The sequence below is a fragment of the Arachis stenosperma genome, chromosome 10 (genome assembly GCF_014773155.1).
Source record: "Arachis stenosperma cultivar V10309 chromosome 10, arast.V10309.gnm1.PFL2, whole genome shotgun sequence".
Classification (NCBI taxonomy): domain Eukaryota; kingdom Viridiplantae; phylum Streptophyta; class Magnoliopsida; order Fabales; family Fabaceae; genus Arachis; species Arachis stenosperma.
Genome location: NC_080386.1, coordinates 125,166,915 through 125,239,003, shown reverse-complemented (window position 1 = coordinate 125,239,003; position 72,089 = coordinate 125,166,915). Strand labels below are relative to the sequence as shown.

General features: G+C 33.2%; 1 protein-coding gene and 1 long non-coding RNA gene across 3 annotated transcripts; one reads left to right on the top strand and one right to left on the bottom strand.

The window, feature by feature from the left end:
* Positions 1 to 54,264: 54,264 nt before the first annotated feature.
* LOC130955982 (uncharacterized) lies at positions 54,265 to 55,579 on the top strand. Its single transcript, XR_009076955.1, has 2 exons — positions 54,265 to 54,516; positions 54,842 to 55,579. It is a non-coding gene; the product is annotated as an uncharacterized LOC130955982 (long non-coding RNA).
* A 952-nt stretch (positions 55,580 to 56,531) lies between these two features.
* On the bottom strand, positions 56,532 to 59,791 carry LOC130956040 (protein FEZ). Of its 2 annotated transcripts, XM_057883063.1 has the most exons (5): positions 59,759 to 59,791; positions 59,561 to 59,664; positions 58,965 to 59,170; positions 57,829 to 58,127; positions 56,532 to 57,286 (listed from the first exon to the last, which is right to left on the bottom strand). In XM_057883063.1, the coding sequence occupies exons 3-5, from the start codon at positions 59,149 to 59,151 to the stop codon at positions 56,783 to 56,785; spliced, it is 990 nt and encodes a 329-aa protein (XP_057739046.1). In that variant the 5' UTR covers positions 59,152 to 59,170; positions 59,561 to 59,664; positions 59,759 to 59,791; the 3' UTR covers positions 56,532 to 56,782. The 2 variants fall into 2 exon arrangements, with proteins under 2 accessions (XP_057739046.1, XP_057739045.1); XM_057883062.1 differs by having other exon boundaries at positions 58,965 to 59,234; positions 59,561 to 59,759.
* Positions 59,792 to 72,089: the final 12,298 nt, after the last annotated feature.

Sequence of the window (72,089 nt, the reverse complement as noted above, 5' to 3'; positions counted from 1 at the left end):
AGAAGAGAAAAATTAAATTTACAATTCCTATTTTTGCAGAGTGAAATTAGTGTTTTTATATAGTTATAAGTAAAAAAATCTTGTTTTTATAGTTACAAGTAAGAGAATCTTTTTTAGAATTTTGTAGAAGTTTTGCATTTAATTGATTCTATTAATTTTTAGAAGTTGAAAAATTAAACTAATTTCTAACTGATTTCTACAAAATAGAAAGGTAAAACAAATAGTTAACTGCTTTTAACTGACTCAGCAGTGACTTAGAGCTTAAAACAACTATACTGCACTACTTCTATATCATTATTTCTACTTTCTTTTTCTTCTAAATTTTGCTTACAACTATGCTTTAATACTCTTATCATCATCTCTATATTCTTTTCTAAATTTTGCTTTTGAGAATACTTGTACCATAACAGATTTTGAGATATTAAATATTTTAAATTAATATTTCAATAGTTCTCTATCACTTTTATCATTATCTCTGTTGCTTTCTATTTCTATAGGAATTTGTTCTTTATTATTCTAAGTTTTATTTATCATGTTGCATCTATTACTATCATGACCCTTTCTTCTCATTAGTTCTACTCTATTTTTAAATTCTAATTCAGCAATACCTAGTTTAGACCTAAAGTGTAAGAAATTCTTTAAAAACATTGTCTTTGTTAAAGTATCTGTTAATTGAACTTCTCTTATAATGTGACTCATTCTGACAATTTTGCTATTGACATGGTTCTTCACAAAATGTAAATCAATCTCAAAATATTTTTATTTAGAGTAAAAAATTGGATTGGCAGCTAATAGCACTGCACTTAAGTTATCACAGTACATTAGTAGTGGTGCTTCTTTTAGTGAAAATTATAACTCAACCATTAAATTTTTTACCCAAAGTAACTCTGCCACTAAATTAGTATCAGAGCTTATGGTGCCACACCTTTCGTAAATTTTAAGAAACTAAATTCTAATTCAATTGAGGTTCAAACACAATGGCACAACTGCACAAAAGATTTACTATAACGTAACACTAATCTCAATGAAAATAGATGAGAACAATTACTTATAGTGAAAAAATCAAACAGAATCAACAATTAAAGAAAATGATATGCCAAATCACATTATAGGAGAAGGAATATCTCTACAGTTTCTTGCATAAGAGAACAATGGAGTTAGTACAATAAATCATGAGTTTTAGAAGTGAAAGAAACAAGATGCACTCCTCAAATCGTGGTTATTAGCTTCAATAACAAACCATTCACGACAAGAGTGGTTGGATGTGTGTACACTTGTCAAATTTAGAAGAGGTTAGAGGATCTCTTCTCATATTAAAGTCACAGTGATGCATTGAAACATAAGTTGACTAATATTCAAATCGGTCCATCTGTTACTGAAAATATGTTATCAATTAAAAGAACGATTGATGCATTAGTTTTCGTAGCTAAATCTATGAAAGGAAGCGATCATGTAAATACGATTCTAAATGATTTGACTGAAAAATATTCATTATTGATAACTTTTGTTCTAGCCAAATTTCAAAGAATAACTATAAGTGAATTGAAAACTCTACTCTTAGCTTATAAAAACATGCTAGCAAGATTTCGAAGGCCAGAAGCGTTTATCCATGCAAATTTAGCGCAACATCCTTAGTTTAGTCAAAATTAGTAAATGAAAGGTGGATTCAGAGATGAATTTCGCGACAGAGGTGGAAGAATGCACAGAAGAGATAGAGGCTCATATAGTGGAGGTAGAATGATGCAAGAATCACAAAGTGTAGAGGAATACAAAAACACTATAGTAAGAAAAATAGGAATGCCAGAAGAGTACACTAAAAATAGAGAAGTGCAAGAACAACCTTATTATAGGTATGGAAGAGAACAATATAGAAGAGGCAGAATACATGATGGAAGGAATTTATGAATAAAAAATCACAGTATGAGAAGCTGTAGCGTCAAGTTTGTGATAAGATAGGTCACACATATGAAGGAGACTATAGCCACTACCGCAGAGGCGGAGAGTAGCGACAGGGGGTTGGCGGCCGTGACCATAATCGCCGCTAATCAAGAAGGATCCTGGCAGAGATGTGTGGCGGTCAGGTAAAAGCCACAAAACTCCCCTGGATAGCGGCTGGGGAGTGAACACCGCTGCTAAATTAGGAAGTATATCTTCAGGCTTCCTCATTTCACAATATCTTCCTGGTGCGAACAAAGCGGGAGAAGAGGCGCCAAACAAAATCACCCCACCCGGCGACTTCTTCAATAAATGCCACTAGGTGAGTTTCAAATCTGTTTCAATTACACTTTTATCTTACAACTCGAAATTACTTCCCCCCCAATTCTGCAGAAACCCGCGAGTTGAGTTTGGTAGCGCGCTGACAAACCCCATTTTGATGGTTTGTCTTGCATTGATTCTAAGAGATTTTAATACCTTTTACCCTCATTTATCCATTGAAATAGCATGGTTTTGTGATTGTCTCCTTATTTGTGTTTAGATGTGAAAACATGCTTTTCAACCCTTAATTTGATGGTTTTAATCTCCCTTTGATTCCACTAGATGCCTTGATATGTTTGTTAGTAATTTCAGATTGAAAAAGGGCTAGGAATGGATCAAAGGAGTGAAGAGGGAAAGCATGCAAAGTGGAGAAATCATGAAAAGTCAAAGAAGTTGAACTCGCCCATGGACGCGCGCGCGCACCTGGCGCTTGCGCGCACCTGCGAATTACCCCATGGACGCGTACGCGTGCTGTGCGCGTACGCGTCGGTGTTGGTTTATGATTTTTTAATGAAAACGTGGCCAACGAATTCTGAAGGGTTGTGGGGCCCAATCCCAACCAACTTTGGCGCCAAAGATGCTATTTAAAGCCAAGAATTGAAGAGCAAAGGGGGATTCCAACTCATTAGTTCATTTTTCACTCATTAGGATTAGTTTAGAGGTAGTTTCTAGAGAGAGAAGCTCTCTCTTCTCTCTAGAATTAGGATTAGGATTAGGTTTAGTTCTTAGATCTAGGTTTTAATCTTTGCTTTCTTCTACTTCTACATTTCAATTCTATGTTGCTACATTCAATCTTCTTCTATTCTTTTGTTATAATTTCCTTTATGTTGTTCTTAGATTTTGTTGTAGATCTAGAATTGCTCCTTCTACATTCTTTCAATTCAATAAAAGGTAATTCTTAATAAATGTGTTTCTTTTGATTTGTTGTTGTTAATTCCTTGTAATTGAGTAGTGTAGATTTACTTTTCTTGCAATTTACTATGCTTTCCTTTTATGCCTTCCAAGTGTTTGATGAAATGCTTGGTTGGATTTTAGAGTAGAATTTTATACTCTTGGCTTGGAAAGGTAACTTAGGAACTCTTGAGTTACTAATGTCCAAGTGATTGATGATTGGGAGCCATTGACTCTAGTTCTCACTAATTGAATTGGTGGAGAGTTAGGACTTATGGACTAGGATTGATATAGCTCATTTGACTTTCCTTTACTACTAGTTAGAGGATGATTTAATGGGATTAATTCTTGCCAATTCTCATATTGTGGTTAGTGATTAGGATAGAGATCCTTGACCACCAACCCTTGCCAAGACCTTTTTAGCCATTAGTTTACTTTCTTGCCATTTATCTTTCATGCCTCTTATCAAAACCCCAAAAATAACTCACAACCAATAACAAGACACTTCATTACAATTCCTAGGGAGAACGACCCGAGGTTCAATACTTCGGTTTATAAATTTAGGGGTTTGTTTTAGTGACAAACAACTTTTTGTACGAAGGGATTATTGTTTGGTTTAGAAACTATACTTTACAACGAGATTTCATTAGTGAAATTCTAAACCGTCAAAAATCCATTCGTCAAAATGGCGCCGTTGCCGGGAAATTGCAATGGTGTGATGTTATTGGTTATTGTATATATGTGAATAGTGTAAATATCTTGCTCTTTGCTTTATTTGCTAGTTGTAGAATTTTATTTCTCTTGTTTCTATTATCTTTTGATTTTTGTTTTCTCTTTCCACTATGAATTCTCATATTGGCTATGAGTGTAGTTACAACTATGTTGTAGGAAGTGGAGATTACAATGAAGAAATGTATCAAGGATGGGATAATCAAAGGTGGGAGGAGCCATATGCTTATGATCAATCTTCTTGGCAACAACCTCCACCAATGAACTATGAAGAAGAGCCATTCCATGATGCATACCAATCAAATGGCTATGGTGAATCTCCTTGTGATTTTCAAGAACCACCACCATATGCCTATGAAGCATACCCTCAACATAGCCCTCAACCACACTCTCAAGCCTATTTTCACCAAACACCTCCATATGACCATGATTCATATCCACTACACCAACCACCTTTTGAACCATATGAGCCATACATGGAACCACAATTCCAAGATTACTACTTCCAAGAACCACCTCAATACACACCACCACCTTACCAAGAAGAACCACCTTCCTATAATGAACCCTTCCTCCAAGACAATGAACCCTCTTATCCACTCCAATCTTCAATGGATGAAATCCTTAGCCTTATACTTCAAGGGCAAGGAGAAATGCAAAGGGAGACACTAGAATTTATGGCTACTTTGACCAAGGTAGTAAGCAATTTAGTCTCCCAATATTTGAGTACTCAAGGCACTCCCATGGTCACATGTGGAGAATCAATTGAAAAGCATAGCATGAAGGAGAGATTGGAAACTCCGGTGGAGAATGAGGAATGCTACTTTGTGTTAGAACAATTGGAAGAACCTATGGTCATTGAAGAAGAGGAAGAAGTGGTTGAAGACTTAGGAGATGCGGAACCCCCTTGGGAACTTAGAATTGAAGAAAACCCCTCCAAGAAGATTGAATTTGATGTTGAGGAGGAAAGTGCACAATCTCCAAAACAATTTTTGAATGAAGACTTGGAAGGAATGAAGCAAGAATTGAGTTCCCTTGGTAATGAAGATCATGCATCCAATTTTCTTGGTGGAAAATCCTTTAAATTTGAAGAACCTTCTCCCAATGAATTTGAAAGTGATGTGAAGGTAGATTTCTCTCGTCCTCCAATTTATGATTTGAGTGATGGAGAAGAGCTAGATGAATATAATGAACAAAGGATTGGGAATGAAGAAGTTTATGAAGAGGTGGAGATTGACAAAGAAGCAAACAAGGGAGTGGAGTTTACTAGCACATTGGAAATACCTCTCCCCAAGCCACCACCATCCACTCTCTCATTCAAGTGGGTAAATTCCTTATGCTCAAGCTTTATTATTCCCCTTGAATATGGTTTGCTTGAGACGGATGGTCAACTTAGACATATTTGTGGCTTTAAGAGTAAAAAGGAGATGGTTAGTGGTTTGAAATATCATTCTAGGTTCATCATGGTTGCATACTCAAAGCTTAATTGTAAGAGTTGGTGTAGAACTAGATTGCTTGGGTCTAGAAGGATGTTTGGTCACTTTGTTGAGAATTCACCTTGCTCACCACCCACATGGATTTATGATAATCAACTTGGAGATGGGTGTGAAGACAAAATATGGGATCCGGGAACACATGAGGATCAACATTGGGAGCCCATGGTTTGTGAAGAACTCCATCAAAGCTTGGAGGTATTAATCTTGAATGATGGAGCTTATTGGAAGTCCAAGCATTGGTGGAAGTTCCAAGATGAGTACAAGCACAAGCCACCTTGAGAGAAGCTCCCCATAAGTCCAACTTAAGGACAATAAATAAAAGTGCTAGGTGGGAGACACCCCACTATGGTAACTTCTTTTCATTCTTCTCTTTTTGTACATATTGGTAGAATTAGCTTACATTCTCGTTTTGATTGTTTTAATGGGTCCAATTGGTAGTTTAGTATGTCAAATAAGGTTTGATGATGTTTTGGTAGCTGTTTGGAGGATTGAAAGGCTTGGATTGGTGTAAGAACTTAGAAAAAAATATTTTTTGAAAAACAGAGCACCATCCATGCGTACGCGCACTGCGTGCGTACGCGTACATCAAGCATTCTGGACCATCCGCGCGCGCGCGCCATACACGCGTACGCGTGGATTGAGAAGTTCCACCGTCCATACCGTGACCCGAGAGTTAGGCCTGCACCATGCGGAAATTGGGCCTTTGGCACAAACCTACTTGCGCGAACGCGCACATGACGCGTACGCGCCACTCTCGAAATAAGCCATCGACGCGCGCGCGCCATGTGCGCGTACGCGTGGATCCCCTTTTCTCAACACTTCTCTTTTCTTCTCCTCTTTCCATTTCTTTCCTTCTCATCTCTTCTCCCCTTCTTCTACCCCTCATCCAACACTTCCAAACACCATTGATAACCATTTATTTTAGTTAGTTAATTAGTTAGTCGGTTAGTTTGTTAGTTAGTTTTAGTTTAGTTTTCATTTTATTTTCTCTCTTTTCATCATAAGTGTTGGATTATTGACTTTGTTTACTATGCATTGCTTCCCCCTTATTGCCTAAATGCTAGTTTAGCATTAATGTTTTTAGATAATCTTTGTTGGATCCTATGATTGAGGTTATATTTTGCTACTTGGTCCTGAGTTTTTCATGCTTATCTTTTGAAAAATACCAAGTGATGAGAATTGCCTTCGAGCTTGTAACTCTTCTTGAATTACATGATTTGGCCACCGTGTGATTTGAGCCTTATTTTGTGATTAGGCAACCTCTTGATGGATGATGTTGTGCATTTACCTTAATGCATTGTATTTTATGATTATATGCATCTATATGTGTTTGGCTTGAATGCTTTCATGCTTCTTTAATGCTTGTTTTACCTTACAAGTTCACTTAAAGCATCTCAAGCATAGTAGAATGAGTAAAGTGCATGCTTCTTTTGTGACATAACTTTTATGCTAATGTGTGTTCTAAACTGCGCAATTTAGAATTCACACACTTATTTGTCATTAATGTCACACTAATTCACTCACTCAATTCTAGTGATTTACCTCATTCCAACAATTATGCTTCCTTGCTTTTGTATTACCCTACCTTATGGTGTTATATTTTTGTTTTTCATGATGAATGCACCACAAGCAATAACGGAAGCAAGACTAAGTACACGCAGCAATCCGGAGAGTCGTCGTACCCCCTTGCTCATCTTTGAGTGCACCGAGGACGGTGCAAACTTTTAAGTGTGGGGAGGTCGTCCGACCGTTCGGCGATTTTGGGTGACAAATTTCTAATCCCAACACTTTTGCATTTCATTCTAGGATTTTAGGATTTTTACTTGCATTTTCTTATTTTTGCATACATATACACAATAAGCATAGTCAAAATAATGAAAATTTTCAAGGATTTCTATCTATAGGGCACCAATTGATTTGAGTGAAAACTTTTCATAGAACTTGCTTGAAATATATATATTGTGGATCATATTTTTGAGCTAAGAACACAAGCTTGTGAGTTTTGGGCCTAATGGTGTGGTTACACCTCATAACCACTTATTTTCCTTCTTGTGTGCATTATTCTCTTTCTATGATTGTAATCTTTGATTTGTTTGATTCTTTATGTCCATTATTTTGTGTATACATGCATTTATATGATTGAGGCCATCATTTCATTTAGCTCACTTACCCAAATAGCCTTACCTTTTATATTCCTTTGTTAGCCAATTTGAGCCTACGATTAACCCACTTGTTCTTAATTTTAGCACATTACAAGCCTTAAAGCGAAAAACAATAAATGTCCTTATTTGGATCTTTGATTAGCTTAGGCTAGAGTGTGTGAGTATCATTCAAGTGTGGGAACCTTGGGACATTGGGTGAATAAAAGGGTATTGTTATTGAAAATATTGGGAATTGGGTACATACTCATGTATTGATCAAATGTAAAACCTTATGCATTGAGATTCTTGTATATAGGAAAAAAAATGAGAAAAACAAAAGCAAAAGAAAAAGGAAAACAATATGGAAAAGAAAAAAAAAATTAGAAAAAGAAAGAAAAAAGAAGAAAAAGAAAAAAATAAAAAGGGGACAAAATGCCCCAAAGCAACGTGAAGCTCAATAAAGATCAATGCATAAGTGTTGTGAAATGAAAAAGAAATGCATGAGTATGTGAAAAAGTGAGAAATGGGTAGTTAGGTTAGAACTTAATTGAATAGGATGTCATAGGTTAGGTGGGAAGTCTAAGCTTATCAAAGATTCAAACTTCAAGCTCACTTAACCATATATGCATCCTACCTTGACCCTAGCCCCATTACAACCAAAGAAAAGACCTCATGATACTTGTATGCATGCATGAAATATATGTCGATTGTTAGAAGAAAACAAATCTTAGAAAGCATGATTAGGAGAGAATTGAGTGAATCAACCCTAACTTGAGCGAATAGAGTGCAAACCTACCGGTGAGGGTTTGATGCTCAATTACATGTTTCCACTAATGATCATATCCTTTCATGCAAGTTTGTAAAAAATATTTAATAACTTAAATCAATTGTGGATTAGACTTGTTAGTCCTTAGCCCTTGTGCATATATGCTCCTTGAGAATTGATTTATTTTGACCAAGCAATTGCATTCATTTAGATAGTTGCATGTAAGTAGATTGCATTTAGTTAGTTCCATTGAATAAATGCCATACCCTTTACTTCATTCTTGGTTTAAGCATGAGGACATGCTTGGTTTAAGTGTGGGGAGGTTGACAAACCCATTTTGATGGTTTGTCTTGCATTGATTCTAAGAGATTTTAATACCTTTTACCCTCATTTATCCATGAAATAGCATGGTTTTGTGATTGTCTCCTTATTTGTGTTTAGATGTGAAAACATGCTTTTCAACCCTTAATTTGATGGTTTTAATCTCCCTTTGATTCCACTAGATGCCTTGATATGTTTGTTAGTAATTTCAGATTGAAAAGGGCTAGGAATGGATCAAAGAAGTGAAGAGGGAAAGCATGCAAAGTGGAGAAATCATGAAAAGTCAAAGAAGTTGAACTCGCCCATGGACGCGCGCGCGCACCTGGCGCTTGCGCGCACCTGCGAATTACCCCATGGACGCGTACGCGTGCTGTGCGCGTACGCGTCGGTGTTGGTTTATGATTTTTTAATGAAAATGTGGCCAACGAATTCTGAAGGGTTGTGGGGCCCAATCCCAACCAACTTTGGCGCCAAAGATGCTATTTAAAGCCAAGAATTGAAGAGCAAAGGGGGATTCCAACTCATTAGTTCATTTTTCACTCATTAGGATTAGTTTAGAGGTAGTTTCTAGAGAGAGAAGCTCTCTCTTCTCTCTAGAATTAGGATTAGGATTAGGTTTAGTTCTTAGATCTAGGTTTAATCTTTGCTTTCTTCTACTTCTACATTTCAATTCTATGTTGCTACATTCATATTCTATTCTTTTGTTATAATTTCCTTTATGTTGTTCTTAGATTTGTTGTAGATCTAGAATTGCTCCTTCTACATTCTTTCAATTCAATAAAAGGTAATTCTTAATAAATGTGTTTCTTTTGATTTGTTGTTAATTCCTTGTAATTGAGTAGTGTAGATTTACTTTTCTTGCAATTTACTATGCTTTTCTTTTATGCCTTCCAAGTGTTTGATGAAATGCTGGTTGGATTTTAGAGTAGAATTTTATACTCTTGGCTTGGAAAGATAACTTAGGAACTCTTGAGTTACTAATGTCCAAGTGATTGATGATGGGAGCCATGACTCTAGTTCTCACTAATTGAATTGGTGGAGAGTTAGGACTTATGGACTAGGATTGATATAGCTCATTTGACTTTCCTTTACTACTAGTTAGAGGATGATTTAAGGGGTAATCCTTGCCAATTCTCATATTGTGGTTAGTGATTAGGATAGAGATCCTTGACCACCAACCCTTGCCAAGACCTTTTAGCCATTAGTTTACTTTCTTGCATTTATCTTTGTAATACCGGTCTAACCGAAATTTAATTAAATAATAAGTTAAGGAGGAGCGAATGGTGGAAGATTTGGCGATTGGAATTTGATGATTTCAATGTGATATTTGGATTCAGTGAATTTTCCGAGTCGGAAGACATAGTTTTCTGCGTAAAGCGCGCAGTAGAATTTTATCTTCAAAATCACCATAACTTGAGCTACGGAGCTCCGATTGACGAGCCGTTTGCGGCCACGCGTCGCTCTTCTCATCCTCTACAATTCTATCTAAGTTTTGTGGTGAGTATTCCATTCATCTCTGCCCAATTTTCGAAATTCCCCACTGTTACACGTTTTTGGGAAGTTAGTGTTGAAATCTTGTGATTTTGGGTGTTTAGGGATACTCCAACATGGATTCTAAGTGGGTTCTATCCCTACTTCATATGGGCTGAGGTAAGAAGTGCTCAAACTCTTGTGATTTATCATCCTTATGAGCCCTAGGTTGATGTATGTATGTGATATTGGTTATGTTAGTGTATTTGGTGATTTTGATGCACAATTGGGAGGTTGGTATTGCTTGTGGAGCTTTGGTGAGGCTTGGAGCTAAGGTTGGTGGAGACTTCCAAAGAAGAGGCTCAATTGATTTGGCTACAAGAGGTACGGTTTAAGTTTCATTTAAGTACCGTGTGGTGTGATGAGAATTCCTAGGCTAGATGCCCCTAGGATTAAGTTTGGATTGTGTAAATGGTTGATGCTAATATGCATAGTTGGTATGTAATGTGAATTGATGATTGGGTTGAGAATGGTGTGGCCTTGTATGCTTGGTGTATTGAAAATTTGATGTTTTGGGTAATGAGTATTGATTTGTGATTTATGCATTTAAATTGTGAAATTGGGCCGGAGGCCGTATATTTTGGGCCGGAGGCCGTATATTTTGGGCCGGAGGCCGGAAAGAGGTAAGGAAGGTAAGTTGATGTGTGCATTGTATGATGACACAAGTGATTGGATGAATTTCATATAATGAATATATGAATGATTGGGTTGGTTATTGAATAATGAGGTTTGAGGAGTTGAAGTGTGGAAATTGGTAATTTTGGGTGAAATAGTATAGATGAGGTATGTTTGATTTTGGTTGAGATATATTATGTGGTCATATATGAGTATGATTGATGCCTTGATGGTAGGGATAATGCATGAGAGTATGTATGTTGTGATATATGCTTGAGAAATGATTAAGGTTGATTTGGGGGTGAAACCACGTGGTAGTGAGTATGATATTGGTTATGTATAATGATGGTTGATTGGAAATAGTATTGTTGGAAATTGGGATGAGGAAGGATGTATGACATGTTGATATGTTTGTAATTTAGCCATTTGTTTGAAATAGGTAAAGATGGTTATATGGCGGTTTGTGAATTGTGGTAAGGTGTCAATGTATGAGTTGAGGAGGCTTGATGTTGATTTTGGTATAATTTGATTGGTATCAAAAAGGGTTGAAATTGGCATGTTTTGGTTGGTTTTGAAAAGAGTTGAAAATGGCTTGTTTTGAAAATGGCACTTTGTGGTTTTATATGAAAAACATGGTTTTTGGGCATACTTTGACGGGACATAACTTGGACTACGGATCTTTGTTTTGTGCCAAATCTGTTTAGAAATGAAATTGGGTCCGGGATGTCCATGCCGTTCGAAGAACGGGTGAAAAACGATTTAAAAAGAGGAAGTTATGTCCGTCGGAAGATTGGGGGTTGAAGCTGTGAAATCTGCAGTTTTTAACTTAGAAAATTTTTAGCAGAATAACCCCTTGCGCGTGGGCGCACTTGGCGCGTACGCGCCGATCTTCCAGAAAACGCCATCCACGCGTGCGCGTGATGTGCGCGGGCGCGCCGATAGTGCTGCACCCAATGCCCAGCCATTTTCCAGAGAGTTGTGCCAGAACTGTGCCAGCTTTGTGCCTGGGGCACGAGAGTATCCACGCGTACGCGTGGTTGACGCGTGCGCGTCGATTTGGCAAATTTTAATCCACGCGTTAGCGTGCGTGACGCTTGCGCGTCGATGAGTTTTTAAGGACATCCACGCGTGCGCGCGGAGTACGCGTGCGCGTGGCATTGTTTTCATGCCAAAGTTGATATTTGAGTTTTAAAAGCCAAATCTCATACTTCTAAGCCTCCGATCTCACCACTTATATCTTAAATCATTATGATATGCCTAGCTATTCGAGAAGGGCTAGTGAATGAGGTAACTTGCGAGTGAAGCAAGGGAAAATGAATAATCAATGAGGATCATTGATGATTATGTGAGATGTGGGGGATGGTGGCGGAAGTGCTTGTTATGCCATTGGCCGAAGGGCCGTAATTGTTTATGAATTGGCTGGTTCTGGATTGAACCGTGAGCCGGAATAGCTGTGTATGCTATGAATATTGGCTGGTTATGGATTTAACCGTGAGCCGGATGGCTGATATGGATGTTGATCCATGGATGAGAATTCATGCATGTTTATGCTGAATTATTGATAATTGTGAATTGCACTTCCACTATCTGAGATACGAGTTTACCTGGGTAGTAGCAAGGGTTGTGGTTCGTCCCGCTTGCTCCGGGTCAATACTTGTGTTTTCTCTCTGGTTGTAAGGGTGACAGGGCACCGATACCCTCTAATGGCGACAGGGCGCAGATACCCTCTAATGGTGACAGGGCACATATTCCCTCTAATGATATTAATACGCAACAGAGAGACTGTGCCCGGGTTAGCTGCCGGACACGTCGGGTTGGCTTGATAACCGACAGATGATATCATCAGCCATAGGGCAGGCATACATCATTTGCATATGTTTGAATTGTTTGGGTTTGCCTATTTGTTTTGGATTTCTATATCATATATGCTATGTTACCTGATTACATGCTACTTGTTCTACTTGTACCTTATTTGTGTATTACTTGACTGTATTGCTTGTGTTTGTACAACTGAGAGATCCCTCATGATGGTGTTGGTGGATGTTGGGGGCTGTTCTTGATGAGATGAATTGATAATGCGATTGCATAATGATGATGATTTTTGAATGAGATCATTTGAACCCCTGGGTGGACGTAGTGATGTGATTTCACTGGCTCCAGGCGAGGGTATGATGTATTGATATAGAGCTGCTGAGGCAGAGCAACTGGTAATGGTTTTGCCTATGGTTCTGAGTCCGATTCGTGAAAGGATCAGCGGAATGGGAAAACATGTGTAATATGGACTAGATTTAGTATTCCCCTTACGTCAGATGCCTATTTATGGATTAGTGAGAATCTAGGCTGGATATTTGGTGAAAAGGAGTTTAGGATGCTTAGTGAGTTTTTATTGCAGTGCATTGGATTTATTTGGCACTTTTACCGTACTGGGAACCCATGGGCCCGGGGTTCTCATTCCGTATATATCTCTTGTTTTTCAGATACAGGTCCAGGTGCTCAGAAGTGAGCTGTGATTCGTCTGAGAGACGGCGAAGATATTTATTTCCTCTACTTTGTGTTTTGATTAGAATCTCTCCATCTTTGTTTTGAAAAGATTATATTATGTATTGAACTCTTTTGGAACTTGCCTATAGAGGCTCTCATGTTTTCTTTGGGAGAGATTAGGATATATTGTTGTCAACTACTTTTGTACTGTACCCTAGCCGGCCTAAACTTCGCGGGTCGCGACTAGTGGCTATTTACTTATGTTATATATATCTATCTCTTAATCTCCTTTATGCCTTGTCCGTATATCGCTTTCGGATTCACAGTTTAACTTTTCGTTGTCGAAACGTGAGTGAAGCGTCTTCGCGATTTTATTTCTACTCCTTTCAGGCTTCTCGATTAATATTCCTTTCGAAATTACCTATAATTATATATTAAAAATCCACCTGAGAGTCGTACCACCGTAATATCATTGACTTATGACTCGAGCATAAGGATTTGAATATTAGGGTGTTACATTATGGTATCAGAGCAGTTCGTCCTCGTGAGCCTGAGGAATGGAACTGCTTATGCTTCAATGCATACTCTGAGTCTGTGCCTATGCTAGTTAGGGTATCTAACTGATACATCTAGCATGAAGTCCATGAGTGTACCTTTGGTACTTTGAAGCACTATTCTTCCGATATTGAGACTGATCAACTTGATATCGATTGTTTGGTGTGTAGAGGAACCAGATGGCGCCTCGTGGACCCGGTCGTGGACGTGAGAGAGATCGTACGAGTACTCAGGAACCAGAAATCAACCCGAATAACCCGGTAAGCCTTATGGCGGCTTTGGAGAATATGGCTGCTGCTATGCAGACCACTGCAGAGGCTCTTGGGCAACAGATAAACAATAATGGCAATGGTGGAAGAGGAGTTCAAGGCCCGATGACACTGGCAACTTTCTTAAAGGTTAATCCACCTAAGTTCAAGGGAACCACTAATCCAGCTGAAGCTGACACTTGGTTTCAGGCCATGGAGCGAGCCCTGCAAGCGCAGTTGGTGCCTGAAGAGCAGTGTGTTGAATTTGCTACCTATCTGCTCACGGGGGAAGCATCGCATTGGTGGCAAGGGGCTCGACGCCTCCTGCAGCAGGGGAATGATCCTATCACCTGGGGTGCCTTCCAAGTGGAATTCTATAAGAAGTACTTTCCGAATTCCGCCAGAACAGCCAAGGAATTGAGTTACTACAGCTGAAGCAAGGTGCTATGTCCGTATCTGAGTATACAGACAATTTGAGGAGCTATTCAGGTTTTCCCGCATGTGTCAGGGAGCTCCAGGAGACTTTGAGGAATGGAAAGTATTAAGTATGAGGAAGGACTTCGAAGTGAAATCCTGAACTCCGTTGGACCGATGGAGATTAGGGTCTTCTCCGAACTTGTGAACAAGAGCCGTATTGCTGAAGAATGTGTGAGGAAGGCTGTTGAGGCGAAGAATGACCGTCGGGAGTCCCACCGCAGGGAGCACAATCAAGAATACCCAACAAGGGGTCAAGTTTAAGAGAAGAGGATACCCACAACGTTTTCCTCAAAGGCGAAATGACTTTGCGACGAGTGAGGGAGTCCAAAGAACCGGAAACGGGCAGCGGCTGCTTTTGATGTTTCGAGCTGTCAGAGATGTGGAGGTCATCACCCAAATAGACCGTGTCGTTATGGTTCGGGTTTGTGTTACAATTGCGGAAAGCTAGGACATTTGGTCAGAGATTGCCTACACCGGAAGGATCGGGAGATTGCCAGGTCCGATTTCCGTACCTGAGGTAATAAGAAAACTGATAACTTAATTCTTCACCACTTTAGATAATGCTGAAGGATGGTATTCACTCATAATACATGGTCGAATGAAAAATTATGATCTGTTCTGGATAACCTTAAGTTATCTTAATAGAAGGTTTGGTGAGTATAAATGATTAGGTAGGCCTTTAACGGAAAGCAACCTCAGAATGGAATGACTGGTGGGTGATGTCAAAGCCATCATTCGGGAACTCCGTGTCGAGGTAGATTGGGACTTTGCCATGGTTGTAGAGGAGTTGGACATGTGTCCTAGAAATGTCCTAAGAAGGTCAACCGGAATACTACCAAGAGCCAACAACAAGGTCGTGTGTTCACTACAACAACGGGGGATACCGTTAGATCCGACAGTTTGGGAATTGGTAACAACGTGCTAAAGGTACGATTAAGTTGGTATGTGGTTTTGGCTATCATAGATAGAAATCTAGTGAATGCCGGTCATGCTAAGTTGTGGTTGAGTACTTGAGGAAGTAAGTGATAAAGCTCGTACTAGACGAGAGGTCAGAATAAAGCAACGGAAACTTGTGGAAGCAGTAACACAGGATAGCTACGAATAAGAGTTGTAAAAGTTTAATATAGTATCTTATGTTTGAATACTAGAAGGGTTAAGCGGGTTACTGCAAGTAATGATCCCAAATTAGTTGGAAATGATTGCGGCTGCGAGCTTTGATGGTTCTAAAGCGGATGAGGAAATTATCATTAATGCACAATTGGATTTAGATGATGGGAGAGTGCAAGTTGTGGTGTTGAGAGATGAGTACTGTGATGTTTGGTCATAGTGATCTTGGTTTTAGTTTGAGATTTATAATGATTGGTTTTGAAAGACGAATGTGAAAACCATTAAATCGAAATGTCGATGCGGTATGAGATTGGTTTGAGGGAACCCGGACAGGTGGTAAACTCCAATTTTTGGAGAGGTACTGTTGAAAATTTTTCCCCAAGAATTTGAAGAGTGTTGGTTTTGGTTTTGAATGATTTTTGATATGAGTAATTTTAACAAAAGAGATGTGTCTCAAATGCTTTTATAGATTATTAAAGGAAATGCGAACTCTTATGATTTTGTTAACTCGCTATTCCGAACTCATTTGGTTTCTAGAAATGAAAGGGGTTTTTGATTGATAAGCCAGAGGCTTTATATCAGCAAGTCATGAAGAAATTTGAGGGTTTGAGAATAAGAAAGTAAGTTTGGAGATTATGCTTGGAGTTGAACTGTGATTAGAGGAATTGGCTTGGCAGAGAGAGAGAGAGGATAGTGATGGAGTATGATTAAGGTGTGGTGATGATCATTGATTGATTATAGTGATGTGAAAAAAATGGCTATGATTAACGATGATGGCAATCTTATTGATGACATGATTCGAGATCTAATAGGGTGTGAGTTGATGAGCCGGTAAAAGTAAGGGACGAGGCTGTTGGTCGGCGTTGAACGAACGACCGAGACCCTCAGGGATAGAGAGATCAGAGTGCGGCAACGGAAGCGCGCAGAGTAAAAGGACCTTGGAACTGTTATGTGTCTGATATAAAGACATACTATGCTCACGTACTCGTAGGGATGGATGAAATTTTCGAGGGCGAAAATTTCTGTTAGGGGGGTAGAATGTAATACCCGGTCTAACCGAAATTTAATTAAATAATAAGTTAAGGAGGAGCGAATATGGTTGGAAGATTTGGCGATTGGAATTTGATGATTTCAATGTGATATTTGGATTCAGTGAATTTTTCCGAGTCGGAAGACATAGTTTTCTGCGTAAAAGCGCGCAGTAGAATTTTGACCGGCAGTACCGGCTGAGACCTGTCTGGTACTGCAGCTGAGAAAATTGATTATGAGTAAATAGATTAAGAAATGAGGAATTATGATTAGGGGAGGTAGAAATATTGAAGTGCGATTTAAAGCGCTAATCTTAAAGGTTTTGGTCCAAAATTGGGCCAACGGGCAACAATAAGTGAACTGGGCCTAAGTGGGCCCAAGACCCAACATATATAAACATTAGTTATGAGCATTTCAGCTCATTTTACCCTAAAGAGAAGGGTTGGGGCGCTGAAATAGTGAAGAGAGGAGAGAAGAGAGAAAACCTAACTCTCTTTGATCTTCAAATCACCATAACTTGAGCTACGGAGCTCCGATTGACGAGCCGTTTGCGGCCACGCGTCGCTTTCTCATCCTCTCTACAATTCTATCTAGTTTTGTGGTGAGTATTCCATTCATCTCTGCCCAATTTTCGAAATTCCCCACTGTTACACGTTTTTGGGAAGTTAGTGTTGAAATCTTGTGATTTTGGTGTTTAGGGATACTCCAACATGGATTCTAAGTGGGTTCTATCCCTACTTCATATGGGCTGAGGTAAGAAGTGCTCAAACTCTTGTGATTATCATCCTTATGAGCCCTAGGTTGATGTATGTATGTGATATTGGTTATGTTAGTGTATTTGGTGATTTTGATGCACAATTGGGAGGTTGGTATGCTTGTGGAGCTTTGGTGAGGCTTGGAGCTAAGGTTGGTGGAGACTTCCAAAGAAGAGGCTCAATTGATTTGGCTACAAGAGGTACGATTAAGTTTCATTTAAGTACCGTGTGGTGTGATGAGAATTCCTAGGCTAGATGCCCCTAGGATTAAGTTTGGATTGTGTAAATGGTTGCTAATATGCATAGTGGTATGTAATGTGAATTGATGATTGGGTTGAGAATGGTGTGGCCTTGTATGCTTGGTGTATTGAAAATTTGATGTTTTGGGTAATGAGTATTGATTTGTGATTATGCATTTAAATTGTGAAATTGGGCCGGAGGCCGTATATTTTGGGCGGAGGCCGTATATTTGGGCCGGAGGCCGGAAAAAAGAGGTAAGGAAGGTAAGTTGATGTGTGCATTGTATGATGACACAAGTGTGATGGATGAATTTATATGAATATATGAATGATTGGGTTGGTTATTGAATAATGAGGTTTGAGGAGTTGAAGTGTGGAAATTGGTAATTGATTTGTGATTTATGCATTTAAATTGTGAAATTGGGCCGGAGGCCGTATATTTTGGGCGGAGGCCGTATATTTTGGGCCGGAGGCCGGAAAGAGGTAAGGAAGGTAAGTTGATGTGTGCATTGTATGATGACACAAGTGATTGGATGAATTTCATATAATGAATATATGAATGATTGGGTTGGTTATTGAATATGAGGTTTGAGGAGTTGAAGTGTGGAAATTGGTAAATTTTGGGTGAAATAGTATAGATGAGGTATGTTGATTTTGGTTGAGATATATTATGTGGTCATATATGTGAGTATGATTATTGATGCCTTGATGGTAGGATAATGCATGAGATATGTATGTTGTGATATATGCTTGAGAAATGATTAAGGTTGATTTGGGGGGTGAAACCACGTGGTAGTGAGTAGATATTGGTTATGTATAATGATGGTTGATTGGAAATAGTATTGTTGGAAATTGGGATGAGGAAGGATGTATGACATGTTGATATGTTTGTAATTTAGCCATTTTGAAATAGGTAAAGATGGTTATATGGCGGTTTGTGAATTGTGGTAAGGTGTCAATGTATGAGTTGAGGAGGCTTGATGTTGATTTTGGTATAATTTGATTGGTATCAAAAGGGTTGAAATTGGCATGTTTTGGTTGGTTTGAAAAGAGTTGAAAATGGCTTGTTTTGAAAATGGCACTTTGTGGTTTTATATGAAAACATGGTTTTTGGGCATACTTTGACGGGACATAACTTGGACTACGGATCTTTGTTTGTGCCAAATCTATTTAGAAATGAAATTGGGTCCGGGATGTCCATGCCGTTCGAAGAACGGTGAAAAACGATTTAAAAAGAGGAAGTTATGTCGTCGGAAGATTGGGGGTTGAAGCTGTGAAATCTGCAGTTTTTAACTTAGAAAATTTTTAGCAGAATAACCCCTTGCGCGTGGGCGCACTTGGCGCGTACGCGCCGATCTTCCAGAAAACGCCATCCACGCGTGCGCGTGATGTGCGCGGGCGCGCCGATAGTGCTGCACCCAATGCCCAGCCATTTTCCAGAGAGTTGTGCCAGAACTGTGCCAGCTTTGTGCCTGGGGCACGAGAGTATCCACGCGTACGCGTGGTTGACGCGTGCGCGTCGATTTGGCAAATTTTAATCCACGCGTTAGCGTGCGTGACGCTTGCGCGTTGATGAGTTTTTAAGGACATCCACGCGTGCGCGCGGAGTACGCGTGCGCGTGGCATTGTTTTCATGCCAAAGTTGATATTTGAGTTTTAAAAGCCAAATCTCATACTTCTAAGCCTCCGATCTCACCACTTATATCTTAAATCATTATGATATGCCTAGCTATTCGAGAAGGGCTAGTGAATGAGGTAACTTGCGAGTGAAGCAAGGGAAAATGAATAATCAATGAGGATCATTGATGATTATGTGAGATGTGGGGGATGGTGGCGGAAGTGCTTGTTATGCCATTGGCCGAAGGGCCGTAATTTTATGATTGGCTGGTTCTGGATTGAACCGTGAGCCGGAATAGCTGTGTATGCTATGAATATTGGCTGGTTATGGATTTAACCGTGAGCCGGATGGCTGATATGGATGTTGATCCATGGATGAGAATTCATGCATGTTTATGCTGAATTATTGATAATTGTGAATTGCACTTCCACTATCTGAGATACGAGTTTACCTGGGTAGTAGCAAGGGTTGTGGTTCGTCCCGCTTGCTCCGGGTCAATACTTGTGTTTTCTCTCTGGTTGTAATGGCGACAGGGCACCGATACCCTCTAATGGCGACAGGGCGCAGATACCCTCTAATGGCGACAGGGCGCAGATACCCTCTAATGGTGACAGGGCACATATTCCCTCTAATGATATTAATACGCAACAGAGAGACTGTGCCCGGGTTAGCTGCCGGACACGTCGGGTTGGCTTAATAACCGACAGATGATATCATCAGCCATAGGGCAGGCATACATCATTTGCATATGTTTGAATTGTTTGGGTTTGCCTATTTGTTTGGATTTCTATATATATGCTATGTTACCTGATTACATGTACTTGTTCTACTTGTACCTTATTTGTGTATTACTTGACTGTATTGCTTGTGTTTGTACAACTGAGAGATCCCTCATGATGGTGTTGGTGGATGTTGGGGGCTGTTCTTGATGAGATGAATTGATAATGCGATTGCATAATGATGATGATTTTTGAATGAGATCATTTGAACCCCCTGGGTGGACGTAGTGATGTGATTTCACTGGCTCCAGGCGAGGGTATGATGTATTGATATAGAGCTGCTGAGGCAGAGCAACTGGTAATGGTTTTGCCTATGGTTCTGAGTCCGATTCGTGAAAGGATCAGCGGAATGGGAAAACATGTGTAATATGGACTAGATTTAGTATTCCCCTTACGTCAGATGCCTATTTATGGATTAGTGAGAATCTAGGCTGGATATTTGGTGAAAAGGAGTTTAGGATGCTTAGTGAGTTTTTATTGCAGTGCATTGGATTTATTTGGCACTTTTACCGTACTGGGAACCCATGGGCCCGGGGTTCTCATTCCGTATATATCTCTTGTTTTTCAGATACAGGTCCAGGTGCTCAGAAGTGAGCTGTGATTCGTCTGAGAGACGGCGAAGATATTTATTTCCTCTACTTTGTGTTTTGATTAGAATCTCTCCATCTTTGTTTTGAAAAGATTATATTATGTATTGAACTCTTTTGGAACTTGCCTATAGAGGCTCTCATGTTTTCTTTGGAGAGATTAGGATATATTGTTGTCAACTACTTTTGTACTGTACCCTAGCCGGCCTAAACTTCGCGGGTCGCGACTAGTGGCTATTTACTTATGTTATATATATCTATCTCTTAATCTCCTTTATGCCTTGTCCGTATATCGCTTTCGGATTCACAGTTTAACTTTTCGTTGTCGAAACGTGAGTGAAGCGTCTTCGCGATTTTATTTTACTCCTTTCAGGCTTCTCGATAATATTCCTTTCGAAATTACCTATAATTATATTTTAAAAATCCACCTGAGAGTCGTACCACCGTAATATCATTGACTTATGACTCGAGCATAAGGATTTGAATATTAGGGTGTTACATCTTTCATGCCTCTTATCAAAACCCCAAAAATAACTCACAACCAATAACAAGACACTTCATTACAATTCTAGGGAGAACGACCCGAGCAATACTTCGGTTTATAAACCTATCATCCACAATTCCTGAAGCTCATACTCTCCCCTGTCGAGTTGCGCAGCTGCCTTCGCGACCAGTCCCTTGGCACTGGTTAGTCCTGACACTCTGATATTTTCTTATTGATTTCATTGTTGGTTAGAATTTTGTAAAAATATTTATCTATATCTGTCTTTAACTTGGGTTAATTGCCGTTGTTCATAGACTGGAATTTGAAGGTACCCCTTTTTTTTATTTAATGGGTGCTCTGTATTGAAAGTGATAGTTAGAGTAGAAAGCTTTAATAAAGGCTCGTTATCAATGTTAGAGGGTTGAGTTTCTTTGGTTTGCATCTCTCTTGCATCTACTTCCTGTTTTTTTAATTACCCAAGAATGTGTTTCTTTGGTGTGCATCTCCCTTGCACAGGAGAAATTGAGAAACTTTGCACGCACTAATCTGAATAATTTGTTTGTTGATAAATTTATCTTGTAAAGTACAAGACATTGGTAACTGCTAATGCATAGCTGTGGTGTGTTCTTTGCCACTTCCCATTGGTTCAGCTCTGTTATCATTTTCCCATGTTTTTTTACGACAAAAGCTTGATATTTATCATCTGTGTATTGTTTATATATCTTACAGCATGTTCCCATTTTGGTTCATGCAATCTTGCTCTCTTAGTCTGCCTATATTCTATGATCACTCATTACTAATTCATATCAGCATTACTACGGCCTGAAGGAAATCTAATTATAACATGCTTAACTAATGAGAGAGATTACTTTTTACCATTTACGAACTGTTTAGGAACAGAAGATCTCCAAAAATCTCCAAAATCTAATTTTGAATCATAATGCCGAGGTGTTAATGATGTGTTGCTTACTAATTCTTGTGCTGCTGTCATTGTGGTGTTACTCTTCTCCTCACCAATTTGGTTCATTTCAAGGTAATAGCTGCTGTTATTATGCTACTATGCTTACCGTGACAATGGACTGATTGGTCATGATTCTCTTGATGTCATTCATGCTTCTCTAATGCTGAATTGGTATTTGCATTTTTCAGTCCATTTTTTTGTGTCTTACTCTTCCTGAGCTGTTTTTTTATTCTTATTCTTTATGTTCTTTTTGAGTCCCTAACTAATGCATTTTTAATTATGACATTGCTAGCTTCTTGTATGCATCATCATCATCGTGTTCACTTTTATTTTGAAATTTATTTAAATTTAATTAAGCCATATTATTGCGCTGCAAACATATTTTCTGCGAGGAGTGTGTGTCAGAGTGGTAAGTTCATGCTTATATTCCTTATTTAGATATTCTGTTGTTTTTTAGCGTTAATTTATTTAGCGTTTTTTGGTAGTTTTGTTAATAGTTGATTTAATAGTTGCTTATCTAGTTATCTGTGTTTGGGAAATTATCCTGGTCATTTTGACGCTGATTGCCCCTATTTTCTGGTCTTTATGCTTATTATACTATTGCTTATTTGCTATTGCTATTGGACTACTTCTCATGGTGCTGATTTCTTATCTATGGTGTTCATATATTAAGTGCACAACTATGTTTCAGCTGCCATTATGGTTTTACACTTCTCTTAACCAATTTTTGTTTGCATTTCATGTTAAATTTAAAGTTAATTGAAAAACAAAAATGAAAAAAGCTGTTGATAAAATGTAACATTTTATATTATAATTATTATTATGTTTAACCCACATACCGTATTATTATTACTATTATTGTTATTATGTTAAAATTTAAAATATCAACAGCAAATTTACGTTGTGCAATATTTTTTGGTTTTAAGATTTCTCAAATTATATTCCTCCCGGTTATCGTTCTATCTTTTTGGCAAAATATTTTCATGGTTCAAATTATTATTATTAGAATTAATATTATTAATTCCCTCTAACAATCAAAATTAAATTAGGGATTTCGTTTAATATCAAATATTTCAAACACCCGCCAAATTTGATTACTCCTCATATGAAATACCCATCGGCCGTAACCCACCCTTTCTTCTCAATCCTAATACACCCCAGCCCTATCTCACAGCACTTAGCCCTGAATACAGTGAACGAAGCCCCACCCCCAAAGAGGAGCTCTCAACTCTCGCGCTCTGGCACCTCATTGTCTTTGATTGCGTAGTTAGGTCGTCCTCTCTGCTGTTAGCTCGTCCGTTCAGGCCAGCTGTTACATCGTCCTCTCACTGCTGCGGTAATCACCAGTTCTCTATCAATTTATGATGGTCTAATGTTTCTTTGATTGGTGTTCTTACTGCATATGAAGGTTGTGCATGTTTCAATAATGGTACTATTATTCTAGTTTTCCTAATTACTCATGTCTCATTTTTTGAGGAAATCCCACTTCATTATTTGAATCTAGGTCAGTGATTATAGCCCAATAGGTGGTATTTACTTAGATGGTTAGAGATCGATTTGAGTGTATTGCTAGTTCAGATTTGAAAAGAAAGTTCTGCTATGATCAATGAAGTGTGAAACTATACGTTCGTGCTATGGTTTGGTTCTCTGAGAATCAATCAATAATCATCACACCAATTAGTGTGGTATAAAAACCAGTAAACATGGTTAGTACACGAGTTAGTGTGGTATAAAATTGGGCTAATTAATTTTTTTTACTGTGCAGCTCCCAAGGCTATGCTAAAGTCCAGGAGCAGGATTTAGGTAGTAATTGGACTGCTGTGAATGAATGTTATGTATAATTTGAATGTTCAACTTTTAATCCAAATCACTAATACTTGTAGTATATAAGGACCTTAAACATAGATGTATATCCAGCTCACTCTTTATAGCGGTAAATTTGTTCTTATTATTAGTTTTTTAAATTAAAAGTCGGTAATTTTTTTATTTAAATTTGTTTCAAGTATTGCAAATCTACACCAATTTATGCATGTTATATGCTGAATTGATCCATCGTAATTCTTTTGTTTGGTGTATACTAAGGTTGTATTTTAATATTATTATGTTATATATAAATTTTCTCACATGCTGTCCACAACGCAAATGTTATATATGGCTTATAGATTCTGATGGCATAATCAAGCCGGCAAAACTAAGCGTGAGGGATGCTATAGCATGGCCTAACGGTAGGAAGATTGTGCTCAGATTCAACAACGTAAAGGCGATGGAGGACGAGGCAGCAGCAGAGAAGAAAAAGATGAAAGTAATGGAGGATGAGGCAACAGTAGAGAAGAAAAAGATGAAGGCGATGGAGAGTGCTCTGATTTATCTGTTTCAAAGGCAGGGTGTGGAGCTACCACCAGACATCGCTGCAGGGATGAGTTTCATGGAATGATAGAGTGAAAATAGAATATTAGATTGGAGTTATTTTGCATTGAAGTAAACATTTTATTGAATTAGACTGAGCAACTCTACCAAAGAGATTTATTTACTTCGTATTTTGATGGATATATTAATTTGTTTTGCTTTATATTTTAAATTTGTTTTTGCTACAAGTTTAGATTCTATTTTTGTTGAAAATTTTCACTCTTATAATAATGGAAAATAAAAAAATAGTTAAAAAGAATAATTCAATAATATTTTAAATAAATTACGCCTGTTTTATTTGAAAAACGATTTTTTTTTTATTTTTATTAAATTAGCGGCGGTTTAAAACCGCCGCTGTTTGGGTTCAGATGTAACAATGTTACATCTGGCGGCGGTTGCAAACCGCCGGTAATTTTTAACATAAACTGATGTCCCATTTGGCGGCGGTTTAAAACCGCCGCTAAGCTTGTGGAAACTTGGACTCATCATGCCAACTTGCGGCGGTTTGAAAACCGCCGGTAAATATAAAGGAAATCGTAAAAGACTCATTTGGCGGCGGTTTTTAAATTTGTGCCGCAAAATTTTGATTTAGCGGCGGCTATACCAGCGGTTTATGAAAACCGCCGCCAAATTCAATCCCGGCGCCCATATCCATGGCGTTTCTATAAACCGCCGACATTTGATTTTGTGGCGGTTTAAAACCGCCGCTAATCAAGAAAAAAACCGCCGCCAATTGGCGTCTACCTTGTAGTGAGCAACCATATTAATCAACTCAAAGTCAACTTTAGCAATGTGTTAGCTACATCAGCAACCATTCAAGATCTAAATTGGTATCCTGATTCAGGTGTTACACACCATATGACACATGATGAACATAATTTGATGGAGAAAGAAAAACATGTTGGAGATGAACAAGTTGTGATAAGAGATAAAACATGTTTACAAATTAATCTAATTAGTAATTTGTGCTTTAAATTTGATTTGAGCTTTAAGTTATTTATGTTGAGAAAACTTCTATTTATACGTAGTGAAATCACAAAGAATTTAATGAGTGTATATCATTTATGCTGAAATAACAAAGTTTGTCAATTTTATCACAGTTCACACACCAACAACTTATGTCACCACTCTGATACTATAAAAGGTATTATGAACTTAGATAAAAAATTTTGAAGATAGAAAAAAAAAGAGAAGTAAGGATAAAAAAATGAAACTGTAATTTTTTATTTTGCAGTATATTCATAAATTGAATAATATAATGAGAAAGTAGTGATTTTATAGTTACAAGTAAAAAAAATCTTTTCTACAATTTTATAAAAGTTATGCACTTAACTAATTCTACTAATAACTTCTAGAAATTGAAAAGTTAAACTAATCTTTAATTGATTTTTAACCGATTTATGTAAAACAGAAAGCTAAAGTTAAAACAGAAAATTAACTATTTTAAGATAACAATTTACAAAAAGTACGTCACTGCACAACTACTTTTTTTTATATATAAAATTATATAAAAAATTTAAGTTTCTGACATATTTTGTTATGTATTTATTAAAATTTAAAATTAACAATAATATATATTAACTAATTAACTGTATGCTAAATTCTAAATGATACCGAAGTTTTTTATTTCATTGCCAATCTACGATCACCATAAATATGCCAAATTTTTTTGTGTACTTGTGAATAATTTTGAAGTAATTGAAACCAGCCCCTTTCTCTTTCAACTTGTCTTTAGGTTCATTAATTGAATTGAACTGGTAAGTTGACTATTTAATATTTTTGACAGTGATCATGTGTATAATTGAGTCCCTTGATTCTGATCGAGATAAAAGCCATGAATACCTACTTATATGAATCATCTCGCGCTGCTCGTGCTTATGTAGAATATTAGATACATATATTAGAAATTAGAATATTAGATTATATTTTCTTTTTTAACCATCATATAAATAAAACATTAAATTTTCTTGACTTTTTGCCTTGAGGAAATTAATTCGTCTGCAAAAATATTTGACTTCCTTAAAGTTTTATCATACATTAGACGAATAAAGTAATATAACATTCACGTTTCACATTTGACACTATATATGACAAAATTAATAAAGAAATTAAAATGATAAGGTACATGAAAATTAATTAAAAAGGATTGTACCATATATGCGCTCCATGAATTATTTTATAATATTAATTCAAAGATTCAACAGAATTTATTATTTTTAATCAGTATATTTAATTATCAATTTAATTTCTTTAGTTTAACAATTTAACACATACTTTAATCTATATTTTTAAATATTATTATTTAATTATTAAATAAAAATAATAAATTTTGCTGACTTTCTAACATTCTCATACATTAAATTTTTATATTATTTTTTTAAATTTATATGCACATATTTATAATTTCACAATTATCCGAGAATTTTGACTTCCAATCATTATTTGTATGATCTTATGGATTGGTATAATGGTATATTTATCTTCTATTTTATAGCCTAATTAATATGTATATGTATTATTAGAGCTAAATATTTTTATATTTTATTATATTGTTAAAGTATATAATAGTTTTTCCTTAGTATATAAAAGAAGTACCATGAATTTTGTTTTTTAAATCTTAAACTAATAAATAGAGACACACTAATAATGTTATGTCTAAGTTAAATTAAAGAGAAGCCAAGAAGATCAAGTTGATGGATCATGCTTGGCCAATTAAAAGAGCGACCTTATTTTGGGGGATATAATACATGGCCATATGTATATATATGGAAAACCATTGGTGATGATCAAAGATGGGTCAAGAAATTTGGTGTATATATATATATAATTTTTTTAAATTATAAAAATATAACTTTTAGTCAACTAATATTAATCAACTTTTTTTCCTCAAAAAATATTTCATTAATGTAATGAAATAACATGAACGATCCACTAGGAACTACACACAGGGAACAAATTTGAAAAGATTCAACAAAAACTATGATGTAATTGAATTACATTAATTGAATAGGTAATTTTCCTAATTCTTCAGTAAAAGTTCCGTTCTCTTCTCTTTCACGAAAAACTCCCAGTTCATCTTCTTCATCTCCTCTGCATGGATGAGCGAGCCATTTCAAAACACATCCAAGGCCTCCTCCGTTCTTTATTGAAGACCAATTCATTCCTTGCTTTCCAGATCTGCCAGCACAGGTTTGCTGTCAGCTCTATATCACTTAAATAGTTGTGGCTTCTATGTCTGGTTGTTTGTATGAACTCTAACCATCACTCCCATGTTTCTGTTTGTTGTGTAGGAACTTCAAGCTCCGCGAGCTTCCATGCTTCCACTGAGTCTAGATAGTCAAAAATGCAATGACCCACTGATTCTTCTTCCGTTTAGCAGCAAATACACATCGGGTTAGAAGAAGTGATTTTGGAATGCTGCTTTTGGTTGACTGGTAAACCTTCATGAGCCATCTTTCAGATAAAATTTTTTACTCTAGGTTGGCTTTTTATCTACCATATGTTCATTCAAAGCTCTTGTTGCTTGCATCGATCAAGGAGGAACTCCGCTGGAGGGTGGTAGAAGAGAAATGCTACTTGATAACCTGACGCTACAGAATATTCGCTGTTGTTGGTCCGCATCCAAGTTAGTTTATCGTCGCCATCACAGATAGGAGTATTGATGATTGCTTCAGTGATTTCTGGTTGAAAAAATTGTGCTATTTTAACCTGGTTCCAAGTTTTGTAAGGTAAAATTAGTTCTGAGACCCACTGAGGGATTCTATTAGTGTTTTGGTTAGAAATATGTATAACTACAGTTTAATCATTGATCCATGAATCTGTTTGAATGTTCACCATACTACAAGAAAAAAGGCTTGTCGGCACCCTTTTTTCTTGCCACGCTTTTAAAGCGTGCCCAAAAGTGGTATACGGACACGCTTTTGCGAGGGTGGCCACTGATTTGTGATTTGGCCACGCTTTTTTTTGCCACGCTTTTAGAGAGAAATCGGCACGCTTTTTCAAGGGTGGCCACTTATTTAAAATTTGGCCACGCTTTCTTACTGCCACGCTTGAAAAGCGTACCCATAGAGAAAAATCGGCACGATTTTATGAGAGTGGCGACTGATTTGATATTTGGCCACGCTTTTTTTGTCACGCTTAAAAAGCGTGCCCATAGAAAGAAACAGGCACGCTTAAAAAGCGTGGCTATACCTTGTGTATTTTGACACCGTAAAAAAAGTGCCAATAGAGTTTCCTCCTCTAAAATTTAGTTTCCCTCCTATTTTTCCCACACTTAACCTTTTTTTTCTAAGTTATCAGATGTTACAACAACACACACTAATAACTTACACACACTAACTAAAACAATGAAACCCTAAAAATTTGAGCGTTCATCTTCTCGATCGCTCGAACCCTAAAAGCTAAGGCGCCGTCAGCTTCATCTTCGTGATCGAACTCAGCCCTGGTCGCCTCTCTCTGTCGCGGTGCTGCTCGCCTCTCTCTGTCGCCGTTCTGCTCAGCCTCATCTTCTCGAACCCAGCCCTGGTCGTGGTGCTCCTCGCCTCTCTTTGTCGCGGTTCGGCTCAGCCTCATCCTCTCTCATGTAAATGTTTGTTCCTCTGCTCCAATAATTTGAAATTTGTGTGTAAACAGCTCCTTTTGTGATCGCTATTGCTTGATCTAACAAGTAATTCAACCGTTTCTAAAGGAGCCAATCAATTTGTCCTATAGTATTTATTATGTATATGAAATTGAATGAACCAAAAGATAGAATAAATTATTTAGATTTTTTAAAATAAGAGTATATATGTCTTGTTGGAAACGCATAACATATATAAACTGAAAATGACTAACCTCCTTATGAGAGTTTTAAAAACCTTTTCTTTTCTCTTTTTGCTCTCATGGGTGGATTCCACATTGGCTACTGTTCTGTTTGTACTTTGTTCATTTTTATGAATGTGCTCTCTAGATTTAGATTTCATTCTAAATCCCAATAACTCTTTGATGATTGCAATGGAGTATACGAAGGTTCTTCTTTAATAATAAAGCATTTATAAAGTAGCACTTTAATTTGTGGCAATGTTTTGGATGTTGCAAATTTAACCTAGCTATTATTTCTTTATACCCAACTACTTTAATTTATTATCTCACAAGTTTCTTTAGTTTCAAAAACTAGAACTTGACTATCATTTAGGAATCAACAACAATCCATGCTTCTTAGGTGTATGCGAAGAGTTTAATTTTAGATATAAAGTCAGAAAAATTTAACCAATCTTCATATAATTGTATTGTAGTGCCAAAAAGAACTTGCAAGTATTTATTTCTTGACCTTAGTGAAGAAAAACAGGTGCTAAATTTACTTACTTTTGTTTTTCAAGTATATGTGCAGGGTCATCGATCTCTCAATTTCTTGGATGATTAGTTGCAATGCAACTTGCATTTATCTTCAATTTTTTGCTCCATTTAACAAGTGCTCAAACTTTGGTAAAGAAAAAAAAGCTTTTATAAATGCTACATGGATGTATATTCCTGTCATTTCTTGTACAGGGGACTATTTCTTTTGTGTTGAATATGCAATGTTGTGGGACCTAATTAAAGTTGTTTTGCCATTTTTATGTTTAATCAATTTGGATTTGGAATTGAATTTGTTGGACTTAATTGAAGTCGTTTTTATAACATGTACTAACACAAGATTATTTAAAATTCTGTAGGGTAGTGATAAAAACAATGGAGCTCATAATGGATGATCACACTACTCATAAAATTTGATATTTTGTAACTAAGTATATAAAAGAAGTAAATATGTGACACTTGTTGGAATTGCAATTCTTATTTACTTGTTATGACTTTACTTTTTAGTACTTTGTCATCAAAGACTACTTTTGTGGTGACAATTTTATATGTATGTCTTTTTTTATGGGAAAGTTTATATTTGTTGGATTAGTTCAATATATATAATTTTTTATGAATTTTGCACGAAATTAGGAAGATTAATGAAAAAAAAAATTTCTGACCAAACTTATGGGCACGCTTAAAAAGGGTGGCTATATCTTAATTTTGGGCTCAACAAGCACGCTTAATAAGCGTGGCCATCACTTCGCAACCGGCACGCTTTAGAAGCGTACCTATATCCTCATCTACCGGCACGTTTTCTAAGCATAGTCGTATCTTTTCGTACTTATAAATAGCCACGCTTTTAGAGCATAGCCATATGTTTACCCTATTGGCACGTTTAAAAAGTGTAGCCATATCTTCCCTTATTGACACGCTTTTAAAGAGCACCCAAAGCATACATTCTGGGACGTTTTAAAAGCGTGGCGATATGTACACTTCTAGGTACGCTTTTAAAGCGTACTTATAGGTTAAGACATATAGCCACGCTTTTAAGCGTGGCAATAAATGAAAGCATGCCAACAGAAAAAGTGTGCCGATAGATCCAGAAAAGCGTGGCGATAGAGCAACCGACACGCTAGCAAATGTGACCCTTTCAAAAGCGTGCCGATATCTCAAAAAGCGTGGTGAAAAGCTATCGGCACGCTTTTTCGCACTTTTCGGCACGCTTTTAAAGCGTGGCAGAAAGCTTATTTTCTTGTAGTGCCATATTTTTCCTACCAATTTTTCAGATTAGTCCTTTTTCCAAGACTTTTCTGCCTTCCATGACCCTCCTCCAGTCCCAAGATGGGTTATTCCCTGTCTCTGCTCTCAAAAAACTTGTAAACCTGTAGTATTTGCTCCTGTAGACTTTATTAAGTAGTGAATTCGATTTAGTAAGTAGCCTTCAACCTTGTTTTGCAACCATTGCAAGGTTGAATGCCTTTAGGTCTTTAAAATTTAGTTCTCCTTGATTTCTGGGTCTACATGTAATCTGCCAACTTATCCATTACATCTTTCGCTCTCTATTTTTTTTGTCCCCACAAAAACTGTAAGATAATGCGATGTAACTCCTCTAGTAAAGTATCAGGCAATCCAAAACAGGTCAGAGTATAAATGGGAATTGCTGTAGCTACTGCCTTTATCAAAATCTCTCTACCGCTAGGAGAAAGTAGAGCTTGTTTCCATTGTTGGAGTTTTTGACGGACCATGTCTTTAATATAGTTGAAAGTAGCTCTCTTGGACCTCTGAATAACTGACGATAACCCCAAATACTTATTTTGATTTTCAATATGCAGAACCATAATAAGATTAGACAATTGGTCTCGGGTTTGAAGCGGTGTATTTCTGCTAAAGAAAACAGATGACTTGTCTAGATTAACCACTTGGCCACTTATACCCCCGTAGGTCTGTAAGATAGTTAGTAAGTCTCGGCAGTCTCCTTCTGTAACTTTGCTAAATAAATTTGAATCATTTGCAAAAAAATATATGGGTAATTCTGGGGCATCTGTGATTCAGTCTCAAACCAAAAAAGATCTTGTCTCTGTTCTCCTCTATGGAGCAGATGAGAGAGACTCTCTGCACAAAATAGAAATAAGTAGGGAGAAAGAGGATCACTTTGACGCAACTCTCTACATGGTTAAAAATAATCACGTGATTGACCATCCACAGGAACAGAGTAAGAAACCGTCGTCACACATTCCTTCATCCAATCCAGCCATTTATCGCAAAAACCCAATTTTTTCATCATCGCCCAAACAAAAGGCCATTCGACTCTATTATAAGCCTTACTCATATCAAGCTTTAGAGCTAGTTCACAGTCACCATATCTCTTATTTTTCATGAAATGCATAAACTCATGAGCAATAAGAACATTATCACTAATCAGTCTTCCTTTAACAAAAGCACTTTGATTGTCACTAATCACTCTATTCATGACTATTTGCATTCGGTGTACTAAGATCTTAGAAATAGTTTTGTAAAAAACACTACTAACGCTTATAGGCTGAATATGCTTCATAGAGCTAGCATTATCAATTTTGGGAATAAGGCAGATATGAGTGTAATAAAAAACTTTTAAATTTTTACCTCCAAAAAAAAAAACTTCGGACCGCTCTGATCACATCATCCTTAATTGTCTCCCAAAAGTATTGAAAGAATTTAGCTGTAATTCCGTCATCCCCAGGAGTTGAAAAGGGGTTGATAGAGAAAACTGCTGACTTGATTTTTGTATCTGAAACTGGTCGAATCAACCTTTTGTTTGTGGTTGCATCGATTTTTAGAGGCACATGTTGAATCTTCTCCTCTGGATCAGTCGGGTTATTAAAGCAAAAAGATTCACAAAATAATTCTCTATGATTTGAGCAATTCCGTCCAGGGTCTGTTGCTGAGTTTCCTTCTTCATCCTCTATAACACACACCATATTCCTCCTTGATCCTGATTTGAATTTAGAGTGAAAGAATTTAGCGTTCCTATCTCCCCAATTCAGCCATTGAACCCTGGATTTTTTCCTCCAATACCGTTCCTCATCCTCCACAGCCTCTTCAAGTTTTGCTTCCAATATCCGAATCTCTGTGGGATTACATGCTTCCTTTTTTGTATTTAGCAACCAGTCTTTCCTTAATGTATGAAATTCAGACTTGGAAATTAGTGGCGGAGTTCCTTTGCCAGTCCACCAACCGATGCCTGCAGTTTTTTAGCTTTCCAGCCAACTTAAATATTGGAGATCCAGAGATTTCTATTTTTCATGCCTCCTTAATTAATGCCACCACCTCCTCTTTTTCACACCATCTTTCTTGGAAGTGGAATCTTCTCTTAAATCTCTTCTGTTGTCGATCGTCACTTAACAAAATTGGTTTGTGGTCTGACCCAATGTAATCTAAATGCATCAGAATGCATTCGGTCAAACCACTCTCCATTCATTAGTGACTAGCATCCTATCCAGTCTATCCCGTATCAGATTACCTCCGAATTGACGGTTGCTCTAAGTAAATTTTTCTCCTTCAAAACCCATATACACCAACTCACCCTCATTGATAAAGTCATTAAATTCTTGAATTGAGAATTTTGCCTTGTTTCGACCACCTCCTTTTCATGATGAAATCTGATTGCATTAAAGTCCCCTATCACAATTATCTTTTCGTCCCCAATCTGAACTCTTTGCAGTATTCTTTCAAATTATTCTCTACTTCATGTTTCTTCTGTGGCTAAATAAACCCCAATTGCCTTCTATTGTTGATTAGATTCCACATGGTGACACTTGAAGTAAATAAAGAAACTTTCTTGCTCAATAACTTGCAAATTAATGCCTTCCTTCCATGCGACTGCCATGCCTCCTGCCTGACCTACCGGATCTACCGTGAAACAATTTGTAAAACCTACCCTCCTAATAACTCTCTCCACCGTCAAAACATTGTTTTTAGTTTCACTTAGAAACAATGCTTCGGAAGAATGAGATATTGTGATCCCTTAGATGTTGTGAACTATCAGGGGGTTTCTCAAACCCCGACAAATCCACATCAGCATTTTCATCCCTCTTTGGGTTCCATATGTTGAGTGGTACCTTCTCTCATGCTTGCTGATGTATCCACTACTTGACACTGTCTCTTCCAATTTGTCATGTCTTGTAACCCCATATTGTTCCTCTTGGATCTTAAGACCGATTTGAGGGTTGGTTTTCTTCGGGCTAACTGTTTCAACTTCAGCTTGCTGCCTTCGTTACCCTCCTCACTTTGGCTTGTTAATTCAAAGGTAAATAAACTGTTAGAATTTGCAGCTTCTATCAAATTCTCTTCTCTTACTTCGGTTTTCTGGTTTGAAACCTACCTCAGCTCCACTATTTTGTGAATTACCTTCTTGAACTGATAAGCTAGCAAATGCACGTATTAGATTTACTGGTGTAGGCTTTCTCGACGTTTGTCTCCTCTCCTAATCTTTTTTAGGTTTGTTGGGGTTTTGGTTCTTCTTTGGATGTTTTATTTTTCTCCCCACTTGTTCAGCTCTCAGCCACGAACCCCACTGTTCCTCCTTTGATTGTCCAACCGCTGTATCCTCCAAATTCTGCTGGCAATTTCTCACTTCATTACCAATAAAACCACAATAATAACAAAAGTTACTGATACGTTCGTAGTTTAGATTCACCTCCATTACTTTCTGATTATTGCCTGAAATTTTAATGGATCTTCTTAATGGTTTTGTGATGTCTAGCATCACTTTCATCTTCATCAATTGGTCCTCCTTACCCCTTATCGAAAACAGATCCGTCTCTAACACGCTCCCAAGTGTTTCTCCTACTTTGCTACCCAGGTTTTTTGTTTTGCATTGTTCTGGTAATCCCCATAGTTGAACCCATGTTGAAACTGTTGCAAACTCCTCATCTTTAATTTCCAAGTCCTCATTCCACCTTCGTAGATTCAAAATGTAAGTTTTGAAAAGCGAAGGTGCACCTCTTTCAATCTTGATCAAGCCCGTTTCATTGTCGAAGAAGAATTGGAACAAGTTCTCCCCGTGATCTATGACTTTGAAACCTATCGGTTGGCTCCAGATCGATATAAAGCTGCTTCAATAGTCTTTGGAGTAATTCTCCGATCTGAAAACAACCTGTTTACAAGACTCTTCGAGCATTTTTCCATTCCCTCCTTTTTTTCATCATTGAACATAATGACTATTTCTTCATTTGTCACAATAGTATTGGTAGCTTGAATTCGATCGACAGCATGTGGTGCCATTGTTCCCTAGTAGTCTTCTATGAAATAGGCTCACAATTAAGGATTCTCCTAAAAAAATTCTAACAGAGTAGAGTATACAAACAAATCTTAGAAAACCGGCACTCTTATGCAATGTAAGTATTAACTAATATTAATCAATTTTAGTGCTTAAATTTATAATTTAGAATTTAGAGTTAAAAATTTATGATTTAAAATTTAAAATTTAAAATTTAAGATAACAAAAATAATCTTTAAAAAATTAACTAATGTTAGATAAAAAAAAATTAGTTATTTAGCACTACTCTTTTATTTAATAGCTTAAATTTTTTTAAAAAAATTATAATTAAAATTTTAACATTTGATACTTATCAGCCAAACTCATCTTTTAGCATGAAACAAAATTTTCCGGAATCTTACTTATTTTTTGAGGTTTTAAAAAAAATTATGAATTAAATTTGTCTAAAATGAAGAAGTTTTAGAAGTAAAAAAAATTAATAAGATTGTTCACTCATTTTAAATCAAAATAACAAGATTTATATATGATAAAAATTATATCGATGACGGTCAATTATCAAAATTTAGTTTACTAAAATTTTTTATGTAAATTTTTTTCAAATAGAAATTGTATATGAAAATAGGGCATTTTTAATGTGAAAGTAATAATGTTTCCTAAAAATTAAAAGCCAAAACTTTAATTAACAACATAAAATAAGAAAAGATAAAAACAAAATATTATGAATATCTATTAGGGATAAATATTTTTGTGTGTATTTTTAATTTTTTTTTTCTTGCATGCTTCTTTTAATTAAAGATATCTACTATTAGATCATTCTCTAATAAAAAGAAGTATCGATATATAAACAGAATAAGATAAGATACTGAGAATAATATATAAAAAATAAAAATATAAAAATTAGTATTTTTATATTTTATTTAATAATAAATAAAAATAAATTATAAAATTTTAATTTATTCTTATTATTTTTATTTAAGAAATTTAAAAAGAAAAATAACAATAAAAATATAATTATAAAAAATTAATAAAAATAAAAAATAAAAAATAAATTATATCTCTTTATTCTTTTGTTAGTGTCTATGTCTTTTTTGTCAGAATAGATATAAAATATACTAATTCAATATCTGTAGATATAATATCTTTGTACATATCGATCTATTTGTCAAATATAATTTTATATTTCTATATTTTTATCTTAATATTCCATACATATAAACAAATACAACCATTAATATAACATACTAGACACTACTAATTAAGATTATGAATAATACAGTAATACTACGCATTCAATTTTTTTTGTTAATCAAGTCCAACTAAATTGATCTAATATAATAAAAATCAATTATTTCTAATATTATTTCAAGTCTTATTATTTAATTTGATTGAACTTGATTTATAAAAAGACTTGAATATATAACACTACTCTAAAATTATATATGAAACGAAATTTTAGGGTTTTTATTAACTTCAACTCAATTTAAAAAATTACAGCAAGTCAACTTTTAAATTATTTAATATTAATTACTTTTTAAAAATTTATTGCTTAGAATTTATAATTTAAAATTTGCAACTTAATATTTAAAATTTATAATTTATAATTTAACATCTCAAATTTAGAGTGGAGTGGCTGACATTAAGAATAATGTTGAGAAAAAAAAAAGACATTGTTAATATAAAAGTAAATAAATAAAATAAAATATAGTAAATATTGACTATATTAACAAATTATATATTTTTCGTTAGTTTGATTCATTAAAGAAAAGCTTAAAACTAATCAAAATTCATTATTTATCACTTTTTCTAATAAAGCTAGATATGAACAAAAGTTTCAACGCCTAAGGTAGAAGTCAAAAACACAACCAATAAAAAAAATTTAATCTCCTCTAACAATTATTTATGTATTAATAGAATAAGTTTAAATGGCATGTTAAGCCATTGATTTATTCGTTAAAAATTAATTATGATTAAAAAATTATTTTTTTTGAAAATCTTGTTGTCTTTTAGAGATAACTGTGAGGGTCGTTTATTTTTTGTTATATTTTTTGAATACATTAACTAAATTTACTGTGTAAAATAAAAAAAATTATTTATAATTTTTAAATTATTTTTATTTATAAAAATTAAATAAATAATATATTAATGATTAATGTATCACATAAGTATGTTTGAAAAGAAATTATTGATAGAAAGACTAACTCGTCTCACAAAATTAAATATCAAAGATCGAAATAGATTTTTTTTTTTTATTGAGTGACTCGTTTTTTTTCAAATAAATTATTAGAAGTTGGGATGGTATTCACCCTAAAAAAAACATGAAACTATGGAATTAATTAAAAAACACAACAAATAAAAAAAAAAAACAGGAAACTATGGAATTAAAAAACACAACAAATAAAAACATGAAACTACATGAGATCAATACCATATCTGAGCAAAACTTCCAAGTGCATAGCATCCCCACCCCAAGAGCCTAGACCCACATGTGCTTATGTCTCATTGTCTCTTCTAGTTCTTGACCCTAGCTACCTTCACCATTATTGTCTTCAATAGCTGCCCCATAGGTTGCTATCCTCTCCCTTGCTCAAGTTCATTATTATTATTATTATTACTATCTCACCATATATATTTTTTAACAATTTCCATTTGATTCTTAAATGTTTTTTCTTTATATTTAATTAGTATCTAATACATGTTCAAAATGTTCCAATCTTGTCCCTTTAATCTCTCCCTCTCTCTCTCTCTTTCTCTCTCTATATATATAGGTCAAATTATTATCGCTAATAATTTCTAAACACTAGTAAAACAAAAAAGGAATATTTGTCTTCAGTTCACCAAAAAAGATTCTAGGTGTGAAATTTTAATAGAAAGAAGCATAATTAAGTATTAATTGGATTTAAATTAAAGTACAAAGTTTCATGCTTAAAAAAATAAATTGAATTTTGATCTACTAAGAATATAAAATAGTTTACACAAATATGCAATTACAACTGTTCTTTTTTATAATTATTTGCATAATCAACATAAAAAATAATTATTTTTATTGATATAATATTACGTAATTAAATATATGTATATTTATACTTAAAGTATATTAAAATTAAATTCAAAAAAATTATGACATTAAATTAAATAGGAGGGGGGTGGTTGGGTTTATCGTCCATCTATAAGATTTTTCTATTCCAAGTTTATGATAAAATAAAATATGATCAAGAAATATGATAGTCATATAATTTTGACATATAGTAATCACTTGTCAAGGGTTCAATCCATAGATGGAAAATTCTATACAAGCAAATTAAAAGATGAATCCAATGCAAGACTGAAAGCTTCAATGCTTCTTGAAGAAACAACTTGGAATATGTAAAGCCAAAGAGGTCAATTGGTCAAGGGTTCCAAAGATGAAGGCTTGTCTGTTTTAATTTTTATTTTGCTTTTACTAGTTTTGACTATGTGTACATGTAATATGTAATATATGACTATAATGTACATAGAAAAGAATGATTTTTGTTTATTAGATTTCTTTTTTTTTTTCAAATTTACTGGCATGATGGGCTATATTCGCTCCATCGTGAAGCTATTTTATATAAAAACATATAAATAGTTATATTTTTAATAATATGTCTTTTTTAAGTAATAATTTTTTTTAATTTGTTTGAATTTTTATGTATGATTTTTTTTATTTGTCTTATATGCCAATTTTTTTTTTGGGTGGTCTAATAAAAATCAAACTATAAATTTTTTGGTTATATCTGGTATATTATCAGTTAATATTTTATATTATCAATCATTAACAAAAAATTGACTAATTTGATCGATAAAATTTTTTAGGAACGAATTTAAAAAATGACATATCTTTTAATAAGAATCAATTTACCATTAATTTTATATAAAAATCCTAAATTTACTCTTTTTACTATGAGGTGAGATTACTCTTGTAAGTAGAATGATCATGTCTCTATAGGTACATATGAAGTAGACACATGACATAGCTTTTGGATTTGGATTTTTTGTCATGTGCACCAGGAACAATAATAGTGGCATTGGCAAGGTTGGGAGGAACAATAACCATGTAGCACCAACAATTGAGAAGAAAATAAATTGGGAATAAAGTGAAGAGAGGTTAAAACGAGTTGGTGGGTTCATTTTGGAGAAGTTTGTTACTCTCTTTATCTTGTGATGTCACCTTCAATGGCCATTAAGGGTGTCGGTATATAGTACTTGTTGTCCAATCCATTATTCAATCCATAAAGTTCACGATTTGTCCACACTATACTTGTCGCATTGTTTCAATTATTTAGATATCTCTTCAAAGTTTAAACACATATTTAATGGGTTTGCATTATTGGTTTTTTTCAACAAGTACGTACTTGTCGGTGACATTGATTTACTAGCTATTAGACCTTCAATTCTCATTTCTTAGTAAATTCATATGCTGCTCATGTTTGGTTTCTATTTTTATTTTTAATATTCTTTTTAGAATTTTGTAAAAGAAATTAATAATAAAATTTTATTTATTGTATAATTTTTTATTGTCACCAAAATTATTGTAGTCGGTGGTAAGACTACTGGACCTCTACTATCTCTTCTTGTCTTCATGCTCTTTTTTTTCTATATTTTTTTAAAAATAAAAAAAATTAACTAAGTATTAAAGTAAATGTGTATATTCTATAAACCAATTCAATTCTTTTTTCTAAATTTCAAAAAAAAATTATTTTAAAATAAAATCAATTTTAATTTATTGCAATTCAAACACATCATAAAATTTAGGATTAAATGTATGTTCAAATGCTTAGTTTTTGTTGTTACTAGATATTTTTTGGTAAGCATTTATTAGAGCAACTCTAATAAAATATTTTTAGAATATGACTTTTAGTTTGGTATTTTTAGAGTATTTTTTAATTTTGCTTTGCGAATGAGACCGAAATGTTAGAAAAAAAAAAGAAAAATTTAAAACTTTGGGACACAAGAAATATGCAAAAAATTTGGATGGGCAATGATTGAGTGACGGACCCAGAAAAATTTAGTAGTGGGGCAAAAATATAATAAATTTTGGTATAGATTTTTTTTTACTTTCTACAATACCCAATAAATTAAGGACTAATTTATCATGAATTTGAGTTTCATTTAATAGTTTGCAATTAGCTGGTAATGAATTACTACACATACGAAATGAAATTCAAATCTCCAATATTTACTTAAGCGAACGACTAAGCTATCACTTAACTAATCCAAATTGGTTTAGATATATTTAAAATTTTAAATAAAAATTATCTATACATATTAATAGGAACTAAAAATATATATACAATCACTTATTATAATATTTAAAATAATCAAAATATAATTTCATACACACAGTAGAATATTCAAAATAACAAAAAAAATAATTTATAATGACTTTTTATTTTTATTTTTAACATGACTAAATATTATTTTTTTATATATTTTTTAAATAATTATTTTATTTTTTATTATCTCATATTTAATTGTCAAATCTATTTATTATAATCTTTATGCATAGTATAAATAAATTTTTTAACCAAAATAATTACAGTATATTAACATATAAATAATATATTTTTTTATCTTAAATAATTTTTAAAAAATTACTAATAATTTAAGTTGTATTTAATTAAAAATTAAATTTTAATTTAATTATCAATTAATTAATTAATATAATAAAATTAATTATCAATATTTTTTGAATTTATTTATTATTTATTTTTTATACTAAATTAAATTGAATAAAATATTTTTTAAATATAAAATACAAAAAAATTATTTATATTTTATTTTAGAATAAATATAATATAATAAGTTATATATATATATATATATATATATAAGTGTAAGTATTAGTTTTTTTGAAAAACCTTTGTGGGGGGCAAATGCTCCCTTTTCCCAATGCATGGGTCCGTCCCTAATCGTCTTCTCATAATAGTGTGAAGAGTTTATTGTTTTTTTTTTGTGACTGAAATAAATTAAACAAAGAAAAACAAAACAAACAAAACAAGGAACTGCTTAAATAGAGGGGCAGTCCCGTTTAAAACTACTCTTAAACTCTTCCCAAGGTGAAAGAAGCTCCACATGCGAAAGTTGTAACTTCATCGCCATCTTTGCCATAGTATCTGCCACCGTGTTTGCATCTCTCATAATCAAACGAAAGTCAACACGCCAATTCCAATGCATGATATCTCTTATTTTGAGCACCAATAGATCAATAAACCCAAAACCATCTTGAGTAACAAGATTAAATGCTTCCACACAATCCGTCTCACAAATAACATCTCATTGACTCATATCCCAAGCTAAGAGATATCCTCTCCAAATATTGTTTGGTGTTGGGCTTGTAAATATCTGATATATAGACATTTTTTTTGTAAGTGAAAAATGTCCATCCATAAAAAAGTGTAAAATGTTCACAAATCAGCGTATTATTATTTTATAAAATTTATATTGAAAATTTATTTGTTTGTTAATAAAAAAGAGTTGTTAATTAGGTTGGATTTAATAAAATTGTATAAATAATTAAATTTTAATTCCAATTTAATTCTTAAAACAATAATAATCACTTTTAATGCAAATTGCAAGAGATATATGTTATGTTAAAAATTTTTCTTTAAGAAAGACAAAAAAAATTAAGTTGCGAATTGTGAAATAAGAAAGTTTTTTCGTTTTTTTTCATACCATTTTATCAAAAAAAAAATAGTTAGTTTAGAAAGCATTACTCATTAAAAAATATCTTCCACACTTCTAAAATATGTCTCCCACCTTTACCTTTTATTTATTTTACAGTATTTGACTCCAATATCTAATTTTTCAAATTATTAAATTAGATTTTTCAAATTAAATTTTTCTCTTTGTACCACCATACAATTTAAATCTGTTTAAGTTGTTTGATCAAACTTTGAACAACTATAATCAATAATTCTTCTTTGGGTTTCTACAGCTTGTAGTAGTCACAATTCGATCACCATACATCTAAATTGATTTACTGGAATATCTATAAAATTAACATAGTAATATTTGACATGAGTAAAACATAGCTGACCTTGCTTGATAATTCTTCTCGAATAGATTTACAAGCAGGACATATTTTGTTCAAAATTTGTGCCATCTCCTATAGGAAATAAGGATGGGGTATGGTAACGTTAAATTTAATCATCTCATAATGGTTTGAAATTAAATATTAATTCTTCACTGTCTTTTCTAATATATTTACAAGTGATAATCTCTAAATAAATTATCCTAAAATACATCCTTACCTTCACAAAAATGACTGACTTTAGAGTATAGAATGTATGGATATACATCCTCAACTGAACGAAAGGCTTTAGCGCCACAAGTGGTGCACTTATAAGTTAGATTTGGAAGTCCCAAATCAGAATCATTAATATGTCGACGGTCTTGTATTTTCAAACTGGAGGTATTCTCCTATAAAAGGTGAAATTGATTAATATCCAATACACGGTTAATAAGTGTAGATTACGCATATCTCAGTAAACAACTGAAAGCTAATGCAGATAAGATCAAGAATATACTTAACTATATCTTCCTTAGTTAGAAGGTCAAACTTTATTCCTGTTATGCATGGGATGAGATTATCATCCATGGTGGTGCAATCAGTCTATTTTCCCGCCTCTTGCTCCCAGAGAACTGACTGGTACTTTCTTTTCAAGAATAAACCATCTCTACAATGATGATAACTCATGTGTCTTCTCTTGTCTATTGTTAATCGTCCACTAAAGTTTTGTCTGCCTGCCTGTTGATTTAGTACGTTCTTATTGTTAGTGTTACAAGTGTGAGAAGTGCAAGAAGTTAGTCCCACATCAAAGAAAGCAAGGAAGGGTGAGAAGTTTATAAGATGAGAGACCCATTAACTTACTACCTTAAGATTTTGAGTTGGATGTGGTGTCTTCTCATCTTATGTTCTCTAGCTTGATTCCTCCCCTAAATCTCCCGGTGGTCGAAAACTCTCCACGGTTGGCCTAACAAGTGGTATCAGAGTCGATGGTTAATCGGTCTGGTAATTTTAAGGAGTATTCAAGGTGAGACACCGAAAGTCTTCCCGGTAAAGGTGGTTCGGGTGGCGTGTTCCGCGGTGTTTTGCGGCGGTGTGATGGACGAATACTCGTGGCGGAAGAGCTAGAAAGAGGGAGAGTTGATGCTTGTTAGTATTGCAAGTGTGAGGAGTGCATGAAGTTAGTCCGACATCAAAGAAAGCAAGGAAGAGTGAGGAGTTTATAAGATGAGAGACCCATTAACTTACTACCTTAAGATTTTGAGTTGAATGTGTTGTCTTCTCATCTTATGTTCTCTTGCTTGATTCCTCCCATAAATCTCCCGGTGGTCGAGAACTCTCTACAGTTGGCCTAACAAGTGGTATCAGAGCCGATGGTTAATCGGTAGTCTTTCTGGCAAAGGTGGTCCGGGTGGTGTTTCCCACGGTGTTTTGCGCTAGTGTGATGGACAAATACTCATGGCGGAAGAGCTAGAAAGAGGTGGAGTTGATGCTTGATGTGGAGGCTCGCACTTGGGGGGGATTGTTAGTATTGCAAGTGTGAGAAATGCATGAAGTTAGTACAACATCAAAGAAAGCAAGGAAGATTGTGAAGTTTATAAAATGAGAGACCGATTAACTTACTACCTTAAGGTTTTGAGCTAGATGTGATGTCTTCTCATCTTATGTTCTCTCGCTTGATTCCTCCCCTAAATCTCACGGTGGTCGAGAACTCTCCACGGTTGGCCCAACAAGTGGTATCAGAACCAATGGTTAATCGGTCTGGTGATTTTAAGGAGTATTCAAGGTGAAGCATTAAATTGAATCTATCTTTCTTGTCCTTGAGGAACAGGTTAAAGAGCTTAGGTAAGACTTGGCCCCTATTTGTAGTAGATCTAACTCGCTCTTTTGCTGGCTCCTCACTGCTAAAAGAAATTCACATGCATCAGCAACATACAAACCTTCCTATTAAAGACAAGTTTAGTATTTTGTCTATTTTTCCAATGGAGTCTCCTGCCCTCCTCACCTCCCTGCTTGAAGTTTTCGTCAACTTTTTCCATTCAGTCCTCATGCCAAATGTTGCCATCCTGTACTTTGGGTCCAGCTAGAAGTAAAAGTATACTGGTCTGTGATCATGACACGATGTAGTACTATGATACTATATGTTAACATATATCAAAGCTACAAGTAAGTCTTACTTATTGTATTGATACTGCCTGATATAGCAAAAGAAGTAGCACATGGTTTTGAGTCTATTTACTAAAGCCATTGGAATGAAAAATACATGAGCCAAGAAAGTATATGAGGCAAATGAGAAGGATGCACCTTAAAGTTGGTGGGTTTTGTACACGTTAGGGTTAGTTTAACTCTCACTATTCATTAAAATGGACGTCTCAATTCAAGAGAAGGAGTATGAAAAAAAATAAGGTAGTTTTTTTATTTTGATTTCATCTGATATCAAAGATAATTTTTTAAAGAATTTTGTAAATATTTAGTTAGTTTATCATGTAAATAAATTAAATAACACATTAAATTTTGCTTGGCTTATTAGGACGTGCTCGAACACGTCTGTGAGATATACTAGTTGGTAAGAAGTTGGTAAGCACTAAGCAATGTAGTGTGAGGGATACTAGCTGGTAAGCACATTGTAAATTAGAAAGACTTCTCTTTAGAAAATTTCAAGTCCTAAGCTAGCGGGGCTGTGTCGTTGACTCTGACTCGTTGCAATGAAAAAAAATTAACCAAGTGTTAAAGTAAATCTATATATTTTAAAAAGAGGGGGAGTTGATGCTTGATGTGGATGCTCACACTTGAGGGGAAGATTGTTATTGTTGCAAGTATGAGGAATGTATGAAGTTAGTCCCACATCAAAGAAAGCAATGAAGAGTGAGGAGTTTATAAGATGAGAGACCCATTAACTTACTACCTTAAGGTTTTGAGTTGGATGTGTTGTCTTATCTTATGTTCTCTCGCTTGATTCATCCCCTAAATCTCCCGGTGGTCGAGAACACTCCACGGTTGGCCTAACAAGTGGTATCAGAGCTGATTGTTAATCGGTCTGGTGGTTTTAAGGAGTATTCAAGGTGAGGTATCAAAAGTTTTCCCGACAAAGGTGGTTTGGGTGGCGTGTCTGCCAGTGTTTTGCGGTGGTGTGATGGACGAATACTCGTGGCGGAAGAGCTAGAAAGAGGGGGAGTTGATACTTGATGTGGAGGCTCACACTTGAGGGAGAGATTGTTAGTGTTGCAAGTGCGAGGAGTGCATGAAGTTAGTCCCACATCAAAGAAAGCAAGGAAGAGTGAGGAGTTTATAAGATGAGAGACACATTAACTTACTACCTTAAGGTTTTGAGTTTGATGTGGTGTCTTCTCATCTTATGTTCTCTTGCTTGATTCTTCCCCTAAATCTCCCGGTGGTCGAGAACTCTCCACAGTTGGCCCAACAAGTGGTATCAGAGCCGATGGTTAATCAGTCTGGTGGTTTTAAGGAGTATTCAAGGTGAAGCATCGAAAGTCTTCCTGGTAAAGGTGGTCCACGTGGCGTTTCCCACGGTGTTTTGCTGCGGTGTGATGGACGAATACTCCTGGCGGATGAGCTAGAAAGAGGGAGAGTTGATGCTTGATGTGGAGGCTCACACTTGAGGTGGAGATTGTTAGTGTTGCAAGTGTGAGTAATGCATGAAGTTAGTCCAATATCAAAGAAAGCAAGGAAGAGTGAGAAGTTTGAGATAAGAGACGTATTACCTTAAGGTTTTGAGTTGGATGTGGTGTCTTCTCATCTTATGTTCTCTCGCTTGATTCCTCCCCTAAATCTCCCGGTGGTCGAGAACTCTCCACGATTGGCCCAACAAGTGGTATCAGAGCTGATGGTTAATCGGTCTGGTGGTTTTAAGGAGTATTCAAGGTGAAGCATTGAATTGAATCTATCCATCTTTCTTGTCTTTGAGGAACAGGTTAAAGAGCTTAGACAAGACTTGGCCCCCTATTTGTAGTAGATCTAACTCGCTCTTTGGCTGGCTCCTTATTGCCAAAAGAAATTCACATGCATCAGCAACATACAAACCTTCCTATTCAAGGCAAGTTTAGTATTTTGTCTATTTTTCCAATGGAGTCTCCTGGCCTCCTCACCTCCCTCGCTTGAAGTTTCCATCAACTTCTCCCATTCAATCCTCATGCCAACTGTTGCCATCCTACACTTTGGGTCCCGCGAGAAGAAAAAGTTTACTGGTGTGTGATCATGACACCATGTAGTACTATGATACTATATGTTAAGATATATCCAAGTTATAAGTAACTCTTACTTATTGCATTTATACTGCCTGATGTAGCAAAAGAAGTAGCACATGGTTTTGAGTCTATTTACCAACGCCATTGAAATGAAAAATACATGAGTCAAGAAAGTATATGGGGCAAATGAGAAGGATGCACCTTAAAGTTGGTGGGTTTTGTACACGTTAGGGTTAGTTTAACTCTCACTATTCACTAAAATGGACGTCTCAATTTAAGACAAGGAGTATGAAAAATAAATAAGGTAGCTTTTTTTTATTTCTTTTGATATCAAAGACGATTTTTTTTAAGAATTTTGTAAATATCTAGTTAGTTTATATGGTAAATAAATTAAAGAACACATTAAATTCTGCTTGGCCTATTGGGACGTGCTCGAACACGTCTGTGAGATATACTAGTTGGTAAGAAGTTGATAAGCACTAAGCATTGTAGTGTGAGGGATACTAGTTGGTAAGCACATTGTAAATTAGAAATACTTTTCGTTAGAAAACTTCAAGTCCAAAGCTAGCGCCGCTGTGTTGTTGACTCTGACTTGTTGCAATGAAAAAAAATTAACCAAGTGTTAAAGTAGATCTATATATTCTAGAAAAAGAGGGATTTGATGCTTGATGTGGATGATCACACTTGAGGGAGAGATTGTTAGTGTTGCAAGTGTGAGGAATGCATGAAGTTAGTTCCACATCAAAGAAAGCAAGGAAGAGTGTGGAGTTTATAAGATGAGAGACCCATTAACTTACTACCTTAAGGTTTTGAGTTGGATATGGTGTCTTTTCATCTTATGTTCTCTCGCTTGATTTCTCCCCTAAATCTCCCGGTGGTCGAGAACTCTCCACAGTTGGCCCAACAAGTGGTATCAGAGCCGATGGTTAATCGGTCTGGTGGTATTAAGGAGTATTCAAGGTGAAGCATCGAAAGTCTTCCTAGCAATGGTAGTCCGGGTGGCGTTTTCCACGATGCGACAGTGTGATGGACGAATACTCGTGGCGGAAGAGCTAGAAAGAGGGGGAGTTGATGCTTGATGTGGAGGCTCATACTTGATGGGGAGATTATTAGTGTTGTAAGTGTGAGGAATTCTTAAAGTTACTCCAACATCAAAAAAGCAAGGAAGAGTGAGAAGTTTATAAGATGAGAGACCGATTAACTTACTACCTAAAGGTTTTGAGTTGGATGTGGTGTCTTCTCATCTTATGTTCTCTCGCTTGATTCCTCCCCTAAATCTCCTGGTGGTCGAGAACTCTCCACGGTTGGCCCAACAAGTGGTATCAGAGCATATGGTTAATCGGTCTGGTGGTTTTAAGGAGTATTCAAGGTGAAGCATTGAATTGAATCTATTTATCTTTCTTGTCCTTGAGGAACAAGTTAAAGAGCTTAGGCAAGACTTGACCCCTATTTATAGTAAATCTAACGCACTCTTTGGCTGGCTCCTTACTGCCAAAAGAAATTCACATGCATCAGCAACATACAAACCTTCCTATTAAATGCAAGTTTAGTATTTTGTCTATTTTTCTAATGGAGTCTTCTGGCCTCCTCACCTTCCTCGCTTGAAGTTTTCATCAACTTCCCCCATTCAGTCCTCATGCCAACTGTTGCCATCCTGCACTTTGGGTTCCGCAAGAAGAAAAAGTTTACTGGTGTGTGATATTGACACCATGTAGTACTATGATACTATATGTTAACATATATCCAAGTTACAAGTAACTCTTACTTATTGCATTGATACTGCATGATGTAGCAAAAGAAGTAGCACATGGTTTTGAGTCTATTTACCAAAGCCATTGGAATGAAAAATACATGAGCCGAGAAAGTATATGGGACAAATGAGAAGGATGTATAAACCCCACTAAAATCGGTATATAATTAGTCAATAAATTGAATTTTCAATAGGAAAATTAAATATGCAAAACTAATATCAAAATAGGATAGAGCTCGTCAAAACGAGAATTTTGATATCACTTTCAAAAAATTTGGCCCAAAATTGGGTCGAACGAGCCGAACCGGTCGAACCGGACCCGAATCGGGCCCGTGGGCCCAACCAACTCACTATATATAATGAGCTGAAGCTCATTTCATTTTCATTCAGCATGCAGAACACGCTGGGCAGAGCCAAAATGGGAAAAAACATGTTGAAGATTCCAAAACCCTTGATTTCATTCAAATCCACATAACTTCTCGCTCCGAGCTCCAATTGACGATGCGTTTGCGACCACGCGACCGCAGTGTCGAGCTCTAAAAAGCCCATAACATTATAAGGAAAGGAAGCCATGCTTTCTTCCTCAATTTTCTCATTTCCTGTTCTGAATTTATTGGGCTTTGGTGTTGAGATTTTGTATAATTTGGTGTTTTAGGTTTAATTTAGCTTGCGGAGCTTATTGAGCTCGAGTTGTTATGCGTGTGGGTACAGTAAGGACAACCTAAATCCTAGTCCAATCTTGTATTTATGATGAGAAATCTGAAATTGGAACATGTATATATATTAGGTATAGATTAAGTGGGTATATAAGCATTGGAATTGAATTGGGATTACTTGGAGGTTTGTTGATGACCAAGGCTTGTTTTGGGGCTGTTTAATTGAGCTTGGAAGGGCTGTAATTTTGAGTTTTGAGGCTGCCTTGGGTGAACTAAGTGATCGGCCAAGGTATGGTTTAAGTTTCGCACGTTTAATATTTACGGTGTTGTGAAAACTTAGGTTAGAGGAACCATAGGATAAGTTGAATTGTTTGTTGTATTTAATGATTAGCCTTGTAATGTTGTTGGAATAGATTTGTTGGTGGGTATATATATATATATATTGGAATTATGAGGTGTGAAAGTTATTAATGGTGTGCTCTTATATTTATTTATGATGGATTAGGATTGATGTTTGTTAATAAGGATGTAGAGTTGTGTTGTGAATTATTGTATATGCTGTAACTAATTATGTAATGATCGAAATTGTATGAGACTAAGTTTGGACTAAACTTGGGAATATAAAGAACTAAACTGAAAAATTTGGGATCTTTTTGTTAAATATGCAATTTATGACAAATTTTTAAAGTTAGGTTGTTAAATCTGTCCTGCAGCAGAAAAGGTCAAACAGGGCAGCAACTTATTTGTCTCGTTGCGACTTCTATGAGTTGAGTTTTAGAGCGAAACTAATTTTGTTATAAAATTTGATTAACTTGCTTTATTACTCTAATACTTCAAAATTTTAAGAGTTGAGGATTGGGAGTTGTGAATTTTTGAATATTGGTGGTCAAAGTTGAAAAGAAACAGATTTTGACTCATTTTTACTTAACTTCCAGGTAATGTAACTTCTTCATTAAAAATGGTATTCACTCAGAACTAATTGAGAAAGAAACCTGGATGAGTGAAGTTTAACTACATTAATTTTTAAAGTCATTGGATTTAACTTAGATTTTATATTGAATTTTGAATATCACATGCTGCTGTTGTTTTTCTGATTTTATGCACTGCAGAGCAGTCACGGTTTTTCCTTTATTCCTGAGGCTAGAGAAATCAGAAAATTATGATTTTTAATTTGTTAGAAAGCTTATTTTAAGATGAACACCTGGACATAAAGTTTGTACAATTCCGAGTTTATTTATTATATTAAAAACAGAAAAGAAAACAGAATGTCGAGGATGTCTTAGTGATACTCATGGGTTCGAGAAGTTAAAGTTTAATCTTCGTGTGATGTGATTGATTTAATGTTAGAGTTAGGTTGATTTTAAGATTATTCGATATTAAAAAGGTTGAGAAGAGTTTGATAAATAGTTTAGTCAAGACTCGGAAGGAGTAATTGAGATGAATTATAAGGGAATGATGATGAAAAATGTGAAAGAGAGGTTGTTAATAAAAAGAATTAACATGCCATGAATTGATAAATGATTAAATAATAATTATGACTATAAAATGGCTTATGAATGATGATATATGAGATACAAGTTTTTCTGGATAAAAACAGTGGCTCGTCTCTACGTGTTCCAGGTTGATTCTCGATACTCTGTTAACCCTACGTCGTAAGGGTGACCAGACACGTATAAATTTCCGGGTATGGATAACCCCTATTGAGTGATTTATATGATGATTGAATGTGAACTCTATGCATAAACTCTTGGAGATGCGCAACGGGGGACAATCTAAGATTTTCGGACTTGTCGGGTTGGTTGGATAACCGACAGATGGGCCCCGTCAGCCATAGGACATGCATGCATCATATGCATTTGTTTGTTTTGATTGCTATGCATTTTCTGAGTTTGCCTAATTGATATATATCACCTGCTATCTGTTATACTTGCTATTTGTACTATCTGCTCATTACTTGTGCATGACCTTGTTTGGTTGCTTGTTTCTGTTGCATTGTGGATGATGGAAGGATGGAGGAAAAGGAGAAATGGTTTGATGTTAGATTAGGATTGAAATTGAGTAAGTTAGGTAAATTTAGAATACCTACCCCGTTATAGCTTCTGTTTAGTAATTAAGTTGGATAATTGTATAACGGAGTTCTACGATTGCCTATGGCATTCTCAGGACCTTATTTATTATGCGCATGGCACTTTTACCATGCTAAGAACCTCCGGTTCTCATTCCATATTGTATTGTTGTTTTTCAGATGCAGGTTGAGAGGCTCCTTGCTAGGCGTCTGGATCCTGGGAAGCGAAATAGTCCTTGGGTGTATTTTGGTTTTCTATTTGTATATATGTATATATGTATTTAGCTTACTCTCAAAGTAACTTATGTATGCTACTCCTCTTAGAGGTTGAGGGAGAGATAGGAGTTTATTTTGATATTTTGGTATATTTTGGGGATACCTATATATGTTCATATGTATATATCTATATCCTCTGGCCAGCCTTAGCTTCACAGGCTAAGTCAGGGGCTAGTTATGCTGTTTCCTTGGCTTTCCTTTATTCTTTTGCTTAACTTTATCATGTTTCTATTAGGTTTCTTAGCACGCAAGTAATCCTTTCCTGAGCGTTGCGCTTTTTGTTTTGCGATTTTGTTTTACCCGTTTTTCAAGGCTCCTAGTTAAGTATCTTTTCTCTATTATTATATATATATTACTATTTTTAGAGGTCGTAATACCTTACTATTTCAGTCTTATGACTTAAGCATAAGATTAAGTATGGTAGGGTGTCACAGGATGTACCTTAAAGTTTGTGGATTTTGTACATGTTAGGGTTAGTTTAACTCTCACTATTCACTAAAATAGACATCTCAATTTAAGACAAGGAGTATGAAAAAAAATAAGGTAACTTTTTATTTTGATTTCATCTAATATCAAAGACGATTTTTTTTTTTTAAGAATTTTGTAAATATTTAGTTAGTTTATAATGTAAATAAATTAAAGAACACATTAAATTTTGCTTGACCTATTGGGACATGCTCGAACACGTCTGTAAGATATACTAGTTGATAAAAAGTTGGTAAGCACTAAGCAATGTAATATGAGGAATACTAGCTGGTGTAAATTAAAAAAATTTCTCTTTAAAAAACTTTAAGCCCTAAACTAGCGTCGCTGTGTCGTTGACTCTAACTCGTTACAATGAAAAAAAAAAATTAACAAAGTGTTAAAGTAAATCTATATATTCTATAAATCAATTCAATTTTTTTTACTAATTTTCAAACAAAAAATTTTATTTTAAAATAAAATCAATTTTAATTTATCGCAATCCAAATACACCATTATTGGTTTTTTCAAAGTTTAAACACATATTTAATGGGTTTGCATGATTGGTTTTTTCAACAGGTACGTACTTGTCGATGACATTGATTTACTAGCTACTAGACCTTCTATTCTCATTCCTTAGTAAATTCATATGCTACTCATATTTGGTTTCTTTTTTTATTTTTAATATTTTTTTAGAATTTTGTAAAAGAAATTAATAATAAAAATTTTTTTATTACATAATTTTTTATTGTCACTAATAATTATTGTAATAGGTGGCAAGACTACTGGACCTCTACTATCTCTTCTTGTCTTCATGCCCTTTTTTTTCTATATTTTCTTAAAAATGAAAAAAAATTATATAAGTGTTAAAATAAATCTATATATTCTATAAACCAATTCAATTCTCTTTTTTTAAATTTCAAACAAAAGTTTTATTTTAAAATAAAATTAATTTTAATTTATTGCATTCCAAACACACCATAAAATTTAAAAATAAATGTATGTTCAAATACTTAGTTTTTGTTGTTACCAAATATTTTTTGGTAAGTATTTATTAGAACAACTCTAATAAAATATTTTTAGAATATGACTTTTAGTTTGGTAGTTTTAAAGAGTCAACTAATTTAGAATTAAAATTTGTATCATAATTAATAAATAAAATAAAATTAATCTCACCTTAAAAAATATATTATTTTAATAAAAAATTAATAAAATGTTATTATTTATATAATTATATTAATAGAATAATTAAAAATAATATAAAATTTTAATTGAACTAAAATTAAGTATTAAAATAATAAATTTTATTTTTAATTTTACATAATTATTTATAATATATAATTTTATAAATATTGATATATTATTTTATAAGAAGCAAAATAAAACCAAATTTAAAATTAGTATTAGAGATACTCTAAATTCTTTTCATAAGCGATAGGTGAGCCTATGGATAAGTCCTGTTGGTTTTAATTTAATGGATTGATGCTCTCTTAAATACACTTTGTACTATACAAAAGTTTAAATGAATATTTTGTATTTGATAAAAGTTGATATGCTTATACTTTTGGCTTTTAAAATAAAATGTGTTTTTAAAAGCACTTACAAACATGTTTTCCAAAATTAATTTATCTGATAGAATATATATTCTTATTAAATTACGTTATGTATAATTAATGACTCATCATTTGATCTCTTAATTCTTATCCATAATATATATACTCTTGAAGAAAAAAAAAGGTAAAAATTATGGTGTAGACTTTGCTTCGACGCAGGTTATATATAGGTATTCAAACCCATATGCATCTTCTACTGGATAATCTACTAAAATGGTAATTGAAAAGTTATATCATTAATAAGAATAATCTTAAAAATACGAATAACAAATAAATTTTAAAAATATTTAAAAATATGATAAATATAATTAAATATTAAATATTTATTCTCAAAAAATATTTTTAATTATAAAAATCATACTTTGAAATAATTTTGTAAAATTTATTTAAAAATAAGATATTTTTATTTTTAAAATTTAATAATATGTACCAAGTGAATATATATAAATTTTTTTTAGTGAATTTTTTTATTGTCTACAGTATTTTCTTTTATATTATACTAAGTCAATAAGTTGTTGTATGTATAAGACGGAATTTAAACCCTTGATACTTGTTTAAGTGGACGAGTGAGTTAACTACTCAATCAACCCAAGTTGATTAAGTGAGTATTTTTTTAATTTTGCTTTGTGAATATGACCGAAATGTTAGAAAAAAAAAAAGAAAAATTTAAAACCTTGGAACACAAGAAATATGCAAAAAAATTGGATGGGCCATGATTGTATCGTGCTCTCATAATAGTGTGAAGAGTTTATTGTTTGGTGTTGGGCTTGTAAATATCTGAAATGTGAACATTTTTTCCGTAAGTGAAAAATGTCCATCCGTAAAAAAAAGTGAAATGTTCACAAATCAGCGTATTGTTATTTTATAAAATTTATACTGAAAAATTATTTATTTGTCAATAAAAAGAGTTGTTAATTAGGTTGAATTTAATAAAATTGTATAATTAATTTAAGGGATAAGTACTTTTTTCGTTCCCAATGTCTGCAGTCAAAATCAAAATCGTCTCCGACCTTTTTTTGTTATTAAAATCATCTTCAACGTTACAAAACGTTATTAAATCCTTCTTTTGTCGATGAACAAATTTTTTTTTTATTTTATTCTTAAACAAAAAAAATTACCGAACTGACTGAGAATCGGTCAGTTGGACCGAATCGGTAACCCGCCCGGTTCGGATAAAATGACGCCAATCATTCATTCGTTCATCACTCCCCCAATCATTCGTTCATTCGTCACTCCCTGGACTGGAGAACTCTGAAGAAAAGGGAACCCTAACCCTTCATCACCGCCACCGTTCCGAGGTCATCAGCGCCGCCGCCGTCCCCAGGTCCTCAGCGCCGCTGCTTCTTACTCTTCCCCGTGTTCGGAACCATTAACTCGGCACGTCGTCTTCATTTTCGCTGGCTTCTCGGCACAGAACCCAGGTTAGTGGCTTCTCGTCTTCATCTTCATTGAATGTTCGGTCTTCTTCTTGGTTTGAAGTTCTGAAATTGTTGTTCTTTGGTCTTCTTCTTCAATTTTTGTTCCATTTTTCTTCAATCCTTCTTCTTCGGTCTTGGTTTGAAGTTTGGTTCTGAATGTTTTGTAAATTGTAATTGCCTGTTGTTGATGGATCTGTCTCGTATTTGCTGATTGCTGATGGTGGAAATTTTACAAATTTGTAAATGTGTATCATATGGTTCTGATTGCTCTGTTACGTACTCTATTAAATCATGTGTATTAAAATAAACTTATTCTGTGAATGAGAAGATGAAGAAGATGAAGAAGAAGATGAAGGGTTGTTGTTGTGAATGAGAAGAAGAAGAAGATGAAGAAGAAAGAAGATATGAGAAGAAGGGTTGTTATGAGAAGAAGAAGATGAAGGGTTGTTGTTGTGAATGAGAAAGGAAGAGAAGAGGGATCTGCCGTCTGCGTTTGCTTACATGTTTTTTAATTTTTGTTTGAGATATTGCATGGACAACGCGATTTCAGTACAGGGCCTTAGCTGGATTGAGAATGCTTTTGGGGAAGAGAAATCTGTTGAACTGGCTGAGAGCATGATTTCCTCTCTGGTGGAGTCTGGTAGTTACCAATAAAAGTCGGCTTCTGATTTTTCACCATTCTTACTCATGAAACATACTGGAATTGACAAAAGCCTACAGGATGAACTGCCTAAGAGGAGTGGCTATAATGAAGGTGAGCTTCACTACTGGGAGTGCATGTCCTACATTGATTATTTAGAATAACACCAGGGAGAAAGGTTGATTTGGACATCAAAGTTTTTGGAAAAATTCTTGATGCTATAATGATTATCAAGTATGATAGGATATTTGAATGTATTCATGGGCAATATGATGCTGTTTATCAAAGTATGATAGGATATTTGAAGGTTATTTAGAATAACTGGAATGGTCAAGTTATGCTGACTTAATTCTAATGAAGCAAGAATGGATAATCTGCTTCTCTTTAGGTTTTTTTTTTTTACAAATAAAAAAGGGCGTCGTTTTATCTGAATGGGCAGGTTACAGATTCGGTCCAACCGATCGGTTCTCGGTCGGTTCTGCGTTTTTTTTAATGGTAAAACTGTTCAAAAAATATTGTTCACGAATAAAATGATGATTTTATAACGTTTTATAACATTGATGATGATTTTAATAACAAAAAAAAAAATATTAGGGACGAAATTGATTTTGATTTTAATTTAATCCTTAAAACAATAACAATCACTTTTAATGCAAAATGCAAGAGATATATGTTATGTTAAAAATATGTAATTTTTTAGAATCAAGTAAGTTGCGAATTGTGAAATAAAAGATAATTTTTTCGTTTTTTTCATATCATTTTATAAAAAAATGAAGTTAGTTTGAAAAGCATTACCCATTAAATAATATCTTCCACACCTCTAAAATATGTTTCCCATCTTTACCTTTTATTTATTTTACGGTATTTGACTCTTAAATCTAATTTTTCAAATTATTAAATTAGATTTTTCAAATTAAATTTTTCTCTTTGTACCACTATATAATTTGAATCTGCTTAAGTTGTTTGATCAAACTTTAAACAACTATAATCAATAATCTTTCTTCGGGTTTTCACAGTTTGTAGTAATCATAATTCGATCATCATACATCTAAATTGATTTTAATTTTTTTTTTTTACAATTTTCATCTCAAAAAATTAATTTGATAATAACTTTAAATTCATATAAAATTAAGCAGGCTAATACTCAAAACATGTTCCTTTGGTTTATTGAGCTTGTCAATTGCTGAGAAATAAAAAAAAAACTAATATCATCAATCATATTTTATTATATATTTCACGTGAAAAAGTAAAAAAAAAAAAAACAAACACTTATTTAAGAATAGAGTAGTGTTAAATAATATATCTACAATAAAAAAAAAAAGAAGATTGATAGGAATAAGAAAGAGTAAAAATGGAGGTCAAGTTAAACTTTAAAACTATGTGAGAAAATTACGAAAAAACTATATATACAAGCAAACTATGTGTACACAAATCAAGTATCTGAGATACATATATAATTAATAAGCAACCAATTAATTATACGAACAAAAAGCAACTACATATACACATATATAACACATGCATGTACATTTACTAGTAAAATCAGAGCCTAACAATGGTACTGATTTTAATGGTAAATGTACTAATCCAAATTTTTGTTTTAATTAACTATGGTATATAATTTTTTTTTTAAGTGTAAGATTTATTAGTGGAATAGGTAGTGGACATGTCTGATGAGTAATCCCATGGCAGAGTAGTATTAGGCTTATTATTATTATTCCAAGCAGCATCATCATCATTTGGAGGCAAATTGAATGGGAACCCAGCAATTGTTGTAATTACACCTGAATCATCATCATATGAGAACCCACTACTATTATTATTGTAATGATGATGATTTGGATCTTCATGAAGGCCTATGTTGGAAGAAATAACAATGGAGCTACTAGTAGTAGTAGCATCAATTTCTTTTGTGGGTTCAAGGGTAGAATTGGAATTGTAGAAGATGAAGTTGTTGTTGGAGTTTGGAATAATAGGGTGTTGGTGTTGGTGTTGGTGTTGTTGATGTGTGAGTATATCATCAAATAATTGATTATGATGATTCCAATTATAAGGATGATGAGATAATGAGGCTTTTTGTGCCATGGACATTGTGTTTGTTTTCTTGAATATCCTACATATTGCCCATGAATCCTGAAATTCCAATCAACCAAATTTCATTAATTAATTTTCTGTAATTCACTTCCACTGTATAAATATACTTTTAATAATTTCTCATTCTTAGGTTAAGGGTAAAATATACTTTTTATTTTTAAAATTTTTAGAATTTTTTAAAATATCTTTAATATTTAACTTATTTTAATTTTATTTTTAATATTTTAAATATATTTTAATTATACCCTTAAAAATATATTTCAATATATTTTAATTATACAGAAGTATAATTAAAATATATTAAAATATTAAGAAGTAAAATAAGAACTTAAATATAAATATTAAAAAATATATATTTTATATCACATACTATTTAACGATGCATAATAATATCTTTTTAGCAGTGTTAAAATAAAATATTTAGGAGATATTAATTTGTAGGTAAAAGTTCAAAAAACAAAACAAATATTTTTAAAATTAAAAACCAAATTAATCAAATATATAAAAGCTAACAGACCAAATTAATCATTATATCCTATATAAAACCCATGGAAATAAATAAATAAAAAAATAAAACTTACAGAAGCAGGGGTAGTTTTGTCAGAGCATTTCTTGGTTGAATCAGTAGAAAGAGAAGGGAGCCTAAACTCATGCATCATCCAATCAGTTTTGAAACCCTTAGCAGCTCTGCCTCTGTAGAAAACAAGTGACTTCTTCAAACCAATAATGGATTGGGCCTCAGATGAGTAAATGGGCCTGTCAGTTCCAGTGGCCTTCCAAAACCCACATCTTGTCACTCTGTTGGGCCTTGCACTGTTTCTGTATTTCCTGTCTCTTGGACAGTAGAAATACCATTCTTTCTCTCCATTACTTGCCACCCCTTTTTTAATCAAAAAATATATAAATAAATTAAAAAAATTATCAGCTTATTAAAATTTGAAAAGAATCAAGTCAAAATCAAGGAATTTTTTCATTCAATTATGTTTAGATTATATTAATTTTTTTTAACGAATGAAATTAATTAAATTTATATTTATTTTAAAGAGAATGTAAGCGGGAAAAAAAACTTGTTTGAGGATTTCAGCATAACTCAAAAAGAAAATATCACAAACAGAAAATAGATTAACTATTTTTTCATCTTTAGAAAAAGATGGTGCAGCTTTGATTTTTGAGAACTCATTATTGATTATTAGGAAGCAAGTATAAAAATGGGTTTGATTTTTATTAAGTAACATATAGATATTAGAGGAATAATTTTATGTTTGTATTTGAGTGAATATCCCATCCGGCCCCTAACAATTATTTCGAAAGGACAACGAGGCCCCCAAGAAAAAAAAACACCCAATCCGGCCCCTGATAATTTTTTTTGGGACTGATTAGCCCCTGTGCCAAAAAAAAATAATATTGATTTTTTTTTGGCACAGGGGCCTCGTTGTCCTTTCGAGGTAATTGTCAGGGGCTGGGTTGAGTTTTTTTTTTTTGGTCAGGGGCTGGGTTGTGGTTTTTTTTTTGTCAGGGGCCTCGTTATCTTTCGAGGTAATTGTCAGGGGCTGATTTGGGTTTTTCTCTTTGTATTTTAATAGTCTATTTGTAATTTTTTTTTTGTATTTTATTCTTTTACATCCTTGATTAAATAAATATATGGGAAAAAAGATGTACCAAGAAAGATAAAAGAGATTAACAAAAAAACTCAACAAGAAAAGATATTAGTTCTTACTTGGAAGGTCCCATGGCTCATACTTATAGATATCAACTTGCTTGATCAATTCAATAGGAAGAGATTTTTGCTGAATTTTTCTTTTTAGATAAAAATCAACAATCTCTTCATCTGTTGGGTGAAATCTGAAACCTGGCATCATCTCATCTTCAATCTTATTCTCCATCTCAATATTTCTTTCCTCCATCTCCAATTTCAACTTCTCACTGTACCAAATTCGACAGATAGCGGCAGTTTTTTAGCGACGGTTTTAGAAAAACTCTTGTATCTCTAACAATCAAATCGGAAGATATATAAGAGAAGACTTCTTGAAAAATTTGTACAATAACGAGAAGAAAAGCATATTAAGTATATATATATATATAATTAAACTATGTAAGAATTAATTGCTAGATTGCTACCATCTTTCTATAGATGAATATTAAAAACTTTGTGGTTTGCAATAATTTTTGGAAAAACCAAACAAAACCAATTATCAATGTGATGTTTGTTTTCTCTAATAATACTACAAAAAGATAGAACAAATTGATGAAACAGTATACCTCAAAAAAAAAAAAAAAAAAAGATGTTGAGAAGTTTCAAGTTGTTGAACTTACAATAAATTTGTTTAGTCCAAGGAAATTTATGTGCCTCCCAAGAATGTTTATATATGCTTCCTAAGCTTCTGCCTCCCTTTCATTAAGGATATATTTATATTTCTCTAATTGAGATTACAAAAATTCCTTAGTGAATAGGAATTATGTCACTTAAATGAAGGACAAGTTAAAATAAAATAAAATAAAATAAAAACATACCCTTTAATGGATGTGTCTCAATTCCACCATTTGAGACCAGTATTAATATATAATGATTTTGGGAAAGACCAAAATAAGGATCACACAAGAGACTATAGAATCAATAGCTTTCAATACTGTTTTGTTTTTTTTCCTTTTTTATTTCTTCCAATTTATTTATTTTTTTGAAAAAAGAAAAAAAAAAGGAGATTATTCCATTTTTCACACTTGCTGATGCTCATAAACTTCTCCCTTTCAACTTCAACATACAAAGACAAGGGGAAAATGACAAAGCAAGCTTCTTTGAATGTAGTAACAATTATTTCATTTTCTCTACTAATAAAATAAGGCAATTCTGTTTTTATTTTAAAATTGTTCTTTGTAAGTTGTTGGCTGGACCTAGTTCTTAATATAATAATCTTAATGTTATATTCAGTATGATTGATTGTTTTCTATATACCTAATTCTTCTATGGCCGATTTTGGAAAAAATTATCATTTTTTTCCTTATAACAACAATTCATGTGTATCCAAAATTCCCATTTCAATCCCATTATTTTCACACCTCCTATCTATTCCCCATGCTTTGTGAGGAATAAGAACAAGTGACACGTCATGAGTTGTCTAGATAGATCTTTAAAATATAATTATATAACTCGGTCTTGGTGTTAAAAAAAAAAATTAAAAAAAGAAACTCCAAATAAAAGGAATAACTGGATAAGTAGTAGGAGTGTTTGCGGTATTGTTTGGATCGATTTTGAATAAAAAATTCATCCGATCTGAACACTAATTTTACTTGTAGTGTGATTTAGATTGGATGTTTTTTTTTTAAATCCGATCTAATTTCAAGGGGTTTGGATTGAATTGGATTTGCAATTTTGTAAATTTAAAAAAAATAAAATAAAATATCGTTTTTGTCTCCAACATTTGGGTAAGTCTCAAAGTTGTTTTTAACGTTTAAATAATTATATTTAACTCGTTAACGCTTCAAAATCGTCTCAATGTTATCTTGCCATTAGTGATATTAACAAAATTGACCGTGGGATAAAATTGAGATGATTTTAAAATATTAGAAACTTAAATAAGACGAAAATATTAGAAGAAAAAATGATACATTACTCTTAGAATAATTACTAAATCAAGTAAAATGATAATAAATTTTAAGGGAATAAATTGCATTACGAATTTAAGATTTTTACTCATACTTGTAAAATAACTAATATATAAACTTTTAGAAAAGAAAAAAAAGAGCATATACAAATACGATAAAGTAAAACTTATATATTTTTGTCTCTAATATATTGAACTTCTTAAATGTTTAATTCTATTAATTTTTTTTAATTTTTTAATCAATTTTAATTTTATTTTCAATAACTTTAATTTTTTTATGATACGTAATTATTTAATTTATTTTTTAAATTTGTTCTTAATAAAAATAAATTTACTTAGAATAAAAATAATGTGATTAGGAGTAAATTAAAGAATAAATTTATTTAAAATGAAAGTAACGTGATTAAGAATAATTTATTTAAAATTAAAAAATTGATATTATTGAAAAATAAAATTAAAATTTATTTCAAAATTAAAAATAAAGTCTAACTAAATTTAAACATTAAAAAATTTTGGTACATTAGAGACAAAAAATATAATTTATATTTTATTGTATATGTATCATGCTCGTTTTTTTTTCTTTTTTGCAAGTTTATGACTAGTCATTCTACAAATATTTCATTATGAGTAAAAATTTTTAAAAGTAAAATTTAAAAAAATAAATTTATTTAGAATAAAAATAATATGATTAAATGTAATTTACTTAGATGTGATTAAAATATTATTGAAGGATAAAATTAAAATTTATTTATAAGTTAAAAAAAATTATTTAAATTAAACATTAAAAAAGATAAATTAGATATAAAAAGATATAATTTATATTTTATTATATATATAATACTTATTTTTTTCTTTTCTTCGAAAATTTATCTACTAGTCATTCTAGAAGTATTTTATGATGGGTAAAAATCTTAAATTCATAATACAATTCATTCCACTAAAATTTACTTTCGTTTTACATTATTTGATAATTCTTCTAAGAGTAATGTATTTATCCCTAACGTTTTTGTCTTATTTAAGTCTCTAACATTTTAATATCGTCTCAATTTTATCTCGCCGTCAATTCTGTTAACAGATCTCTAACAGTAAGATAACATTGAGACAATTTTGAAATGCTAGGGACTTAAATAGGATAATTTAAACATTAGGGATAACTTTGAGACTTACCCCAAACGTTAGAGACAAAAATGATAAATATACATAACAAGTCTCAATATCAAATTTTAAATAACCAACTATGATATAACAAATCTCACTAATATATTGAAAAATCAACAATAATATAACAATAAAAATAAAATTATAATTTATTTAAAATAAATAAATAAATCTCATTTTGAACATAAAATATTTATTAAATAATACTAATAATACATGAATAAATCTCAATGTTATCTCGTCATTAGTGATGTTAACAGAATTGACGGTGGGATAAAATTGAGAGAATTTTAAAACATTAGAGACTTAAATAAGACGAAAATATTGGAGAAAAAAATGATACATTACTCTTAGAATAATTACCAAATCAAGTAAAATGATAATGAATTTTAAGGGAATAAATTACATTAGGAATTCAAGATTTTTACTTATATTTATAAAATGACTAGTATATAAACTTTTAAAAAAGGAAAAAAAGAGCATGTACAAATACAATAAAGTAAAATTAAATTTATATCTTTTTGTCTCTAATATATCATACTTTTTAATATTTAATTATATTAAATTTTATTTTTTAATTTTTTAATCAATTTTAATTTTTTTTCAATAATTTTATTTTTTTATACATAATTATTTAATTTATTTTTAAATTTTGTTCTTAATTAAAAAAATGTACTTAGAATAAAAATAATGTAATTAGGAGTAAAATTAAAAAACAATTTATTTAAAATGAAAGTAATGTGACTTAGATATAATTAAAAAATAATTGAATAATTATCTACCTAAAAAATTGATATTATTGAAGGATATAATTAAAATTTATTTTAAAATTAAAAATAAAGTTTAACTAAATTAAATATTAAACAATTTTGGTACATTAGAGACAAAAAGTATAATTTATACTTTATTATATATGTATCATGCACTTTTTTTCTTTTTCGCAAGTTTATGACTAGTCATTCTACAAATATTTCATTATGAGTAAAAATCTTTTAAGAGTAAAACTAAAAAAGATAAATTTATTTAGAATAAAAAAAACATGATTAAGTGTAATTTACTTAGACGTGATTAAAATATTATTGAAGGATAAAATTAAAATTTATTTATAAGTTAAAAATTTTATTTAAATTAAATATTGAAAAAGATAAATTAGAGATAAAAAGATATAATTTATATTTTATTATATATATAATACTTTTTTTTTTCTTTTTTCGAAAATTTATCTACTAGTCATTCTAGATGTATTTTATGATAGGTAAAAATCTTGAATTCGTAATACAATTCATTCCATTAAAATTTACTTTCGTTTTACATTATTTGATAATTCTTCTAAGAGTAATGTATTGTTTTTGTCCCTAACATTTGTGTCTTATTTAAGTCCCTAATATTTCTTTTTAATATCGTATCAATTTTGTCCTGCCGTTAATTCTGTTAACAGATCCATAACGGCAGGATAACATTGAGACAATTTTGAAATGCTAGGGACTTAAACAGGATAATTTAAATATTAGAGATAACTTTGAGACTTACCCCAAACGTTGGAGACAAAAACGATAAATGTACATAAAAAATCTCAACATCAAATTTTAAATAACCAACTATGATATAACAAGTCTCAGTAATATATTGAAAAATCAATAATAATATAAAAATAAAAATAAAATTATAATTTAGTTAAAATAAATACATAAAATATTTATTAAATAATAATAATACATGAATAATATAAAAATGTAATAACAAATTAAACATGTTATAAATAAAATTGTAAATATAATAATAAAATAATAATATTATAGCACATACATTATACGGTTTGGATTGAATTAAATCGATTTTAAGAATATCAAATTCGATTTAATTCACTATGCAATTTATAAAAAAATAGAATCCAATCAAATTTAAATTAGTGTGATTTTAATTTGGATCAGTTTAAATTTAAACATTCCAAATAAATATACCATAATTTACACATAGTGATATGGTGGTGGACATGTTGGATTTAAAGTGTGAATGTAAGTGTTATGTTTGGATTAAATGAATAAAATATGTTTAGAAAGAGTACATTAGGGTTTTGGATTTAAATGTTACATTTTATTTGTAGTTGTTCAAATATTTTATTTATTTATTTTCACTATATTTCTAGTATTAACACAGGTATTAATATATTATATATTTGTATATAATGATCTTTATTAAATATTAATAGAATAAATGCTCAAAATAGTCCTGAGTTTCAAATCGTTATTCAATTTAGTTCTTAATTTTTAAAAATGACCAACTAAATTCCTGAAATTAAAAAATGTGCATCTTCGTTAGTCCCTCACAGAAGTATCGTCTAAACGTTGCTGATGTGAAACGTGAACTGCCATATGGGCATTCCAACTATATGTTGATGTGTACCAAGGTTGAATTTGATTCAAATTGGTATCTGGAATTGCCTAATAATACCCAGATTAGTCCATTTCAATTATAAAACCCTAATTGTCTTCTCTTCTTCGAATTGTATGCTGTGTCCTTCTCTTCTTTAACTCTCCTTCTCTTCTTCGACCTCTCTTCTTCGCCTTAAAACCTAAATTGATTTCTCTTCTGCATGAGTGATGATGGGTGATGGCGAGAGAAGCCAAAGTAGCTCAAGTAGGAACAACTCTGTAGGCAGACCTTATAGCAACAAAGAAATGCACAATAGGGGAGGTAAGAACGCTGTTTTCTGCAATTGCGGGCTTCGAACGGTGAAGTACTCAACAACGGCAGAAAATTCTGATAGACCATTTTATGGTTGTCTGAACTATGAGGTAAGGTTATGGTTGTGAAGAAAATGTTAAGATGGTTTCACTTTGAGTTTGGATTCACCTGCATTTTTTACTCTACAATATGGAATCCATTGTAATTTTTTCCGCTGGACTGATGGATGTGAAGAACCAGTTTGTGCAACACCCATTCCACAAGAAATTTTGCATGAGTTAAATTGGAGGATGACAACCTTGGAGAGTGATGTTAAGACCGTGAAGATGATGACAATGGTGCTGCTGTCTTTTGTAGTTACTTTTGGTGTGTGTTTAGATTTTAGCTTGTTGGGATTTATATTCAACAAATAATGATTATGTTATGAAATTTTAAATTTCTTAAGTGGTATGTAATGTCTTGATGAAGATGGAATGAAATAAAACACTAATTTTACATGAGTTCAATTCTTGATGCTGCACTTGTTCTGCTAAAATTGTGTTCAATTAAACCAAAAAGAGATAAATCAAAACATGCAACAAAGCTAATATGAAATTAATTTAACATAACATAACTAATTCCGGAACATGGAACAAGTGTTGTTTGGGCTAAAGTACATTGTGCATAACATACTATCACAACCCAAAACATCATAGGCCATAACAACATTCAAAGGCCATGCATAAAGGTTTCAAAGGTTACATTATAAAAAAATACATTCTTTAACCATAGCATTTAACTACAACAACATGAACTCAAAAAGTCACTACACTTTGTGCTAGTTAGACATTTTTTTCTCGGTGGGTTGAATCTTGGAGTTGGAACAAATTTCAAGGAGGCCAGTTTTTCAGAAGTTGCTACACTAGCTCCCTGAATAGTCTCTCTTGAAATCTCAGTTGGATGTGGAGCAGTCGTAGCAGTAACAGCAGTGGATGAAGTTTAGATGTAATGGAATTTGGTTGGGATAGAGATTTAGGGGACTTTGTCTGTGAACAAGATTTGTGGACATTAAAATTGAGGGCAGTGAATTTTAGTGAAATGGGCTTGGAAGGAGTGGGCTGGAGGGCAGTGGGCTTGGGAACAATGAGTTTGGAGGCAGTAGGTTGGAGGGCAGTGGACTTGGGAGCAATGGACTGTGTCACAGTGAGTTGGGGGGTAATGGGTTGGGGGCAGTGGACATGGGGAAGTGGGTAGGGAACAGTGAGCTTAGTGCAGTGGATTTTAGTTCAACTGGGATAAAGGTAATTGGTTCTTCAAGTTGACTTAATATTGTGCTGATTTTCTTCACAGCTTCAACACCTTCTACTCTATCTTCTTCCATGCCTTCCATTCCAGCCTTCTGGCCTATAGCATGATCCTCGTCAGACAACTCCATTACATCAATTATATCAGGAACCGAAAGTCCGTGCTCAAAATAGATGTGAATGACGTTGTTATTCTCATGGCAGTGCTTGATCATACTAACAAGGTCCTGGTCCACTTACAATCTCCTAAGACCAAACTCCAACCCATCTTCAGGGTCCAAAAATCAACATGCTTCAGCCTTATCATACCCCAATTCTCTATAGTAACCTATTACCACAAACACGTCAAGATAGTTTTCATCGACTCCAACCCATTTGTCATACAAGTCAGATGTGTAGATAAAATTTTCACCAAGATCTGTCTCAAACTTTCCACCATGGTGAAAAACAAATTTCAATCGATAAGGTATCTGAAGTTTACAGCACAATGCACAAAACAGACAGCATTAATCATTTTATCGCAAAACAGCCATATTGCAAAGAACTAGAAATCAACACTATATTTGTAATAAGAACACATATATATTTACTTCCTATTGACTATAACTTAAACCAGATTATGATTTATGTGGTTACAAATTTCATATTAGAAACCCTAAACCCTAACATTTGCGCCATTAATAACCACAACATTCTAAACCACTCACTTACGTATACAACAACGCATTCACATAAAAGTATCAAGAACCATCAATAAAATACAAAAAATGGAAGAGAAGGATCAACATGAACTGTTACCTCTCACCGTCAGCAGTGTGCGAAGGTGATGCTTCGTCGATAACTCCTTTACTGACCGGAGAGAACAGATTCTAAGGATGATCCTCGGCGAGAAAATGTGAGTGAGAAGTATGGGAGAACAAATGGGCAAAGAAGAAGAGAAAGCTTTTCTGAAGTTTTGGTGGGAAACGTTGAAGTGGAAAGGGGACCAACAAGAATTGTTTATTCAAAGGGGTGAAGATGTTGAACGATGTCGTTTCACACACTTAGGGCATTCTCTCCTTCAACGACGTCGTTTAATGGAATGTTCACATGGTAGTTCATGTTCCACATCAGCAACGTTTAGACGACACTTCTGTGAGGAACTAACGGAGATGTACGTTTTTGAATTTCAGGAATTTAGTTGGTCATTTTTAAAAATCAAGGACTAAATTAAATAACGATTTGAAATTCAAGGACCATTTTGGACATTTACTCAATATTAATATATACTATATAGTAAAGATGATTTCTTAATTTTATAAAAATGACAGATAAGAGGGACAAAAATACTTATTATAAACTATATGAAAATGAACCAACGTGTTATAACTCAAATAATATAGCCTTTTCTCTTTATGTAGAGGTCTTTGATTCGAGTCTCATTTCTAATTTTTTAGAGAAAAAAATATATGAAAACGATATATGCAAATAAAACTGAGGAAACATACTGTTAAAAGTTTAAGAGCCTGCCTCTACAAAATTCAATGGCTTGAGACTGCAAAATCCAAACATAATGAATGAAGTTCCCGGAATTTAATTTAGACCTCGTATGAAGGTATAGTTGTCTGTTTCATGTCCTACAGTTACCAACCCAAGTTCAAAAACTGGTCAAAATAAATCTTCTACCTAAGTCTCTGTCTTTATACACATAGCTCCTAATCATAATTATAACGATATTTTTTTTTTAAAATATGTTGAGGTTAAAGGACAATTTTCCTCCTTAGTTTCCCAAACTACCACTAATCCAATAAGAAAAGTTTTGGTGAAAAATACTAAGCATAATTTTGTTTTACCACATGGTGTTTTACATAAGATTGAAGATGATTATTTTTTAAGCAAAATTTTTATTTGATCTTTTTTTAAATAATTTTCGTTGTAAAATATTTATTATTTAATATATGGTATATTCATAATTCGATAAATTCATATTAGTTAAGCTTATATACCATAAGTATTTTTTTTTATATATTATTTGTTATTATCAGAAGGTCTCATACAGTTCAATCTAGGCTACTTATGTTTTTGTTTATGAATTTTTTCTAGTGTTTTCTGTTTTTCTTTTCTTTGCAATTTCATGGTAATTAACATAAGATATTCCCTTTCTCAAGAATAAGTGAGTAACCCTTTGTTATTGTTAGTTGTTTCGTAGCCTTAATAATATTTCGATTATAATAAATCCTATATTCCGGTTTGCTTAAACTGTAAGTTAAAAATTTATAATTCAATTATTCAAACCTTGATCTGATCTTTATTAAGCAATTTTGACGGACCTGTAAAAGTAGTTTAATCTATATATGGTTATTATTTATCATAAATAATAAAATAATTAAAATGTGTAAATTTAATTAATTGCATGCATAGTTGTGAGAATTAGATCAATTTCTTCGGTTGGATTAGAAAACTGGTGAACCGATGATAAAGTCGGTCTGAATGAGTCGTCTGATCGGATAAAGAATCGAATCGATGAGATTTGGTTTGAACGAGACGATTTTGATCAAAATTAGCGAACCGACGAGTTTAAAAAACCCGGACCAATTCAGACTCCATTTTTTTTCGCCCCCCACACTGAAACGGCGTCGTTTTGACTTAAAAAACAAAAAAAAGCCCTAGAAGGCTAAAATGGCGACGCCATTCCCCCAAACTCCCAAAGACCTAACCCTCTCTCAGTCTCAGTGTGGCTCAGAGTCAGAGAAACTCGCACCACCCGACCACCGGCCAGCGCCATCACCACCGCACGATTGTTGCGATGTCGTTGGCTAGTCTGACTTGTCTCACTGGCCCCTGTGCATCTAGGCTCGTCACCTCCTATCTTGTGCGTCTGTCGCCATCGTCGCGTTTTTGGTTGTCCTTGTCATCGTTATTGTCGCGTCTCTGTCGTCGCTATCGTCGCATCGTGTTTGGTCTCCGGTCTCCTTCGTCTCTATCCGTCGTGCATCGGGTATGTGTTTTTTTATTTTTTTTAAGTTATTCAGTATTTCAGTTAGAATTAATTGATTAATAATATTGATTATCTAAATCTGTTGATTATATTTGGTTGATTATATTATTCTTGGTAGATTATTGTTGTAAAGATTATTTCTGGTTGATTAAGATGGCTTTATCAAATACACATCAGAAACACTAATTTTTTAAGAACAAGGATCAACTCCTGATGTAACAATTGGAACTCAAAAAAATAACAATAGAGAAAAAACTGATCCTACATGGGACCATTGTAAACAAGTTGTGGATAAAGAAAAAATTATTCTGTTATATATATATTGTGAGAAGCTTATTAGGAGTGGAGGAATTAACCGAGTTAAGTATCATTTGGTTGGAAAAGAAGGAGATATTGAGGTATGTCGAAAGGTGCCAACAGTAGTGAGACACTAATTTAATCAAAACATTGAAGATCTTTGAAGTAAGAAAAGGATAACTCAAAAAGAATATGCAGAAAATTATAATGCTGGTGATGAAGTTGAAAGAGAATTTGATGAGATCGAATGTAATGAGATGCGACATTAACAAAAATCAAGACTTTCAGCACCTAGCTCTAGAAAAGAAAAACAACTCAAAGGATTACAATATATTTTTTTTCATTGATAGCAACACCTGAAACTCAACCAACTATCAAAAGTATTCTCTAAAACAAAGAAATTGTGGAGAAGTGTGATATTGCTATTGCGAGATGGATGATGGATGCCTCTGTGCTATTTATTGATTCAACTTATTTCTAGTCAATGATTGATGCTATTGCAAACATGAGTGCAGGGTATAAAGGGCCAAATTATGGAAGAGTTCGTGGATATTTGTTGAGTAAATTGGTTGAAGATGTAAAGAAAATGATTGAAGATTATCGCGAGATTTAGAAACAAATTGGATGTACTATCTTGGCCGATGGATGAACTGATCGTTGTAGGCGTACTTTAATTAATTTCTTGGTTTATTGTCCTAAAGAAACTATTTTTCTAAAGTCAATTGATGCTTCTCATATCTCAAAAATTGCTAATACTTTGTTTAAGTTGCTTAAGAATGTTGTATTATTTGTTGGTCTTGAAAATGTTGTATATGTAGTGATGGAAAATGTTGGTCTTGAAAATGTTGTATATGTAGTGATGGAAAATGCTGCAAATTTTGTTACTGCTGAAAAATTGTTGGAATATGAGTTTTTTAAATTGTATTGGTCTCTTTGTGTAGCGTATTGTATTAATTTGATGTTTTAGAATGGTAAAAAGTTGGAAGAAGTGAGTGAAATTGTGTCAAATGAAAAAAGATATCCAAATTTTGAAATTACTCTTTGAATATAATCTATAGATTGTTATTTTTATTATGCTAAATTAAAATATTAATGTAATAATACCAATAAATTTTATATTTATTTTCGTATTAATTATTTTTAGAATTTGAGACTTAATATTTATTAAAATGTCAATAAAAATATATTTTTTAAAATTTAATTTTAAATTTTTGATAATTTTATATTTTTTATTTATATAAAAATAAATTAACCGATTCAATTAATAATCCACCAATTAAATCAGTAAATTAATAATTCAATTAGTTACCGGTTTGATTACCAATTTAGTTTTCACAGCTATAGGTACATAATGAGAAAGCAAATTAATGGAAACACATGGCAAGTTTCCAATCTACATCTAAATTATTGGAAAGCCTTTTCAATAGTTTTATGATATTATTTTTGTTTTTCGATATTTTTTAATATAACGGGTTAAAAATCTGCTGAACATCTAAATTTATTTAAATATTTATTATTAATTATTAAATTATTACATATATAATACAAAATTTAAATTTTTTATATTTATTTAAATAAATGAATAAATTAATTACTAGACTAACTGACTAACTTAAATCGGTTAGTTTTACAATTTTACGAGTTTAAGGAATAAGCGTGAAGGAATATAATATATATTTAATTCCGTGCACCCTTCAAAGAGCATGAAATTGATAAATAATAAATTAATAATAACATGGGGCTAAATTATTATTGATGAATGCTATATTGAGTTGATTGGTGGTATCGTGCCTAAAATAATAACGAAGTTCCAAGAATATGATAAATCAAATTAAATAAAATAGATGTTAATAGTTAAAAGGAAGAGAAATCTTTTTGGAACATTTAACCATCGATCAATCTGAACAATTTTGGCGACGTAGTTTTAACTCTAGGCCCTACTGGTGAAGTTGATTGCATGGTTTGATCATCACGTAAAAATTATCAAATAATATGAATAGGTAATCACAGGATTTAACCAATCTTAATTATACCTTTATGATGAGTGGATAGAGTTAACCTAGCTAGCTATTAAAATTATTGTTATATATTCATCAATACGTTTATTCCAAAAAAAAAACCTTTGGAACTGTGAATTGTATATAGATTTTTGTCATTTATATCATAAAATTGTTTATTTTATAAATTTAAGCTATTGGACAAAAATAATATAAACAATTATAAAAAATATTACCTACACATAAAAAATTAGATATTATTATTTATATATAAATATTGATTAACATTTTTTAATAAATAATTTAACCACTAATAATAGAATAATCAAATCTACAATAGTAAAATAATAAATTTTTCTATATTTAATAGTAAAATGATAAAAAAAAATTTATATACCAAATACATATCTTTATATATTTAAATTAATTAATAGTTTATTTTTAGTGTATATATAACATGATTTAATATACATTTATAATCTATCAGACGGAATCTTTGAAATCAAGTGTTCTGTTCATATTCCGTCAGGAAGATATAATTAATTAATTAGTTAATTAATTAATCAACAGTTATGAGGAAACGTCGCTGTTATGATAAAGATAATGTATAATAATATTCCCCCTTTAGAGTATTCATGGTTTAAAAGAATATTTAACCTCCACACGAAATTAATAGCTCCAAAGAGCTTGTTTATATGCAGTGTTACTTTCTTCTAATAATTCTTTAATTATTGGCTCATTTGCTCAAAGATAAGTGTTCATTTACTTTTAATTCGTCAAGATATTAAACTGCATAGCGATATACTTAACTCAGAAGCCCTCTCACGTTGTTGATTTATGATGAGT

What these genes read in the sequence shown, in the direction of transcription:
- LOC130956040 (XM_057883063.1), bottom strand. Translation starts at nt 59,151, where the DNA reads ATGGAGGAAAGAAATATTGAGATGGAGAATAAGATTGAAGATGAGATG. An exon ending in TGAGCCATGGGACCTTCCAA is followed by an intron (nt 58,128 to 58,964) that starts GTAAGAACTAAT and finishes TGATTAAAAAAG; the next exon opens with GGGTGGCAAGTAATGGAGAG. An exon ending in ACAAAACTACCCCTGCTTCT is followed by an intron (nt 57,287 to 57,828) that starts GTAAGTTTTATT and finishes TTGGAATTTCAG; the next exon opens with GATTCATGGGCAATATGTAG.